The following is a 71,335-nucleotide window of genomic DNA, read 5'->3' as shown; positions in this document are numbered from 1 at the left end:
CACATAAACAATCTATAAATGCTATTTTGTAGCACAAATAGGGGCAGATTTACAAGCCCCTTGCAACACTTTTACGCCTCTGTTGCGTCACTTTTGTGACGCAGCGGCGGCGTAAACCATGCGCCATGTTGCACCTTATTTACAACGTGACGCATCTAGGGAGATGCATCACGTTGTAAAGCCCTGCGCCACATGACACCTGCTTCAGGTGTCATGTGGGCGTTCCCGTGTTTGGTGGGCGTCTCGTTGCCGGAAGGCCATGTAAAAGTGACGCAATTAAATCTACAAGATTTCACTCAGTCACTTTTACGGCCATGTTGGGTCAAATCCTTGCGCCTGCTTGAAGCAGGCGTAAGGATTGACGCACCATGTTGAAGATAGGCCATTTTGGCGCAGTGCTGGAGTTGTGTCGCGCCCGTGACACAACTCCAGCACTGCGCCAACCTTACGCCGGCCGATGTGACATGCATCTGTTTATCCTTGCGTCATGATGCGCCGCATAGTAAATGCGGTGCATCTGTGGAGGCGCAAGGGTAAGCTTGTGTCACGCACTTTTCCTGGCGCCTCCCTGCCGATTTGCAGGGATGCGCCAGGAAACGTAAATCTGCTGCCTAGACTTTCCAAAAAGGTATTTTTAAAAAATTATTGTTTATGTGCAGGAAGGGTGACCTTCCTGTACATATGCAATCATTAGCAAGTTGCTGTTTCTATGTGTGCTGCACGAGTGAGTGACGTTGCGGTGGCGATAGGTGCTTGTAAATAGGACCGTGAGTGCCTTGATATGTTTTGATCCCATCAAAATCATTGTTTTCATCACACTTCATAAATACAAACAAATGATTACTTTGTGCTTTCCTAACTGTTGACATTTTGAAATAATTGTAGAGTTCATGTCATTTACAGGTATTAAGATGCAGTTGAGAGTTAAAACAATACTGACACCCTGCAGTGTTTCCTTCCGCATCCCCCTGTACCCCGCAAGTTTGTCAAGAAGTTCACTTCACCAAATCATCTAAATTTGAATTCTCTAACCTTGCACTTCGACAAAGACAAGTAAACACCAAAGTCCATGTTAAAAGAAGAAATGACCCAGCCTAACCTTTGACCTCTGTCTTTCAACGCACAGCAAATGTGATGTGACAAGATAACAACAACATTTCAAGGCATCTTTATTGCTCGTTCACCTTCTGGATTCCAGCAGGATTATTTTGGGGGTGCTGCCCACCACGGCACCCCTACTTCCAGCACCTATGGACACCTTCTCACCTGAACGCTATTAGTCAGCTTTGCCCTAGACTCCTCCCACAAGGCACTTTCACCTCTTCTCTGGCTTTGTTTCCCTTTCAGGCTCTCTATTTAGGGGTACCAAGCCCCTATACTTTGAGTCAGAGCCCGGCCCTGGCTCGGCTCGAAGTCCCCTTGGAACCGCGAGTCCAACACGAGCCGATCTGTGGCCGGAGGCGATGCGCCTTGAGGCTGCAGCTGCCGACACTGATCCTCGGGAACAGGTCCGACCCCCCCCCCCCCCCCTTGGTTTAACATCCTCTGAATAACAGCAATTGACCCTGTGTATAATGTTGTCTGCGACTGTTATGACGCGTAGACGACATTAAGTTCCGTCAGCGCCTTGAGACCCTCGCGGGTGAGTAGAGCGTCTTATTCCCTGATTGATTCATTGACTGATTAAACAACTGTAATTTCATTGGGCCAGTTTTGTGCTGTTTCACGCTTTACTCTCATGCTCCAGGAACTCATGACACAGCATTAACCTTCGATGTCAGTAAGAGGTGCCCGTCCACCGCATGAACTGGAGGATCAGGGTTCAATGCCCGCTCCCCGCTTTGCCAAATAGTTTGACCCTAGGTGTGACAATTTGGACTTTTAAACTAAGGAGATGGACCCCCATCTCAACCAACAGCCACAACCCTTTTCAGGGTGAACCACAAAAGTCACTGATTCAACCTGTGCTTCACGCTCTGGTGGTTTGGTGAATATGCAGTCAGGCTTGACCTAAGGGCAAAGTGTAAAGTATTTATGCAGCATTCAAATGGTAATAAAGTAAAAACACAAGACAAGACAAAACCCGCAACAACTTAGAAAAATAGACTAAAATGTACTAAATAAAATGAAATCAAAACAACAATAATCCAATCAGTGGAGCTAGAGATATACATGATTAAAGTAAAGATAGCGCCAAGAAGGAGAAAATGTAAACTGTGGGTGTCGGGGTGCACTCGATTGGGACAAGGTCACACGTTCAGGAGGACCACGGTGGAGTGTGGGCCAGAAACAGAGACTATGTTTGTCCCACTGATGAAGTTACCTTCTCTATGTCCAGCCCACAGAGTTGAAAGCAGAGGCCAGCAGGGGGCAGCAGAGGCCAGCAGGGGCCAGCAGGGGCTAGCAGAGGCCAGCAGACGCCAGCAAGGGCCAGCAGGGGCTAGCAGAGGCCAGCAGGGGCCAGCAGGGGCCACCAGGGGCCAGCAGAGGCCAGTAGGGGCCAGCAGAGGCCAGCAGGGGGCTAGCAGAGGCCAACAGGGGCCAGCAGGGGCCAGCAGAGGCCAGCAGGGGCCAGCAGTGGCCACCAGGGGCCAGCAGGGGCCAGCAGAGGCCAGTAGGGGCCAGCAGAGGCCAGCAGGGGGCAGCAGGGGCCAGAAGAGGCCAGAAGAGGCCAGCAGGGGCCAGCAGAGGCCTGCAGGGGTCAGCAGATGCCAGCAGGGCTGCAGCCAGCAGAGGCCAGCGGGGCCCCGGCCATGCAGAACCGTTGCAGCAGCAAGGTCAGCTGGAGGTTGCTGTGTCCCTGTAGCTCAGAATACGATTTCAGCAAATTGACCCTTGGAGTCACTCTGGTAGTTCTGGGTTCAAGGAGATGGTCCTCTCACCTCCAAGTAGCAGGGAGGGCCTCGAGCAGCATGACAGTGCTCCTAAGAACAAGGCATGCTTCAAGCAGCAAAGCAGTCGAGAGCAAAGCAGGCTCAAGCAGCAGGGCAGTGCTCTGAAGAACAAGGCACACCTCAAGCAGCAGGGCAGTGCTCTGAAGAACAAGGCAGGCCTCAAGCAGCAGGGCAGTGCTCTGAAGATAAAGGGAGGCCTCTAGCAGCAGGGCAGTCCTCTGGAGTCCATGGCCGGCCTTGAGCAGCAGGGCAGTGCTCTGAAGAACAAGGCAGGCCTCAAGCAGCAGGGCAGTCCTCTGAAGAACAAGGCACACCTCAAGCAGCAGGACAGCCCTCTGAAGAACAGGGCAGGCCTCAAGCAGCAGGGCAGTGCTCTGAAGAACAAGGCACACCTCAAGCAGCAGGACAGCCCTCTGAAGAACAGGGCAGGCCTCAAGCAGCAGGGCAGTGCTCTGAAGAACAAGGCAGGCCTCAAGCAGCAGGGCAGTGCTCTGAAGAACAAGGCAGGCCTCAAGCAGCAGGGCAGTCCTCTGAAGAACAAGGCACACCTCAAGCAGCAGGACAGCCCTCTGAAGAACAGGGCAGGCCTCAAGCAGCAGGGCAGTCCTCTGAAGAACAAGGCAGGCCTCAAGCAGCAGGGCAGTGCTCTGGAGAACAAGGCAGGCCTCAAGCTGCAGGGCAGTCCTCCACAGAACAAGGCAGGCCTCAAGCAGCAGGGCAGTCCTCTGGAGTACAAGGCGGGCCTCAAGCAGCAGGGCAGTCCTCTGAAGAACAAGGCAGGCCTCAAGCAGCAGGGCAGTGCTCTGAAGAACAAGGCAGGCCTCAAGCAGCAGGGCAGTCCTCTGAAGAACAAGGCACACCTCAAGCAGCAGGGCAAAGCTCTGAAGAACAAGGCAGGCCTCAAGCAGCAGGGCCGTCCTCTGAAGAACAAGGCAGGCCTCAAGTAGCAGGGCAGTGCTCTGAAGATAAAGGGAGGCCTCTAGCAGCAGAGCAGTGCTCTGAAGAACAAGGCAGGCCTCAAGCTGCAGGACAGCCCTCTGGAGTACAAGGCAGGCCTCAAGCAGCAGGGGAGTCCTCTGGAGAACAAGGCAGGCCTCAAGCCGCAGTACAGTGCTTTGAAGAACAAGGCAGGCCTCAAGCAGCAGGGCAGTGCTCTGAAGAACAAGGCAGGCCTCAAGCTGCAGGACAGCCCTCTGGAGTACAAGGCAGGCCTCAAGCAGCAGGGGAGTCCTCTGGAGAACAAGGCAGGCCTCAAGCCGCAGTACAGTGCTTTGAAGAACAAGGCAGGCCTCAAGCAGCAGGGCAGTGCTCTGAAGAACAAGGCAGGCCTCAAGCTGCAGGACAGCCCTCTGGAGTACAAGGCAGGCCTCAAGCAGCAGGGGAGTCCTCTGGAGAACAAGGCAGGCCTCAAGCCGCAGTACAGTGCTTTGAAGAACAAGGCAGGCCTCAAGCAGCAGGGCAGTGCTCTGAAGAACAAGGCAGGCCTCAAGCAGCAGGGCAGCCCTCTGGAGTACAAGGCAGGCCTCAAGCAGCAGGGCAGTTCTCTGAGAACAAGGCAGGCCTCAAGCAGCAGGGCAGTGCTCTGAAGAACAAGGCAGGCCTGCTGCACTGTGCCTTATCTCTGGGGGTTGGGGAGGGGCCTGGTGCGGGATGGGGGCTTTGGCCCCCAGATATGCAGTCGCTGATGCTCACTGTACTCAGGGGCCCAGGCAGCCTACTGCACTGTTTCTTATCTCTTGGTATAGGGGGGCTGGAGTGGGTTGGGGAGCTTTGGGCCCCAGATTTCCAGTCACTGGTGGTCACAGGACCCAGGGACCCAGGCCAGCTACGGCACTGTGCCTTTTTCTCTGGCAGGTATGCGCAGGGCACAAGTCAAGGGTAAATGCGGTTAGACGGCATCTGCCCGTTCTTTTCTCGGGGTGGATGCTGTCCCCACTGCTAAGAGGTTGCGCCTCACACAAACATGCTAAACTTGTCGCAGGGTCATTTTCAGACACCGGGACACATTCAACAACCTTCATGTGTGTTGAAAGCTACTGACAACCCTGTTCTCTGTTGCCGGCCGCGCTATGCTACGCCGCGACGTACGCATCAGCATCACGTGACACAGCACTTCACCGCCGCTGCTGAAGTGGAAGGTGCAGTAAGACTCCGCATTAAAAAGCATGCCGAAACGCCGAGAGAAGGCGAGCAAAGGCGCAGAAACACACCGGAAACGCCAGAAGAAGGCTACGAAATGCCCAGCGAAGGCGTATTAGGATTAAATCTGGCTAGAGCATACGGAGTGAGCCTGGTGTGAGCCAGGGGCGTGCCGGCCAACAGCCCCCAGTGCTCCCAGTGGGGGGCACCGAGCAGCACTGAGCTGCACTTGGTCCTAGCCTTGACCTTCCCCTGTGCATGGTGGAGGAATAACCCAGTTGCTAATTAACTGGGTTATGGAGGTGCAGCCGAGAGACAGTAGTACGCAGCCGTGGAACCCAGGTAAGTGCAGGGGCAGGGAAACTGGGGCAGACTGATAAAGTGTGTAGGAGAAGGTAACAGGCAAGAAAAGGTGACAGAAGTTGCGTGGAAGCCTACAGTGAAAGTTCAAAGGGAAAGAAGGAAAAGGTTATTATGGAGTTTCTTTATATACAAAAAATAACTGTGGGTCTAAGGAAACTACTGTCTCTGTATTCAAATAGCGTCTAATCTACAACCTCTTTAAGATTCAGGGAAATACTCATCACAATGTGATATACATTCCCATCAGTTACGCACTCTAAACCGCCCTTGTTGTCATTATGTGGGCAATTTTCACAAGGTGGTATGTCCACGTTGTAGACAAGAACATTCTGAATAGTGGTAACTGGAAGCAGTGCTAAACAAAAAACTGTGAGTGAAAGTGCTTTAGTTAAAATTGGATAGTGGGTGCAAAAATAACTTTAATGAGAAGCAAACCACTTCCATGGTTAATAAAGTGCAAAGTGACAGTAGTTTATAACAAATATCTACTGCATGTATGATAAGGTCGACATGTTTCTGCAGTTGATAGATCCTAACGGTATCTCCTGCTTCTTCAGGACCAACAATCTACTTTGCTAATGCTTCAAAAAAATGGGTGAGTGCATAACAAAATATGAAGATATCACCTGAATCGGTCCTCTCAATGCTACTAGAGTTTGAGGGACCGGCGCCGCTCCTCATCTGGCCACAGCTCAGGAAATAGGGGCACCGCTCTATCCGTCGGTACTCCGGTCAGGCATCTGCGCTGTTCGCCTGTAACATAGGAGGAACAGTGCAAAAGGACAAAAAAGGGGATGGCACTTAGCAAAGCAAAAGCACAGAAAGGCCAAAAAACCAAAAAAAACCTGACCTTAGTGTAATGGGCAGAGAGTATATAGCCAAGTCTCAGAAACAGAAAGGAAATGTAAAAGACACCCATTGTGACACCTTCAGAAGTAAAAATGTTCTACAGAGGGAAAACCAACCTCCGGCCACAACCCCGCAGTAAAGGAGACCGGGGGGTGGGTCGATGGGCAGAGCCTCGGTTACAAACTCAATGAAAGACTTCATGGGGAAACATTTGAAAGGAAAGGGCACAAAAGCAAAAGAACTGTGCGCAAGTGAGAACCTGTTAACCCAGCCAATGTGGCTCCCCAGGAGCGAGCCTCATCGAATCAAAGTCAATTCAACCTCTCCGGACTCTTTCTGGACCCAAGGCTGTCCTCATCCCTGGACTCTCTCCCTTTCCGAGCGCTCAAGAGACAGAGTTGGAGGGTGAAATCGAGGAATCGGAAACCGACGACGAGGGACAGAGTAATATCCGTCTTATATAAGGAATTATGGACAAAAAGGTGGATGTGGAAAATTCCCAGGACAAAGCAAATGATATTTCGTGTCCCTCTATATTTAATTTGGAGGTAACAGGTACCTCGAGCGCCTCTATGCTGGACACAATGCTAATTTTACAAAAACCTTTGCACGGGTTGCTAGAGGTAGCAGTAATGAATAACGAGGTCTTAAAAACCCAAAGGGATCAGTTCAAAATCATGATGGGGAGCTGAAACAGATCACGGAGCTCATGCCCTCCGTAGTTAGACCAGTTGGCGAGGTCTACGAAGAGGGGGGTAGGCATCGGCAGGAAGGTGCACCACTGCAGACCCCATCACAGAACGAAGGGCAGAGTGTATATATTTCACGGCACCCAATGATTATAAAAGAATGGGAGGAAAGGAGGAGCTATAAGCAGGGTATCCCAAGTCCAAGATGACAGCAGGGGTTAAGGAAGGAAGTAAGAGAAGAACAGGTGCTCGTAGGAAAGAAGGTAAGGTTAGCCACACCAAAGGCAAATAATCTCGGAGAAGGAACTCCTGTGAGTAACACAGAAGCCAAGGACAGTAAAGAAAAAGGCTCACGAGAACTTAGGACAAGGAAAAATAGTATAATTAAAGAAGGAGTAGGGAAAAAGGAGGGGGAAAGGGAATGAAAGTTGGAGAACGCAAGACAGACTTAAGACAGTCTTAAGACAAACTTAGGACAGACTTAAGACAGACTTAAGACAAGCTTAGGACAGACTTAAGACAGACTTAAAACAAAATTCTAACTTTACTACTACTAAATGCCTTCTGTGAATACCAAAAGTAGTAAGTTCAGGATTTTGTATTAAGTTAGTTCTGTGAATCGGGCCCTTTATTGCCCCAAAGAACTATCAATTCATCAACCTCTTAGATATAGGTGAAAAAGTATTTCCCAAATTAATCTTGGAGAGTCTTAAGGAGTGGGCAGAAGTGAACCGGATTGTGCCCCCGGCGCAGGTGCGTTTCAAGGAGGGACACTCAACGGTCGACCACTGCTTTGCGCTCTGGTCCATTGCGCGGACGTCCATTGAGCAGACTGGAAGTCTGTAGTGCTGCTTCGTGGACCTTCGTGCAGCGTTTGATTTAGTTGACCGAGAGAAGCTGTGGGAGACACTGATTGGTTACGACATCGCAAGAGACTTACTAAGCCTGATACAAGAACTTCATACTTCAAACCGGGGGCAAGTAATTCTAGATACAGAGGGGAGCCTGTCTCAAAAATACAGATTGGAAATGGGCTGAGACAGGGGTGTGTACTGGCCCCCCTATTATTTTCCCTATTCATTGCAGATTTACCCTCAGTTTTAGGCAAAGAAAGGGGGGCCACCCAAAGGTAGATGGGAAACATATCTCTTGTCTTTTATATGCAGATGAACTAGCAATAGTAGACCAGACAGAGATTGGTCTGCAAAGAAAGCTGAACAGTTTAAACAAATATTGTGGGCTTAAAAAACTCCTAGTGAACATGGACAAAAAAAAGATCATGAGATTTGGAAGAAAGAGAATAAGGTTCAGCTAGTACGTGGGCTCCACAAAGTTGGAAATAGTAGATGAATACAGGCACTTGGGTATGTGGTTCCAGAAAAACATGAACTGGTCTACCCACCTCGAGGCTTTGAAAGTAAGGACATCAGCTTCACTTGGGGGTTTAAAGAAAGTCAATGGAGTGTACGGGGAAAAGTCGGACAGACCGGTGTTAAAAGCATATACAGCTATGGTTCCACCGCAGTCCCTATGTGGAGCCGAACTACAATACCCGAGTGGGAAAACTGGATCGGACGGTGAAGAGGGAAAGGCCCTGAAAAACGTTTTATCCTTGCCCAACTCATCAATGGTGGAAGCGGTGAGGGTAGAAACAGGTATCACCTCGTGGAATAATGGTCGGCATGGCCCTGGTAAGATTCTGGCAGCGCCAGGCAGTAGGTGAGGATAATAAAGTCTCAAAGTGGTGCAGAAACGAAATAGTGAGTATTAGAAATGGGGTTCTCTAGTTGGCAGTGACGGGCTACAGTCCAAGTAGAGACCCTTCTCCCGAAGTCAGAGTAAGGGGGCTACACCTTTTGATAACCCCTGCTCAACCCTGTGGTAACGTAGCACGAGCAGCTAGGCTTATCTTAGAGGCAGTGTGTAAAGCATTTATGATCATACACAGTAACACAGTGAAGGACACTACAAAGGGACACCACACAAATAGTTATAAAAAATAAGTATCTTTATATATAGACTTAACACAAGACCAATAACGGTAAAAAGCCACAATACTGAAAAAGGGGGGTACTCTTGAAAAGCTGGAAAAAGAGTTCAAAGTGTTCAAATAGGGGTTCAGTTCAAAGCAGGGGTCTCTGCAACCCTTTTACTTACAAAGTACCTGAATTTCGTAGCAAAACAAGCAAAATGTCGCAAATGAACTGTAGCGATGATTTTCCCCACGCTATGCCGCCTACCCGATGAATCCTGGCCGCAAGGGAGGATGATGCGCCGGTCTGCGGGTGCATGCGGGACAATGCGACAGACTTCTTCATGCTAGGCCAGCAATGCGTTGAATCCTTGCCAAGAGGGAGGATGATGCGCTGATCCTGTTGCGTGTGCGATCTTGATGCGATGAAAGAAAATGGCGCCCCGCGATGTAGCGACGTTCCGGGTGCGATGTGAGGAAAATGGTGGACGCACCATGCCCGCTCTGCGATGATCTTGATGCGATGATCTGGGGTTAGCGAGCCTTCGAAAAGCCAGCAAACATGCGATGCGATGATCTCGGGGGTTAGCGAGTACTTTGTGGCCTGCAAGCATGCAATGCAATGATCTTCGGTTTACGAGCGCTTTGCAGCAGCAGCGCAATGATTTTTCTGGCACTCTTCAGCTGCGGCGTCTCGCAAACGGGCGTTAGCGACGATTTCAGCACTATCTTCTCTGTAGTAGAACTAGAGGCCCTGGAACTCACAGGGGCCCCACCTGCAGATAGAAATTCTCACTGGGAGGAATCAGGAGGCTGGTGGGGGAGTCAGATGGGCCTGTGACTCCAGCAGGAGGCTAGCTCTCTTCTAGCCCTTGGGTGATTGCTTAGCAAAATAAAAGTCTCTCAAAAGTCCTTTTCCCTCTTCTTCCAAGTCTAAAGGGAACTACTGCAGGCCAATCCAAGAAACAGCACACAAGCCTAAGGACAGTCCTTTCCTGGAGAGTCCTTCAGTGAAACGGACAGAGGTTCCTCTTGACATCCAGGAGCAATACCAAAATCAGGGGTTTGGGCACAGATATTCATACCCCAAAAGTCTTTGTTCTCAAAAGTCTCTAGTCACTGAACCCAGCCAGAACCAGTTCTGCTCAGGCCTGGAGCACTTTGTTTACCAGGCTGCATCCTTCCTTTCAGAAAGAGGGGGTCTGCCATCAGACGCACGGTAGGAGGTGGAGCCAGCATTCACCTTGCCAGGCACAGCCCTGCTCAGATCAAAAGGGTCACCCCTCCCCAGAACTCAATGCAGAACTCTCCATTCAACCCAGGTCTGACTCAGCCTGCCTTGCCCCTCTAAACCCAGACAGCCAATACTCATAACAGCAGAGCACACTGGAGGCTTAGGCAAGAAAATACCTACTTTCTAAAAGTGGTATTTTCAAACACAGAATGTTAAAACCAACTTCACTAAAAGAAGTATTTTATCATTCTGAGTTCAGGCATACTAAACTCGAATTTCTACCCATGCTCCCTGAGTCAGATAGGACTATAAGATGTAATAGCCAGTCTGCCCATTCTAGCCTATGGAGAACAGGTAGCCTTGCAGCAGTGAAAAACAAAATGGAGGGTGATTCACTACCAGGACATGCTACACATATCAAGCCATGTCCTACCTTACGCACACAATACACCTATCATAGGGGTGACTGACATGATGCTAAGGGAAGGGTCATGGGCTGGGAAGTGTGGGCACTCCACAGCCAAGATGGCAGTTCTGGACTGCATGCAGACACTGCAGTGGCAGGTCTAAGGAACACTTTACAAGCTGCTTCTGTGGGTGGCGCAAACCAGCGCTGCAGGCCCACCAGCAGCATTTGGGTTACCAGCCCCAGGCACACACAGACCACACTTCTAGGGACTGATAGGTAAACCAAATAAGCCAATCAGAGATATACCAATTCACAATCATATTTACAGAGGGACCATTTGCTCTGTGGCACTGAATGGGAGTGGCACAGTGCCCAGAGCATCTATTACCAGCAAAAACAGAGGAGACAACAGCGAAAAAGGGAAGGGAGACCCACGCCAATGGTGCCAGGTCTAACAGTGAGGAGCGAGCTAACATGGTCAAAAGGGGTAAGAAAAACCCTGATAAAAGTTTCTACAATGATGAGGCTTAAGTTCCGCCCTCTGTCCCTACAAATTTAGGCCGAGAGGAGGGAACTTAGGTCTCTGGGAAAAGAAACCTCAGAAGTTAAGGATCAGGAGTAACTAAGGGGTAAAAATCAGTATGTTTTATGGCTAATTCATGGCAAAATGAATTTAGTTTCCCCTACATTGATAGAGTACCCTGCCGGCGACTGAGAAGAGAAGTTTTAAAGCTGAGAATCGGTGTCAACCCCTGCGACTCCAACAAGGGAGTAAAAAGGGGTAATGATCGAGTCTAAGGGGAGATGTAACTGTTCTATGGGGACAACATCTGATACCGTACACATTTTATTGGATTGCCAATTGGTTTTAGATATACGGAAAGAAATGTTACGCCCAATTTTTTAAATAAAGCAAGAAAAAAAGGGCACAGGGAGCAGAACTTTTTACTAGAAATGAGGGATTTGGATAAACGCCTGTGCTCTGGGAAGGTTTATTCAAAAAGTAAAATAATTTTTGAAATGCGATTAGCCCCCTAAAGTTCGCCTCTCGGCAGGATACGTGTAGGAAGTACGGCCGGAAATAGGATGAACGATTTTACCCTGGAATCGCGCGGTGATGCATTTAAAGGCTGTGCCCTCGGGGGAGCATGTAACAAGCTAAAGGAATTTGAAATGCGCCCAATAAAGAATTCTTGCCTTAACCTATGATACGTGTTAGGATATGTTTTATGGTTGGAAGTTGAGAACAAACAATTTTAACTTGATAATTATGATGTTGTTTTATCGTTTTATTGTGTAATTTGGGATTTTTAGGCATTGTTTTTTATGACGATTTTTATATGTTTAAGGACTGCATAGTCCAAATAAACTTTGTTTTGAACTGAACTGAACAGCACCTTCAGTTGTCTATTTGATTCCGAGCAGCAACGGGCAGGCGGGGAGGGGGCTTTATCATAAAGTCCATCTGAGCCCAAAACAAAGGCTGAAGGTAAGGGCCACCAGACCTCCTTGTGTGGGAGTATCTTGGCTGGGAGTCAGTCAGTCAGTCAGTCAAAATACTTTATTGCGATAACTTAATATCATACAAAGACAATGGCAAATATATACACAAAGTTACAGACAACGCATACATAAGAACAGTTAAAAACAATTTAGGATTGACATGTTAAAAAACCAACATGCACCATGTTGCATTTTTATAACTGCGAGATTGATACAAAGTGCAAAGTGCTAAAGTGCAAGGTGCTAAAGTGCAAAAAAGGCTTAAAAAACGACTTAAAAACTACTAAGGATGTCCCCAACAGAATGTTTAGAGAGGGCAACTACTAACCCTGTTACAGTGCTTCCTAAGAATGCTGACCCAAAGGTCACCAGCAAACAGACTAACTAGTGTGCTGGTCTATACTACAAAGTGAGGTAGACGCGTTTTTAAGTCTGATATTCCTGCTTCTAATAGCTCTCACCAGGAAGCTAGCCACATGAAACATAATCCTGGGAGTTTGTAACATTTGCAAATAAATAAGAGCAGGTCTAACTAAAACAAATCCTGCTTCCTTGAGTATAGGTACAAGAAACAATCTCCGAGCTTCATTGTAATAACTACAGAACATTATAAAGTGCATAGTACTTTGCTCAGAGAAATGGTCGCAAGAACAGGGCGGTGCCTTTTCAGGGGTACTCCAAACAGGATAAAAAACCAAGTTAAAATGTATCAAATTAAATCGAAAACGAGTTAAAATAAACCTGTGGTAGGGATGTGTCACCACGTTAAGGTAACTGTCAGGACCATTGGGTAAAGTTCGCCTCTCGGCAGGATACGTGTAGGAAGTACGGCCAGAAATAGGATGAACGATTTTACCCTGGAATCGCGCGGTGATGCATTTAAAGGCTGTGCCCTCGGGGGAGCATGTTACAAGCTAAAGGAATTTGAAATGCGCCCAATAAAGAATTCTTGCCTTAACCTATGATACGTGTTAGGATATGTTTTATGGTTGGAAGTTGAGAACAAACAATTTTAACTTGATAATTATGATGTTGTTTTATCGTTTTATTGTGTAATTTGGGATTTTTAGGCATTTTTTTTTATGACGATTTTTATATGTTTAAGGACTGCATAGTCCAAATAAACTTTGTTTTGAACTGAACTGAACAGCACCTTCAGTTGTCTATTTGATTCCGAGCAGCAAGGGGCAGGCGGGGAGGGGGCTTTATCATAAAGTCCATCTGAGCCCAAAACAAAGGCTGAAGGTAAGGGCCACCAGACCTCCTTGCGTGGGAGTATCTTGGCTGGGAGTCTTCGAAGCCTCATAGTAAACAAAGGCTCGCATCTTATCACTTCACAGGGACTTATGAGAGAAATGCTTTTGACTTTGTCTTGTCCCTGTGTATAAGAGATATAAAATAAGGCCAGATGCGTTGGTCACCCCAGTATTCACACAAATAACAATTTAAACACGTTTGCAGGGTGTCGGAGCGCTTTACATCACACAAACACTGCGGGCACATTTATGTCGGACTTACGCCACGTTTACGCCGCTGTTGCATCACGCAACGGCGCGGAAACGTGGCGCATCCCTGTGACCTATTTACAACGTGACGCATCTAGGCAGATGGGTCACGTTGTAAAGCCCTGCGCCACATGAAACCTGCGTCAGGTTTCATGTGGGCGTTCTGTCGCAGGGTGGGCATTCCCTCGTAGGAAAGCCCCGTAAAACTGAAGCAGTGAAATCTACAAGATTTCACTGAGTCAGTTTAACGATGCTGCTGCGTCAAATCCTTACGCCTGCTTGAAGCAGGCGTAAGGAGTGGCACACCACGTTATGTATGGGTGGCCTCTGTACATTGCAGGAGTTGCGTCGCACTTGCGACGCTACTCCAGCAATGCGCCACCCGTACAGCACAAGATGCGTCACGCATCTGCCCTTCCTTGCACCATGGTGCGCCGCATTGTAAATACGGCGCATCTGTGGTGCCGCAAGGAGGAAATTGTGTGACGCATCAGTTCTGGCACATTCCTGCTGATTTGCAGAGATGCGCCAGAACTCATAAATCTGCCCCTGCGTACAGTGACAGTGAATGATACGTGTGTACATCAATGAATGTGTTACATACGGCAACGAGGGTTACTAGGTGTCGGAGTCACTCGCCCCTCATACCTCACTGTGCTGTGTTGGAAGGATCACAGTGTATGAACCGCAAGGAACAACAGGACCTCGGTGTTAAAAACAGTAATCCACCCACCGAGCTGCTTGAAAACAAAATCTGTCATCTGTGTGTTCCATAATGTGGTTTGCAGGAGACATATTAACCCTCTGCGCTACCCTGGTTCAAAACTGAGAGGAAACAACGCACAGATCTGTCCAGCAAACACAGGACACTCCAGAGCGCTGCAATCATGCTGCTCCTCACGAAGATCCCTGCAGCAGGTGCCTTAACCTCATGAGATGCTGGAAAATGCAAACGTTGCAACCAATTAAACAGAACGGATTCACTGCCACGTTTCTCTTGTAAATGTCGCTGTGGCAAAGTTTTAAACATAAGGGGCACATTTCTGAGAGCGTTGCTTCGCTTTTGTGCCACACAGCGGGATGCAAAAGCAGCGCAACCCTTACGTGCAATTTATCAAACCGCGCAAGGCCCCCTGGTGGGACCCTGAGCGGTTTGATAAATCTGGAGTATCGCAACGCAGCACAAGTCTCTGCGCTGCGTCACTGTGAGCCAGGGAGGCGGTCCATGGGTGGGTCGTGGGTGTTCCCAAGCAACAGCCATGGATTTTGCGGCGTTCCCAGATTCACCATTAGTGGTGGACCTGGGAATGCATCAAAGTGCTACAAATCCCCAAACGAGGCGTAACGAGGAGAAATATCTTTGTGGCGGCATTCCGTAGTGCATATAGAAAGAGGAAAATGCCTGCGGGGATTGTTTTTGTGCAGGAAGGGCCGCAGTCCTGCTTACAACACAGGCACCCGTGCACCCGTGCACCACGGTGCAAGGGTGCCGGCAGTGGCGCTCGGCCCCACACTGAACGCCAGCACTGGGGAAAGGCAGGAATGCGCCGTGTCTTATTAATCGCGGTGCTCTTCTGCCCTTTCCCTGACACGCAGCATGTAGGTGACTCGCTGCGAGATGCTGCGCGACGTTATGATAAATTTGCTACATTTCTATAAATTGAGACCCAGATTTTGCATCAGGTTGCGTCACTTTTTTGGCACCACCCCAACGCAAATTCTCTTTTGATAAATATTGTAATGCGCTCAAATGCACTCATGACAGAACTATATATTATATATACACATATTTGTGAGGTCTTAAGCGATGATGTCACTTCCTGTGCGGTTGTAATGCTACTTCCTGTAAAGGCATTTGCGATGTCACGCTTCGTGATGTCATGCGCTGTGATGTCACACACCAGGATGTCACACTTCATGATGTCATGCGCTGTGATGTCAGGCTTCTTGATGTGATGCTTTGTGACATCATATCCTGTGATGTCACGCTTCGCAACATCATGCACTGTGATGTCATGCTTCGTGATGTGATGCTTCGTGGCGTCATGCGCTTTGATGTCAACCTTCCTGATATCTTGCTTTGTGATGTCACGCTTTGTGATATCATGCTTTGGGATGTCACGCTTCGTGATGTCAAGCGCTGTGATGTCACGCTTCGTGTTATGATGCTTCCTGATGTCATGTGCTGTAATTTCCTGCTTTGTGATGTCACGCTTCGTGACGTCACCCTTTGTGATGTCACGCTTCGTGATGTCATGGTTTGTGATGTCACTCACCAGGATGTCACACTTCATGATGTCATGCGCTGTGATGTCAGGCTTCTTGATGTGATGCTTTGTGACATCATATGCTGTGATGTCACGCTTCGTGGCATCATGCACTGTGATGTCACGCTTCGTGGTGTGATGCTTCGTGACGTCATGCGCTGTGATGTCCCGCTTCGTGTTATGATGCTTCCCGACGTAATGCGCTGTAATTTCCTGCTTTGTGATGTCATGCTTCGTGATGTCACGCTTCGTGATGTCATGCGCTTTGATGTCATGCACCATGATGTCACGCTTCGTGATGTCAAGCGCTGTGATGTCACGCACCATGATGTCACTGCGCATTGACTACCTTGGTTAGTCTCCGTGCTCCTTTTGCTAGGCCTCAGGGGTGCTGCAGGGAGGCCTGTCGCTGCCTGCCGAGGATCACAGGCTGCGCTGAGCTCACCTGAGCCGCTCTGCTGACAGATGAGAGGGTGCTGGGCCCAGGGCTGGGCTGAGCTCAAGGCCCTCAGATGTCCGAGGCCAGGAGCAGCCTCAGCCTGTAATTATCACCTCAGCCGTGATTACAGCGCCTTACATGTGATAATCATGCGGTGCTCTGGGGTGGACACACCCGGCAGTGACCTCACTAGTGCAAGCCAGAGATCAAGAGGAGTTTACACCCAGGCATCACCTGAGGGGCGGCTCGGGGGACCCAGGGGCCCGGGGCAGCAAGCACAAGGGCCCCTCTAACGGCTGCAACTATCAGTGCTCGGGCGCCGGTGCCACTGCACCTGCTGCACCAATGGTAGCCACGCCCCTCCCTGCGGGAGCTTTCATGAAATGAAAGGTGGTGGCACACACAGCCAAAGTGAGTGTGAGGTGTGTGGTGAGGAGGCAGGTGGTGTGTGGTGAGCAGGCAGGTGGTGTGTGGTGAAAAGGCAGGTGGTGTGTGGTGAAGAGGCAGGTGGTGTGTGGTGAAGAGTCAGGTGGTGTGTGGTGAAGAGGCAGGTGGTGTGTGGTGAAGAGGCAGGTGGTGTGAGGTGAAGAGGCAGGTGGTGTGTGGTGAAGAGGCAGGTGGTGTGTGGTGAAGAGGCAGGTGGTGTATGGTGAAGAGGCAGGTGGTGTGTATTGAAGAGGCAGGTGGTGTGTGGTGAGGAGGCAGGTGGTGTGTGGTGAAGAGGCAGGTGGTGTGTGGTAAGCAGGCAGGTGATGTGTGGTGAGGAGGCAGGTGGTGTGTGGTGAAGGGCAGGTAGTATGTGGTGAAGGGCAGGTGGTGTGTGGTGTGCAGACAGGTGGTGTGTGGTGAAGAGGCAGGTGATGTGTGGTGAAGAGGCAGGTGATGTGTGGTGAAGAGGCAGGTGGTGTGTGGTGAAGAGGCAGGTGGTGTGTGGTGAAGAGGCAGGTGGTGTGTGGTGAAGAGGTAGGTGGTATGTGGTGAAGAGGCAGGTGGTGTGTGGTGAAGAGGCAGGTGGTGTGTGGTGAGCAGGCAGGTGGTGTGTGGTGAAGAGGCAGGTGATGTGTGATGAAGAGGCAGGTGATGTGTGGTGAAGAGGCAGGTGGTGTGTGGTGAAGAGGCAGGTGGTGTGTGGTGAAGAGGCAGATGGTGTGTGGTGAGCAGGTAGGTGGTATGTGATGAAGGGTATGTGTGGACCATCAATCTATCGGTGTCACTCACAGACCCAGAGTGTGAGTTGTGTCCTTAGGTTGCAGGTGGTATGTGGTGAAGACTCATAGGCAGGTGGTGTGTGGTGAAGAGGCAGGTGGTATGGGGTGAAGAGGCAGGTGGTGTGTGGTGAAGAGGCTGGTGGTGTGTGGTAAAGAGGTAGGTGGTATGTGGTCAAGTGGCAGGTGGTGTGTGGTGAAGAGGCAGGTGGTGTGTGGTGAGCAGGCAGGTGGTGTGTGTTGAGGAGGAAGGTGGTGTGTGGTGAAGAGGCAGGTGGTGAGTGGTGAGGAGGCTGGTGGTGTTTGGTGAAGGGCAGGTGGTATGTGGTGAAGGGCAGGTGGTATGTGGTGAAGAGGCAGGTGGTGTGTGGTGAAGAGGTAGGTGGTATGTGGTGAGGAGGCAGGTGTGGACCATCAATCTATGGGTGTCACCCACAGACCCAGAGTGCGAGGTGTGTCCTTAGGATTCAGGTGGTATCTGGTGAAGAGGCAGGTGGTATGTGGTGAAGAGGCAGGTGGTGTGTGGTGAAGAGGTAGGTGGTGTGTGGTGAAGAGGTAGGTGGTATGTGGTGAAGAGGCAGGCGGTGTGTGGTTAAGAGGCCGGTGGTGTGTGGTGAGCAGGCAGATGGTGTGTGGTGAGCAGGCAGGTGGTGTGTGGTGAGGAGGCAGGTGGTGTGTGGTGAAGAGGCAGGTAGTGTGTGGTGAGCAGGCAGGTGGTGTGTGGTGAGGAGGCAGGTGGTGTGTGGTGAAAGGCAGGTGGTATGTGGTGAAGGGTAGGTGGTGTGTGGTGAAGAGGTAGATGGTATGTGGTGAGGAGGCAGGGGTGGACCATCAATCTATGGGTGTCACCCACAGACCCAGAGTGTGAGGTGTGTCCTTAGGATGCAAGTGGTATGTGGTGAAGAGGAAGGTGGTATGTGGTGAGGGGTCAGGTGTGGACCATCAATCTATGGGTGTCACCCACAGACCCAGAGTGTGAGGTGTGTCCTTAGGATGCAGGTGGTATGTGGTGGAGAGGCAGGGGGTGTGGGGTGAAGAGGCAGGTGGTGTGTGGTGAGCAGGCTGGTGGTGTGTGGTGAGTAGGCAGGTGGTGTGTGGTGAAGGGCAGGTGGCATGTGGCGAAAGGCAGGTGGTATGTGGTGAAGAGGCAGGTGGTGTGTGGTGTAGAGGCAGGTGGTGTGTGGTGAAGGGCAGGTGGCATGTGGTGAAGGGCGGGTGGTATGTGGTGAAGCGGCAGGTGGTGTGTTGTGAAGAGATAGGTGGTATGTGGGGACGGGGCAGGCGGTGTGTGGTGAAGAGGCAGGTGGTGTGTGGTGAGCAGGCAGATGGTGTGTGGTGAAGAGGCAGGTGGTATATGGTGATGAGGCAGGTGGTGTGTGGTGAAGAGACAGGTGGTATGTGGTGAAGAGGCAGGTGGTGTGTGGTGAAGAGGCAGGTGGTATGTGGTGATGAGGCAGGTGGTGTGTGGTGAAGATTTAGGTGGTATGTGGTGAGGAGGCAGGTGGTGTGTGGTGAACCGGCAGGTGGTATGTGGTGAGGAGGCAGGTGGTGTGTGGTGAAGAGGTAGGTGGTATGTTGTGAGCAGGCAAGTGGTGTGTGGTGAAGGGCAGGTGGTATGTGGTGAAGAGGCAGGTGGTATGTGGTGAAGAGGCAGGTGGTATGTGGTGAACAGGCAGGTTGTGTGTGGTGAAGGGCAGGTGGTATGTGGTGAAGAGGAGGGTGGTATTTGGTGAGGAGGCAGGCGTGGACCATCAATCTATGACTGTGACCCACAGACCCAGGGTGTGAGGTGTGTGGTGAAGAGGTAGGTGCAGATCATAGATGCTGACGTCACTTCCGGGTGAGTCTATGATGTCACTCCTCCCTCTGAGGCGCCCCCCTCCTGCAAGCCACTCTGAAGTCCTGGATTAACTTGGATCTCAGTTCATCCCAAACCCCACCAGGGGGTCCCCAGGGGCCCCTCAGATCCCAGGTGAAGGAAGCCAAAAACATCTCAAGGTTGTGCTTTTCCTCACAATGACAAAACATGCATTGTTTAATACAACTCCGAAGCAGGCCTCCCCTTGTGAGGACCAATGAGATCCTGTGCCCACAGAAACAGGCCCCGCTTCGTGCACCAATAGGATTAATAACAGTGTTCAGCAAATCCTTGTGTTTCATTTTACGCTTCCTGCTATGACTGACATCCGAGTGAGACAATTTATAAAAATGTAGACACTGAGGGGAAAATTTACAAGCCCCCTGCGCCACCCCTGCGTCACGCACCGACGGCGCATCTTGCTGCACCATTATATTTACAAGGACAGGAAAAGCCACCCTTTGTGACTTTTCCTCTGCTTGTAAATACAGTCCCTTCACACGCAGCGCTGTGGTGGAAGGGGCGTTCCATGGGTGTTGATGTGGGTGTTCCAACGCAACACCCACAGAACCAGCCATATTTCCAGATTTACGAGGAATCGCAAATCTAGAGATGCGTCTGAATGCTACGCCACCCTAGAGGTGGCGTAGCGAGGCGCAACAAGAAGAAATGTTTTCATTGCCAAGATCTTATGCCGCAATCCCCAGCTACGCCGTCCAGCGTGCTTTCCTTGGATTCTTCGCACTGGCCCGCAGGGCAATCCGACAATTCCCGAAGGCAGGCCTGACAGATCGCGTGAATGTGCATCTTTTATTGTGAAAGTGAAATAGAAGGCTGTCTGGACAATGACTTGAAAAGAATAAAACTTCACTTCCCTGTCCAGGACAGCGGCTAGAAGGCAGAGTGCTGTTGTGCACAGCGGCAGGAAGGACTGGCTGCAGAAGGCGGAAGGTCCGAGCAGCCGACTGCCACTTGTATTATACACCAGGAGGAGACGGTCTGCGCTGTAAGATGTTGTTCGCCCGCCACTTTCCTCCGATTCTAACTTCATGATGGGTGTTGCGTGGGAACACCCACAGCAACACCCTTGGAACGCCCCTCTCATGCAAAGTGCTGCGTGTGAAGGGGCCGTATTTACAAGAAGAGGAAAAGCCACTCAGGGTGGCTTTACATGCCCTTGTAAATATGGGGCAGATAAATGCGCTGCCAGTGGGTCACAAAAAGTGACGCGCCGGCGGCGCAATGAGCTTGTGAACCTGGCCCTGAGCTTGACTGGAAACCTGGGCATCTACATGGCCTGGGACACCTTCAACCAAATCTCATCAGCTGTGTTCGACTGAATGCTAAATGTGTGTTCTGTTTCACAACAGGGGCTTTGTGCCTCACACATGAGGCACAGAGTGCAGGGTAAAGCGGACATCCTTGTTAGGTGCTTTCGGTGAACCATACACTAAAGTTTTCAGACTGAAATAAATAAAGCTGGTACCCTTGGTGGGTATCTTGACCGACTTCAAATGTGAGGGAGCTTTTTTAATATATAAAAACCTGGGGCCCGATTCACAAAGGTAAACTGAGCCGAAAATCTAACTTTACGACTTTTGATATTCTCAAAGGGCATTTACGAGTAGTAAAGTTAGACTTTTGTCTCAGTTCAACTTAAGTTTTGGAGTGCAAACTTAAGTTAAACGGAGCCCAAAACTAACTTTACTACTCGCAAATGCCCTTTGAGAATACCGAAAGTCATAAAGTTATACTTTCGTCTCAGTTTACCTTTGTGAATCGGGCCCCAGGCCTGCAGAGTGCAATAAAGTATTTGAATCCATTCAGTAAAGTACTGGGGATAAACATTTCATCCATGAGCTCATATGGACTCCCAATCCACCCTGTCGGATGCCTTTTCGGCGTTGAATGAGACCAGCGGACGAAGCGATCGCCATTTGCTTCTTCTCGGCCCAAATGAACATGATTCTAGCTGTAGTGGTTTGGGCCGCTGGGCTTCTCAGGGGAAGAAATCGATGTTCATTAGTCAACACCAATGGGAATCCCACTGCAGCCGATCGAAAAGGGGAACCTTGGAACAATGCTTAGCATCAGAGTTAAGTTCCAATGAGGGCAGAGTGATGAAGGGAGGCGAGGAAGGGCACAGTTTATGAAGTAACAGAAACTGGAGATGAAGGGAAAGAACTCCTCTACCAAACGCCCCAACGAGTCTGAACAAGACCACCATGATATCTATAAGGACTTGAGTAAAGTCTCAAATGTAGAAGGTTTTTCTAGTATACTGAATGCAAGAATTAGAAAAGTAATATACGTTTATCGATTAAAAACCTGTAAAGACAATGTATTCATATTTAGTGCCTGAATTTGGTCTTGCCGGACGGGTTAGTCTGTCACATTGGTGAGGGTTATCCCGTCTGTCGAAACATAAATTACATAGGATATAATGGGATTTATATTTCAATGTATGGGTTATTCATCACTGTTTGATAGAGTGACCCGTCTGCCGACATCTAAAGCAGGCCCCAAGTGTTTGTGTTTATGTGTTGCTGTGCCACACCCTCCTGCAAGAGTAAGTATGAACTGTTCGAGCTCACTAGCCTCAGAAAATTAACGTCTTTGAGACAAAATAGGAGGGAAATTCCAAAACTAACAGGATGCAAACACTTACACTCCTGTAACTATGGCCCAAAAGCTTAGAACGTTCTTCCTGTCCGTCTATGATTAGAGCCTAGGGTCATACATTCACAAGAGACCTGGAAACCCTCTTCTGGGTGAGATTGCCTGTTTCAAGATTAAACCCTTCTGACTGCTCACACCAGGTGACCTGAACCCACACGCTTCAGTGTTGAAATGTGGGAGGCACAGAGTCTGAGTGGAACCCAAGGCGCCCCATGGATTCAGACTGTGGCCCAGAGCCGAAGGTCTAGACAGCGTAATGACACCTGACATCCAATATCACTTCTTCCCTCAACAAAATCGTGAAACAAAGTGTTCTGATGCTACCAAAACTTTTTATTGTGCTGTTGTGCAGTAGCCACACCAATATTTATCCTAGCAGAAAAGAGTCCAGTCGTATGGCTTTGAGAGGTGTTTGATTCTATGGATTGGCACAGGAGTGGTCTTCGCTTCGGCGGGCCTCTAGAGCTGTTCGATTCTATGGATTGGCACAGGAGTGGTCTTCGCTTTAGCTGGCCTCTAGAGCTGTTCGATTCTATAAATTGGCACAGGAGTAATCTTCGCTTTGGCCAGCCTCTAGAGGTGATCGATTCTATGGGTTGGCACAGGAGTGGTCTTCGCTTTGGCCAGCCTCTAGAGGTGATCGATTCTATGGGTTGGCACAGGAGTGGTCTTCACTTTGGCCAGCCTCTAGAGGTGTTCGAATCTATGGAGTGGCACAGGAGTGGTCTTCGCTTCGGCCGGCCTCTAGAGGTGATCGATTCTATGGGTTGGCACAGGAGTGGTCTTAGCTTCGGCCGGCCTCTGGAGGTTTTTGATTCTATGGATTGGCACAGGAGTGTTCTTCGCTTCGGCCAGCCTCAAGAGGTGTTGGATTCTATCGGTTGGCACAAGAGTGTTCTTCGCTTTGGCCGGCCTCTAGTGGTGTTCGATTATATGGATTGGCACAGGAGTGGTCTTCGCTTCGGCCGGCTCCTAGTGGTGTTCGATTCTATGGATTGGCACAGGAGTGGTCTTCGCTTCGGCCGGCCTCATGAGGTGTTGGATTCTATCAGTAGGCACTGGAGTGGTCCTCACTTCGGCTGGCCTTTCATGGTTCTGGGTTTAATTTGATGCCAGAGTACTGTGGATCCAGGGCAGCAGGGCGCAGACCTTGGTGTAGACCCCTGGGTAGTTTCTCTCTGCACAGCCGTAGCCCCAGGAAACGATGCCATGGAGTTCACCACCACAGACCAGTGGCCCTCCAGAGTCACCCTGCACCAGGAGAGAAAGACGAAGAAGAATCATCCACCAAAACAAGCCGTGACCATTATTCCGCCAGCAGCTCTTATCCAACCACCCCCGTCATAAAAGGTACGTTGACTCTGAGTGCCTGACTCTGCCTGACCTAGCCTCTCCATCTACAGCCCTTCTACTCCTGTCCTTCTTCCTTCCTATTTCTTATCCAGTTCATAGTATACCCCACCCAGGCCATGTAGGTTCCTTCCCTCTTGTGTGCACTTATCCCAGAAAAAATGGATTCCAGTGTAAATGTGATGTAGGATCCAATCAAACAACACCCAGACAGGTATCACCAGACCTAGACGGATACAGCGCTGGGAGCATCAGTGCAAGTGTCTCTCAGATCCAGACAGGTATCACCAGACCCAGAACAGGAGCAGCGCTGGGAGCAGCAGTGAAAGCTTCTGTCAGACCCAGAATGGGTACACCACTGGGAGCAGCAGCGCAAGCTTCTGTCAGACCAGAATGGGTACAGCGCTGGGAGCAGCAGTGCAAGCTTCTGTCAGACCCAGAATGGGTACAACGCTGGGAGCAGCAGTGCAAGCTTCTGTCATACCAGAATGGGTACAGCGCTGGGAGCAGCAGTGCAAGCTTCTGTCAGACCCAGAATGGGTACACCACTGGGAGCAGCAGCGCAAGCTTCTGTCAGACCAGAATGGGTACAGCGCTGGGAGCAGCAGCGCAAGCTTCTGTCAGACCAGAATGGGTACAACGCTGGGAGCAGCAGTGCAAGCTTCTGTCAGACCCAGAATGGGTACAACGCTGGGAGCAGCAGTGCAAGCTTCTGTCAGACCCAGAATGGGTACAGCGCTGGGAGCAGCAGTGCAAGCTTCTGTCACACCAGAATGGGTACCGCGCTGGGAGCAGCAGTGCAAGCTTCTGTCAGACCCAGAATGGGTGCAGCGCTGGGAGCAGCAGTGCAAGCTTCTGTCAGACCCAGAACAGGTGCAGCGCTGGGGGGAGCAGTGCAAGCTTCTGTCAGACCCAGAATGGGTACAGCCCTGGGAGCAGCAGTGCAAGCTTCTGTCAGACCAGAATGGGTACAGCGCTGGGAGCAGCAGTGCAAGTGAGGTTCCGTGACAATTGTAAGTGGTGTTTTCGACTCGCCCAAATATGGTCGAGTCTGGTATCTATGAACCGCAAATGACGAGTTTAGTGGGTGTACGCGTTTTCGCTGTGCTAACCTAAACCGTTTGTCTGTTTCGTGGGTTTCTTCATCTGAAGCCACGGGTTCCATCTTAGATACGGCATCCATTTTGTTTCTTGCCCTCAGGTAGCCAGCGAACGGACACTGTCCGCTTCGTGACCCTGGGATTCCCAAACTCTTGCGGAAGACACGTGTTCTTTTGAGGACGTCTTTATGACGAGGGGGATGACACTGTAAGGCAGATGGCCCCGCTCGAGGCTCATCTTGCCATGCCGGTCTATTGTCTCAGTTGTGCATTCATTAGGCATGTCTCCTTTGATCCCTGCAATTGTGTTTCTGATAGCACCCCTTACACTCTTTTCAATCTGTTCGCTATCCTTGTCTTCCTCTGCACCTGTTTCTGACTCTTCCTTGATTCATTTACAGCCGAACGGAATGCACTAAGGGTGGGAAGATGTACTTTTACAGTTGGGAACCGGCAAATGCTACTGTAATTATGTTCCGGGCCCTGAATACATGAAAGCGACCCCCTATGAAATTTACTGTGGGAACCGGGTTGTAACCTTTTGTTTGTCATGTTGTCCTATGACGAAAAACTGTATAAAAGGAGCGATCCACAGATACAATTCGAAGCAGTCTCCTTGAACATACATGTTATGTACTTCTCGTGACTTCTGTGTTCCCTGCAGTAAATAAACCTCGAATCTTTGACGCCGAAGGATGTGTCCCGTGTCTCTGTCATTTGTACGCCGGAACAGGTAACCCACGAAGGTTACAGGTGTTATCCCTGGCACCGCTGGGTCTTAGAAAAACCCAGTCCTTCAGTTGGCGCCCAACGTGGGGCTCGATCAGTGGTACCGGTCCAAAGCCCGACGATCGTGAGGAAATTCGTGTGAAATCTCCGAGGGAAGGTGCACCCCGCTTCATCGATCCTGTTGTCGAAACAAGTGGCCCGAAGACCTTTCCCGCGAAGATCCCCGCCTCCTGACGGCTACGACGGACTGCTGCCCTGACTGTAGACCTGTTTTGGCGCCCGGTGTAGACCTTGGTACAGCGAGACGATTGACGGGCCTTCCTGGTGACGCCATTGTTCTTTGAGTTAAGTATTTGTGGGTCGCTCCCAGAATCCTTAGTCTTTGTGGGTGCTTAGTTGTTGCATGGTTCCATTGCATTTGTGGTTCTTCGTATTTTGTTCTTAGTTGTTCTATTTGACGTCTGCAGTCGCCAAAAAACGAGGGTTTTTGCACTTTTGCAGGGATATTGTAATCCAATAACCCTTGACGTTTGTGAAACTTGGTTAGTGTGCACGATGCCTGGCCATAGTACTTTGTTCAGTTGCTTTAGAGGTTGTGGTGCGGATTCCCGATTGGAGGACTCGTGCCCGATACCTCCAGTTGGAACTCCAATTTACGAATTATATAGTCGCCATGGTGTGGGTCCTATCGCATTCAATGATTGCTGGGTTCGTTACACTAAAAATGATGGTGTCCTTAGTTGGCCACCTCATGGTAGTTTTGAGACCCCGATTTTAGATAATCTGGAAGCTAAATTGTTTCAAAAGAAAGCAAGGCCGGCCATGTTTGATTCCTTTCGGTTATGGCGTAAAGAAGCCAAGGAGAAAGAAATCAAGCAGCTTAAACGTAATAAGAGAGAAGGTATTGTTACAACGATGAGAAATGCAGAGCAGTTTCAGCGAGACAAAGAAGAGAAGGAAAAGGAAATTTTTGATAGATTACAACGTATGACAGTGGATAAATGTTATCCCGCTTTACTGACGGGTACGGAAAAGAAGGGAGAGGAAGCAGTAGAGGATCCTTTGTTGTCCTATCTACTGAAGTCGCCACCTCCATATGCACAGGATACCACAATCCCTGTGGTTCCCCTGTTCCTCAACCTGTTGTTCCGGCAGCTGTTAACCAGCCTGTCCCTGGTCCTACCTTTGCGAATCCTCTTGTTCCCATTCCTCTACCTGCTCCTGTCCCTACTGCTCCACCGTCTATACCTTCTCAAACTACTATCCCCGCTACTTCCACTCTTGTGGCTACTCCTACTGCTCCTGCTCCTCTTGTTTTTGGTCCTCCTGTTGTTACCCCTTTACTTCTCTCCTCTTCCTCGTCTGTTCGGCGACGTATTCCTAATATTGTTTCTAACTTTTACTCTCCTCTTGGACCAATTCTCGGGTCTGCTGATTCTGATGCTCCCCAAAGACGAAGTCAGCTTCCTAGTGGTAGGGAACGTGATACGCTATTTAAAATGGCGAAAAATTGGATTAGGTATCCCCTCAAGAATCCTCCACGCATAGTTGTTGATACCTTCTCCCAATTTAACGAGCCAACACAGAGATTTGTGTTCGAAGAAATGTGCAAATTCTTACGTGATGAAATATCAGTTGATGCGGCAGATGATGTATTGGCCGCTGTAACTGAACTTCAGCTTCAGTTTTCGAGTGGTATGATCGTGGGTAGCAATGTTAGACGCGCTGTCGAGCATCTACTATCTTTTCGTTCCACTGTAATGCCTCATGCATTGTTTAAAGACGAACATGAGGAATGGATGTCGACGCCTGGTCAGTTCCCCATGCGTGAAGTTCCACCAGTGTATATGCCAGGTAACCCTGGTGCTGCTCCTCCGGTCCTGCCACACTTTCAGAGAGTTTGGATACACCTCCCATGGAAGCGATCGGAAGTTTTGCAGGTAAAGCAATCTTTGCCTGACCCTCGCAAAAATCCTGCAGGGTACTATAAAGAACTGTCTCAACTAGTGGATGCTACGATAATGAATCTTGCCGACATCGACATGTTGTTTGGAAATGTCGTACCGCAACCGGTATGGGCAAAAATACGTCATGAAGATCATGCAGCTGAATTAGGTGGTGATTGGGCTGCACTTACAGCCGCGGATGGTTTGCAGGTTGGTGGGGCTAAGCCTGAGCAGTTAATTGCGGCTTTGCCCCAGAGAATAATTACCCTTATGAAGACACTTATGCCAGCAATGAAAATTAACTGGGATAAATTGTCTGCTTGTAAGCAAAAGAAGGACGAGAGTGTCTCCGATTTCTTTACGAGATTTGAGGAGGCATTCATTAATCATAGTGGTCAAGATATGGGCACTGAGGGAGGTCAGAGATTGTTTGTGGATAAATTTGTATCAAATTTGTTGCCTGACCTAAGCAATAAATTAAGAAATTCAGAGAGTGCGTGGGCTGTTTCTACTTCTGCCCAGATATTGGCTACGGCTCAATATTATGAAAATAGAGAGAAAGAGGAAAAGATCGTGCAGATAAAAAGACGAAAGAGCTCAAAACGAAAGTTCTGTTACAACAAGCGTATCCTCCGCGCTCAAATCAAAATGATTCTCAGCAACGGAATAGATCGCAATCACAGCCCGCTAGGTCGCAGTCGCGGAAGGACTCTCCTTCGCAGAGATCTATGCTTGGGTACAATCAGTGTGCCTATTGTAGAGGTGAGGGTCATCTGAAATTTGATTGTCCGGTTTTGCGCGATCGGAATAATGGAAATTCATCTAGAGGAGGTCGTAGTGGTCCTCAACAGGCTTCACAAGGTAGAGGTCGTGGTGTTACTCAGAATCAAAATGAGCGTTCTTATAATTCTTCTGATTCCAATAATTGTTTTGATCAGCGTGGTTCATCATCAGGTAGATCCGCGCAGTACAATGTGGACGATTATTACGTTGATCAGGGTACTGATGACGGTAATTACTAGGACAGCCATAGACAAGGAGAGGGAGTAGTATCAGTTCCGGTTGATCAGAGAGGGCCTTACGTCGCAGTTGCCACCTCGGGCGTAGTTGAGCCTTTTCTGTTGCACACTGGTGCAGTGAAAAGTTCCATCATGCATTCGAAACTCCCTGGTGCACCTTTGTCTGGCTTAACAAATGTTTCCGTTGGATTCTCCGGCGCCCCTGTTAGCAATCCGGTTTCTCGCCATTTGCCCCTTACAATTGGGCCTCGTGAGCTGGAAGCTCTTTTGATTTTGACTACTGGTTGTGGTGAAAATCTTTTGGGTCTGGATTTGCTGAAACGTTTGTATGCGACTTTGTATTGTTCTCCTGCGGGAGTAAAGCTTACATTGGGTGAGAGAGTAATCTCTCCTATGTACTTGTCACTTGATAAGCTCCCACCAGAATTGAGTTCTCTTCCTGCATCTTTGTGGGCAACAGGTCCCAATGACGTGGGCCTGCTTGACATCTCCCCTTATGTTGTCCAATTGAAATCGAATGTGCGATTACCACGTATTCCCCAGTATCGTATCTCCCTTGATGGTGAGCGAGCGTTGTTAGCGATCATCTATGACTTGATCGAGAAAGATGTTATCGAGGAGACTCGGGGAAACGTGTGTAATAGTCCTGTGTTACCTATTCTAAAACGCACTGATCCATCTAAGCCTCCTGTTTATCGTTTTGTCATTGATTTGCGGGAGGTGAATAAAATTGTAGTTCCTCAGTTCCCTGTGGTGCCTGATATCACGGCTTTACTGACTCTGATTCCAGCATCTGCATCCTGGTTCTCGTGATCGATCTGAAGAATGCTTTCTTTAGCATTCCGATTGCTGAGGAGAGCAGGGACCTATTCGGTTTCTCGTTAGGTGGTCGCAGCTTTAGGTTTAAACGCGCTCCTCAGGGCTATTGTGAGAGTCCATCGATATACAGCCAAGCCCTGAAGAGTCAACTTGATGCGTTTGTATTACCGGCTGGTGTGGCCTTGATCCAATATGTCGATGACTTATTGGTGGCTGCGGACACACGAGACATTTGCAAAACTGCTACGGTGTCTTTGTTGCAACATCTTTGTGACTTACATCACAAGGTGTCACCTTCTAAACTGCAATATTGTTGCCAAGAAGTAACCTATTTAGGTCACTTATTGTCAAAGGAGGGAAGAAGGTTGACCCCAGAGAGAATTGCAGCGATCGCTCGAATGACTGTGCCAACAACTTAGAGAGATGTGCGTGCCTTTCTAGGTATCATATCATACTGCAGGCAATGGATTCCAAATTTTTCATTGCTAGCGAAACCATTGGTAGCTCTCACGTGCAAGGATGTTCCAACTCCTTTGCCATGGACGGAAGAGTGTCAGAAAAGCTTTTCTGAACTGCGTGATGCGTTGTGTTTGGCCCCTGTGTTAGGTACTCCTGACTACAGTAAGCCGTTTACACTATACGTTCACGAGAGGGAAGGTTGTGCGTTGAGTGTTTTGACGCAACAATTTGGCGGTAAGCAGCGTCCATGTGCATATTTTTCCTCGACCTTGGACCCAGTAGCTAGAGCATTGCCGAGTTGTTTAGGAGCGACAGAGGCAGCTGCGGTGTCCATCCGACAATCTGCAGGATTGGTCATGGATAATATGCTTACGGTGATGGTTCCGCATGCAGTTGATACTCTCTTGAATCGTACGAAAACCCAACACTTGACGAGTGCAAGGTTGTCTGGTTATGAGTTGACGCTTTTGGCAAGTCACATTCAAATAAAGCGCTGCAATGTTCTAAATCCGGCGATTTTGTTGCCAACCAATATGGAATCAGACGAGGTACCACCACACGATTGTTATTTGCGAACTGAGGAAGAAACGAAGGGTCGTGTTGACCTAAAAAACACTCCATTGGAAGAACCCGATGGTACTTTGTATGTGGACGGTTCGTGTTTTAAGTTGCCGAATGGTGATGTGACGACTGCTGTGGTAACGTTAAGTACGGTTGTGGAAACAGCGAGACTGAATCAGAATTCTGCACAGGCGGCAGAACTAATTGCTTTGACGAGAGCGTGTGTTTTGTCCAAAGGAAAGCGGGTGAATGTGTTTACCGATAGTCAGTATGCCTTTGGTGTTGCTCATAGCTTTGGACGATTGTGGCGAGAGAGAGGTTTTATGACATCGCATGGTACGAAAATCCAGCACGGACAGCTTGTAAATGATCTTTTGGATGCACTTACATTGCCCAAGCAGGTGGCGATTATTAAATGTAGTGCACACCGTAAGGTGACGGATGATGTTGGTCGTGGCAATGCGTTTGCTGATGAGATTGCTAAGGAGACTGCGAAAAATCTTACAACTAGAATGTATGTAACGAGTTCGGTAAGGTGGCCTGCAGAAACTGGTATGTGTGAGGATACTATTGAAAGTGTGAAAGCGATTCAGAATGAGGCCACCAAAACTGAAAAGACCAAGGGGAAGGAAAGCACAGGAAAGTTGGATGCGAATGGTTGTTGGATTGATTTGTCGGAGAATAAAAGATGGATGTTGCCGGATGCATATGTGCTGGCTGTTGTGACCATGGCACACGGTTTATCGCATATTAGCGCGAAAGGTATCTGCAAGTTGTTGTCCCCTGTATGGAAGAATGATGGTATCGCTAAGTGTGCTGAGAGATTGGTCAAGAATTGTATGATATGTATGATGTACAATCCTGGTAAGGGCACTCCTACACCCCCTGGCCATTTTGCTCCTCCTACATGTCCCTTTGAGGTAATTCAGTTGGACTTCATCCATATGGAGCAATGTAATAACCTGAAATACGTTTTAGTTGTGGTTTGTGCATTCTCCCGATGGATTGAAGCTTACCCTCTCAAAGACAATACTGCCCTGTCCACAGCGAAAGTCCTACTGAAGGAATACTTTCCTCGGTATGGGATGCCACGGATTGTATGGTCTGATAACGGAAGTGAGTTTGTGGGGAGTGTGATGAAGAGTGTGTGTAAGGGCCTTGGAATTACACAAAAATTCCACAGCGCCAATCATCCTCAGTCAGCAGGTTTGGTTGAGGGGTACAATGGTACTCTAAAATTAAAACTCGCAAAGATTCAGGCTACGACTGGTCTCTCGTGGCCCGACGCTTTGCCCTTGGCTCTCCTGTCAACCAGGGCGACTGTACACTCTCGAGTAGGGCTCAGCCCATATGAGATTGTGTTCGGCCGTCCTGCAAATATTTGGGGGGTTCCTAGACCCAGTGCATTTACAAATCTTGAATATCCAATGCTAATTGATTACCTTCATGATCTGACTGCTAAACTGAGGTTAATTCATCAACAGGTCTTTGAAGCACTGCCGGCGCAGACGGAGGGTCCAGGCCACCAGCTCCAACCCGGAGACTGGGTGGTTACTAGGAATTTTGGCCGAAAGCGAAACCTTGAGCCGAGGTTTATTGGACCCTTCCAAGTGCTCCTCGCCACGAGAACTGCTGTTCGTTTGGAGGGTCGCAAGCATTGGGTGCACGCCACCCACACCAAAAAGGTGGCAATACCTTTACCAGCGGACTCGTGGGTGAGGACAGGCATCGCCTCATTTGAAACCGAAGCTTTGCCGAACTTTGTGCCGTTCAGTGACGCTCAGCCTGTGGGAGATACTTCAGTGCAGCCAAATAACTCTGTTGAACCTTTGTCATTGGAGAAGTCAAGATCTGTACTATCGTCTGACCGACAGGACTCTGTTTCATCATCCGATCAATTGTTTGAAGAGCAGACTCGTCCTGGAAGGAGCAGATATTTTCTTCGTTCCAATACTAGAGACAAATAAAATTATTTTTGCTTCTTCCTTTTTGAAATTCACGTTACCCCCATTATCACTCTGAACACTTTTGAAAAACTGTGGTTTCTGTTTGTATTCTGAGTTCTTTTCCACACATGTGTGTTTTTCTCCACAGCTAGGAGATTTTGTATATATTGTTTGATTAAAAGAACCTTACATCCGGGTTAACCGTAGGGCCGTGCGGGTACTTCCTTCTGTTTAGTAGGTCCTGACACTAGGTTGGAGGCCGTCGATTCCTAGGAACTCCTGGGATTGACTATTGCTACACAGAACGAAGTGCGTCAAGAACGTTGCGGACGGTTTTAGAGGATGGCATTCTCAAAGTTGTTGGAAGTGGAGAAGACTCAAGCGCAAAGATCCGAACTGCATAGGGTCGTACGTACCAAATGCTTTATGTTTCAGGTGTTTCTACTGTTCCTAACTGTTTCTTCGTTACTGGTGGGTGGAGTGTATTATACGATACAATCACTACTGCCTCCTGCTTCACCTACCCCTTCCTCTGAACCAAAACCTACTTCCACTGTTTCTCCTCATTCTTTTCACATCGTACCCCAACACGAGCAGGTTAGACGTGCAATATTTATGAACAATTCCTTTGTTCAGCTCCTTCACCAGCATCAGTTGGTGATGAACACTACCAACTGTTGGGTGTGTGGGTTAATGCCACATACCACTGATAGGGGAATTCCGTACTTGGTCCTTCCTTACAGTTCCCAGGGTTCAGCTCGAACATTTCAAACAATGTTTCGTAGTGCACTAGATTTCTACCCCCATCGAGAGCCACACACTGCAGATCATGGTCCTGGCCCGTACCACAAGCTTTTGGCAAGAGCGATTGCCGATTTAGATAGGGATATCTTCGACGCATCGCTTATCCCAGAGGAAGAGGTGCGAGCATACAGAGATCTGAGTGAGGCTGAGTATAGTATGTCAGTGGGTGATCGGCAGCTTAAAAGTTCGTCTCCGATCTGGATCGCACCCCATCTCGGTAATTTCTGTCTGAAAGCTCTTGGCCGAAGCCCGCTAGCTCAGCTCGGGAGGAGTGCCTGTACCGAAACGTATGTTTTGCCGACGGCGTCTTCCCCTGTTCTTCTGACTGCCAAAGGTACTTACTTTGTTTGTTATGACCGCGCATATACATGGTTGCCTCGTGACTTTTCAGGCACATGTTATATTGCGAATTTGTTGCCGCCGACCTTTACTGTAGGGTCGGATTATCACAAGACCAGAGTTGTGAGAGGCGTGATTAGCGAAGAGGACACTGCCGGTCAAGAAGCAGGAGACTTCTTTAAGGGTTTCTTGCCGTTTTGGGGACCTATGATCAATAGTAGGAACCTGAGACAGTTGACTCGAGTGGTGGAATCGACCGCGAATATCACTGCAAGTGCCCTTGGTAACATTACAGCAGAGCTTCAGGCTGACAAGCTTATGACGTTGCAAAATCGTATGGTTTTAGACGTTGTTCTTGCAGATAGAGGTGGAGTATGTAAGGTGATCCATTCGAGTTGCTGCATTTTCATTCCTGACAACGCTCCAACTGTCTATCAAGCCATCTCGAAGTTGCATAAGATCTCCGAGTCCATACACGTGGACGTAGGTGATTGGACGCTACTCGGGAGGTTTTGGGGCCTGATGTCGACGTGGGGTTGGAAGATTCTGATGATCATCGGGGTTGTTGTAGCATTTCTGTTCACGTGTTGTCTTTGTGTGCAGTGTGGTCCTGCCTTATGTGGCCTCTGTGCCACAACGTGTATAAGACGGCCACCTGTTACCAAAGAAGCATTGATGGATAGAATAATGTTGCAGCAGCATCTGGATGGTCTGATGAATATCGAGATCGATTCTGATTATGACTAGTGCTTGCCTACATGAGGGCAAAAGGAGCGTCTGAGGTTCCGTGACAATTGTAAGTGGTGTTTTCGACTCGCCCGAATATGGTCGAGTCTGGTATCTATGAACCGCAAATGACGAGTTTAGTGGGTGTACGCGTTTTCGCTGTGCTAACCTAAACCGTTTGTCTGTTTCGTGGGTTTCTTCATCTGAACCCACGGGTTCCATCTTAGATACGGCATCCATTTTGTTTCTTGCCCTCAGGTAGCCAGCGAACGGACACTGTCCGCTTCGTGACCCTGGGATTCCCAAACTCTTGCGGAAGACACATGTTCTTTTGAGGACGTCTTTATGACGAGGGGGATGACACTGTAAGACAGATGGCCCGCTTGAGGCTCATCTTGCCGTGCCGGTCTATTGTCTCAGTTGTGCATTCATTAGGCATGTCTCCTTTGATCCCTGCAATCGTGTTTCTGATAGCACCCCTTACACTCTTTTCAATCTGTTCGCTATCCTTGTCTTCCTCTGCACCTGTTTCTGACTCTTCCTTGATTCGTTTACAGCCGAACGGAATGCACTAATGGTGGGAAGATGTACTTTTACAGTTGGGAACCGGCAAATGCTACTGTAATTATGTTCCGGGCCCTGAATACATGAAAGCGACCCCCTATGAAATTTACTGTGGGAACCGGGTTGTAACCTTTTGTTTGTCATGTTGTCCTATGATGAAAAACTGTATAAAAGGAGTGATCCACAGATACAATTCGAAGCAGTCTCCTTGAACATACATGTTATGTACTTCTCGTGACTTCTGTGTTCCCTGCAGTAAATAAACCTCGAATATTTGACGCCGAAGGATGTGTCCCGTGTCTCTGTCATTTGTACGCCGGAACAGGTAACCCACGAAGGTTTCAGGTGTTATCCCTGGCACCGCTGGGTCTTAGAAAAACCCAGTCCTTCACAAGCTTCTGTCAAACCCAGAATGGGTGCAGCACTGGGAGCAGCAGTGCAAGCTTCTGTTAGACCCAGAATGGGTACAGCGCTGGGAGCAGCAGTGCAAGCTTCTGTCAGACCCAGAATGGTACATCGCTGAGAGCAGCAGTGCAAGCTTCTGTTAGACCCAGAATGGGTACACCGCTGGGAGCAGCAGTGCAAGCTTTTGTCAGACCCAGAATAGCTACATTTCTGAATGTGACAGAAGCTTGCTCTGCTGCTCCCACCACTGTATCTGTTCTGCGTCTGAGAGAAGCTGCTCGCAGTATTGTACCTGTTCTGTGTGTGAGAGAAGCTTGCACTGGACCATGTGCTTCTTGTTTTAGGTGCAAGAAAGTAAGCATGGGCGAATTTTGGGAATTCGCGATCCGTGAATTTGCAGATTTGCGAATTCGCATTCCGCAAAATTCGCGAATTTGTGCGAATTTGCGGATTTTTGCGTGTTGGCGGGTGCCCGCGGGGCGCTTTGCGTGTTCGCGGGTGTTCGCAGGGCGCTTTGCGTGTTCGCTGTTTTTTTTTTTGCCTGGTTAATCACTGCCACCCTCTCGTTTTTTTATGCCCTTCTGCCCTCTGTACCACTCGTTTCTGTGCCCTTCTGCCCTCTGCCCCACTCATTTTTTGACCCCTTCTGCCCTCTGTCCCACTTTTGTGCCCTTCTGCCCTCAGCCCCAATTAGAATGGCGCCGGCAAGCTGCCAGCGCCATTCTAAAATAGCTACAAAGAGCTTCAACAGGAAGCACTAATAGATAAAGTAAAGCAGGTGCTCGAGTTAAAGGTCAAATTAAGTTACACAATCATTAATCACCCCAAGTTTGGGGTGATTAATGATTGTGTAACTGAATTTGAGCTTCAACTCGAGCACCAGCTTTACTTTATCTATTAGTGCTTCCTGTTGAAGCTGACTTTTGTAACTATTTTAGAATGGCTCTGGCAGCTTGCGAGCGCCATTCTAAAATAGCTACAAAGAGCTTCAACAGGAAGCACTAATAGATAAAGTAGAGCAGGTGCTTGAGTTGAAGGTCAAATTAAGTTACACAATCAATAATCACCCCAAGTTTGGGGTGATTAATGATTGTGTAACTGAATTTGAGCTTCAACTCGAGCACCAGCTTTACTTTATCTATTAGTGCTTCCTGTTGAAGCTGACTTTTGTAACTATTTTAGAATGGCTCTGGCAGCTTGCCGGCGCCATTCTAAAAGAGTTACAAAAGTCAGCTTGAACTTTTGACCCAATCCGTTCCGCTCGCGGATTTTGCGGGAAATTTGCGAATCTCGCGCATTGCAAATTTACCGAAAATCCTCAAAATCCACGAGCGGAACGGATTTTCCGTCCATACTTACAAGAAAGCATTAAATCTGTCTTTGTGGTACCAAACTGCACACAGGCCTCAGTGTGAAATCAAACTGCAACTGGTTGCTTACCTTCCTGAGGACTGCGCATGTCCAGCTTAAATTAAACTAAAACCCCCATACCTCCCCTGGCAGAGAGTGAAGGGCCAGTCAGAATTCACCACTGACTCAGGCACAGACTGGACTCTACCTCCCCCTGTTGTATACCCCCCCCCTCCGGTCACAGGCTGGACTCTACCTCTCCCCTTTGTCTAGACCCCCCTCCCCGTCACAGGCTGGACTTAATCCCCCCGCGGTCTGTAGCCCCTGACTCTGTCACAGATGGGACTCTAACTCCCCCTAATTTTTTATTTTGTTATTTTTTTTTGTTTTATATGGCGGTTGATAGACATGAGGGTATCAGAGTGCTTTACAAGTGATGTAAGTACATAAATACGTTTCTATGAGGTACAAAAGCAGTTATTAATGTAAACGTCACAAGACAGTCCAGCATTCTATGGTTATGGAGTCAAACACAGGGTACATGGAGGCGAAAGGCATCAGGGACTAAAAGGCGACTGAGCACGTCACCCGGATGCAATTGAACAGGTAATGCTACCGTCCGGAAGGGGTTAATGAATGAGGGAACCAAAAAACAAGGAGCAAGGAGTTTGCCTGTGAGGAGGAGAGATTTGACCTGAGGAAAGTAGCGGGTCACAGCGGAGACCTTTAGGGAGCGAGTTCCAGATGTTTGGAGCATTACCTGAGAAGGAGCGAGATTGAGATGATTTCTTCTTGAAGTTTGTAGGGTCGAGAAGAAGCGTTGGAGCTTCTCGGAGCCCGGGCTCTTCCAGCGCTTGGGATTTTATTTCTAAGTTTTTTTGTCTATGAGGCAGTTTGCGGGTGGTGCCGGCTGTCTGGAAAATGCAATCTGCCTTCGATGGGAAGACATTTGAGACTACTGAGGGCAGGAGAGATGAGATCACATGTTTTGGGACCTCTGAGGAGTCTGCCAGCTGCGTTAAGAGCAGCTTTAATGGGTTCTGGGTGACATTTAGGGGTTATTGTAAGGGGAGAATTATCATCGTCAAGTTTTGAGATGACAAGTGATTGCACTGAAATCTAAAATCATCAGTGGGATAAACAGCTTTACTTTCTTGAGGTGTCGGAGTCTGCAAAGCTCTCCTTTGGTGGAGTTGTTGATGCTCTCCACCATGAACATGTTCTTGTCCAGGGTGATGCACGGGGAGTGGATGGAGTTAGAAAGGCATAAGGCCCCATAAAGAGTGTCCAGATTCTTGATTCGTGAGCTCACCAAAAGACGCAGTCCACGATGCACATGATGCGGTGTGGCTGAAGATTCTGGGCACTGGTGGTGCTGGAGGTTGGGGCTACTTGGAACCCGAAGATCGTCTTGAAAAGAAGCCAACAAGCCTTTGCAACTGTAAGTTGGATGAACTGCACAGGGGTTCAGTTATTCCAACCCCAACTAGGGATACTGGCCTCAAACTTGGTGAGAGGGTAGGGCAGGCCTCGGGAGCTGAGGAAAACCACCACCTGTGTTGCAGAGCCCACGGAGTCGGAAGGAGCTCAGGATCTGCAAACCACCGGTCGACTTAGTTGAATTCCCTGAAAATGCAGTGGATTGACTCCTTCACTCCAAAGACGATTCCTTCAGGCATTTTTGACGCTTCACAGGCCTTGGAAGGTTCCTGTATGGTGCACAGGCACAGAGGATGCAGCAGACTGGACGGGAGACGGAGTTGAGCCCAAACGAAGTCCAGAGTGCGCAGATGGTAGAAGAAGTGATGTCTGATCTGAATCTTATCCCACGACGAATCTAGGGACGAACACCCAGGGAAGCCCTTAAGTACCCTAGGGACAGGGTTGGGAAGATTCAGGGAACCATCCCAGGGGAGGGTCCGGACAGGTGGGAGGTTACTCCCCTGTCCATTGTCCAGTTTCACGCCAGATCAGGAGCCAAAAGCTCTCAGAGCTAGTTTGAACTGGACTATGCATGGGGACACCAAATGTGCCCCTCATGCAGACTGAGTGGCGCTGGCAAGAGCACCCACCCAGGCCTAATACACTAAACCCTGTCTGGGATGTGGTCACACCTTCCTGTGACTGGATGCCTATTGTTCTGCCTTCCCCTGCTCGCGCTTGGCTTAGCAGCAGGAGGGCAGAATCATGTCTCTGCAACCATTTTGTGCTGTCCGGCCTAGAAGGTTGGCACCGGGAACACTGAGAGCCTAACGGAGCGCTCTTCCAGTGCTTGGAATCATACCGTCAAATGATGTGGGAGTACGATTCCAACATTTTTAATACCAAACATCATAGGATTCTTTGCAGCCGTTTTTGAGAGGGTCATCGTGTAATTAAGCCATGCCCCTCTATATATTATATGGCTGCTTCACTGACAATCCGGGAGAATGGACTCCGTAGCCTGTAGGGGTGTCCTGCTCATGCAGGGGCACCCTCTCACTTAGAACCACGCACCTTGCCTTGAGGATTGCAAAGGCCTGCTACAGGGGTGACTTATAGGATTTAAGTGCAGTGACCCTTAGATATACGAAACCTATATCAATCAACCAATCACATGCTTGTAGAGTGAGATTACTCACCTGTGAGGGTCTCAAGGTGCTGGGAGGAGCGGAGGTGCAGGTTCCAGTCCATCAAGGAGGGGGTCTGTCGAAGAGCCAAGTTTTGAGGTTTCTTATCAAGATGGGGAGTGATGTTGGCTGTCTGAGGTGGAGCGAAAGGTCCTTCCAGGCTTTTTCTGTGGGGAAGGAGAAGGAGCAGCCGCCTGATCTTGTCTTTCTGGTGCGGGGGACCTCGGCGTAGAAGAGCTGGGCTGATCGTAGGGTCCTTTGGGGTGCTTGGAAGTTGAGTCGGCTGTTGAGGTATGCTGGTCCGGTGTTGTGGAGGGCCTTGTGAGCGTGGGTCAGCATCTTGAATGTGACTCTAGCTTCGATGGGGAGCCAGTGGAGTGTGTGCAGGTGCTAGGAGATGTGTCAGTGTCTTGGTAGATTGAGGACCAGTCTTGCGGCTGCGTTTTGGATGGTCTGGAGCTTGCGGGTGAAGTGTTTGTTTATTCCGACATAGAGTGCGTTGCCATAGTCGAGTCTGCTGGTGACCATGGCGTGGGTGATGCTTTTTCTGTGTTCGAGGGGGATCCATTTGAAGGTCTTACATAGAAGGCGGAGGGTGTGGAAGCAGGAAGATGAGACTGAGTTGATCTGGTGGTCCATTTTGATCTCAGAGTCCAGGATGATTCCAAGGTTGCATGCATGGTCCATGGGGGTGGGTGGGCACTGACGGCGGGAGGCCACCAGGTGTTGTTCCAGGCGTTGTGATTTGGGCCCATGATGCGTACTTCTGTTTTGTTGGTGTTTAGTTGTAGGCAGCTGCTCTTCATCCATTTGGCGACGGCTTCCATACCTTCTCGAAAGTTGTGTCTGGCGGTGTTGGATTTGTTGGATAGGGAGAGGATGAGTTGGGTGTCGTCTGCATATGACACGATGTTGAGTCCGTAGGTTCTGACGATGGGGGTGAGCGGAGCCATGTAGACATTGAAGAGCGTAGGGCTGAGGGAGGACCCCTGGGGGAGTCCGCAGGTGGTAGGTGTAGGGTCCAAAAGGAAAGGGGGGAGTCTGACCCGCTGTGTTCTGCCGGATAGACTGTGGTCCTGATTAGAAGGATCCCAGTCAGACTAGTCAATAACAGCTTAGTATCAGGCAAAAAAGTGGGGGTAACCATAGGAGAAGATCTTACTTTTCGACTGAGAGGCATTACTGATTTGGTCCGGAGCGGGGAGATGATATGGTTGAGGTTCTGTCCTATGGGTCAGGGCATTGGGTCGGACGTGTAGCCAGAAGGCTTCAAGTTTGCTATTATTTTTAAGATCGTCATTTTAGTCATAGGTCTGAAGTCTGTCTACTTAGCAGTGTTTTTGGGCTGATGGCTACCCTGATTGAATTCAGATTTATTGGGACGTGATGATCTCTGGTTGAGCCCAGCAAGTTTTTTTTGGGTTCTATGTCATGAAGAGTAGAGCCTTTGGGGGCAGAGTCATCAAGTTGGGAAGAAGTGGAGGGTTAGTTTGGGTTCAGAGAGTTGAGTAAGGAGAGTCGAGTTTGAGAGGGTAAGAGTAAGGTAAGGACTGGAAGCCGGGCTGGTGCGCTCAGTTCTGGTAAGCATGTTGAGGAGCAGCATGGTCGTGTGATCAAGTGTAAGGTGTGTGAGATGTTGGATGGATTGACACTCCTTGGACGCTGGTGTGGTGTGAGGGGGAGCAGTGGTGGCTTGAGTGGTAGAGGAGTCCTGGGGGAGGTGAGTTAGGGACTGAGGGGCAGATTTACAAGCCCCTGGCGCCACTTTTGCATCACTTTTCCCATGTTAAAAGTGGCGCAAAAGTGGCGCAAGGGGCTTGTAAATCTGCCCGCGACTGTCAAGGAAGGCAGCAAGAGCGAACGGTTGATAGTAGAAACAACTCGTGTTAGTGAGGCAAGAAGCCTCGGGAAGTGTCCATCAAAGATGCTGAGGTGCTGGCTGGATGCTTGGATTCGTATGTTCCCTGTTCTGGCGTTAGCCATGGAGAGATCCCCCTAAAGCTTTGGAAGGGACGGTTGGGAGTTCATTCCATGAGCAATTGTTGGTGACTTTGAGATATGCATGTGGAGTAGGAAGGCGTCTCTCCATTTTGCCGGGTGTTGGGAGTAAAAGATGAGGTCAGTTTTCAGGTGATCGTTGTTGGCCTTGTAGTAGGTAGCTGCTATTAGTCTTTCAGGGACTTATTTGAGAAGGTTGTATTTACATTTTTTTCTGGAATTGATAGAGAAATTTATTGGATATGGTTTGCTCCAACGGTTACCCTCCGGACCTTGTCACAGACTGGACTGTTACTCCCCAAATTGTCTATACCCCAGACCCTGTCATATATTGGACTCTAACTTCCCTCGTTGTGGATACTTCTAGCTCAGTCACAGACTGGACTCTAACTCCCCCTATTGTCAATAATACACCCTCCCCCGAAAGGGCGTGTCACAAACTGGGCCATAACTCCCCCTGTTGTCTGTACCCTCCAGCCCCATCACAGACTGAACTCCAGCTTCCCCCGTTGTCTATACTCCCCTCTCGGCCCGTCACAGACTGGACTCTAAATCCACCTATTGTCTCTACCCCCAATCGGCCTTGTCACAGACTAGATTCCAACCCTCCCCATCGTCTATACCCCACTTCCCCGTCACAGACTATACCCACCATTGTCCATACTCCCCCCCCGGGTTCAGTGGCAGACTGCACGCTAAGTCCCTTTTTGTCCATACCCCCGGACCCATCACCGACTGGACTCTCTTCAACTCCCCCTGTTGTCCTTCCCTTCCTGGCCCAGTCACAGACGGGACCCTAACTCCCCCTTAGTCTATACTGCCCATGGCCCCATCACAGACTGGACATTAACATCCCCTGTTGTATATCCCCCCATCCTATTCACATTCTGAATTCTAACTCTCCCCTGTGTCTAGACCCTCTTTTTTTGGGCCCTTCACAGACTAGACTGCCCCTTCCCTGCCTGCGTATACCCCCCGGTCCTGTCACAGACTTGCCTCCAACTTCTGCCGTTGTCTCCCCCCCCCCCCCCCCCCCCCCTTGGGTCATCACACACTGGAGTCTTGCCCCATTACCGGACCCAATGTGGACCTTCTGCTGTTGGACAGGTGTTCATTTGAAGGCGGTCCCTAGTGTTGGGCCCGCGCGGAGCTTGGCCCCGTCCTTGACTGGTTTAGCCAGGATGGTGGCCACCACTCAGTTACCTGGCAGGCGTCCTTGCCTCCCTCGAAGTAGCCGGCACACACCATGGTGCTGGTCAGAAGGTAAGACTTCTCGCAGTCGGCGTGACTCAGGATGGGGACGTCCACACACTGCAAACGGTCCGGGTTCATCACTGCACAATGACACACAGGAAGACGTTACACTTCGGGTTCATCACTGCACAATGACACACAGGAAGGAGTTACACTTCGGGTGGTCACCTGGTCGGTTTTCAACCAGAACCACTGGTATTTTCATGTCCAGGCCGGTACAAAAATAAGCAACTTCCCCTAAAGCCAGATTTTTTAACCCTTATCTGTAAATACTTTGACCAGCAAATACAAACAGAAAGCAATTTTAAATGTGTCTTCGTACTGCGTTAAGGGTCCCGACTAATAATTAAAGTGAACGAAGGCTGAAAAGTCTTGTTGCAAATGAACACATACGGTGTTCAAGTTGGTATAATATCTGGGCCTTTGCAAACTCATAAAACAACAACAAATAACTGGTATTTTTGTCCTGAAAAAGTGGCAACGCTGGTTACAAAACGCTCAGCATCCAACCACAAGGGTTCAAGAAACATGTCTGCAAAATTATATACAACATTCATTCAACATATATAAAATAAAAGAAAACCAGACATAACTACAGTAAGAGAGTCATTCAGAGGTGATCAAGTGTCAAATGTCCTGTCCCCCACTCCTTGCGTTTGGGTTGTGGCTCCATGGTTTTGGCAGGCTCCCGGCAGACCCCGCTCCCCGACTATTCTTACACAGGTCTCTGAGATAGTTTCCCCAGTTATCCAGGACGTGATAAATTTCTCCCTCTTAATGGGGCAGGTCCCCCTTTTATGGAAACAAGCGAGAGTCAAAGCTCTTTTGAAAAAGTCTAATCGGGATCCTGAGGAATGGGCTAATTATTGCCCCATTTCCGTGCTGCCAGGAATAAGCTATTTAGCAGAAAAATATGTTAACTCCTTACTAGCAGCTTTTCTTGAGTAAAACAACTACCTCCAACCCACTCAGACCAGTTTCATGTGTCAACAGGGCACTGAGAGCGCTCTTCTGGCCGTGGTTGAAGAGTCTTTTACGCTTTCTTGAAGGATATCCTCTTGTTGATGGGGAGCCAGTGCAGGTTTCTCAGGTGGGGGGTGATGTGGCCGTGGCATGGTACATTGAGGATCAGTCGTGCCGAGGCGTTTTGGATGCATTGTAGTCATTTGATGAGCTTGGTCAGGGTTCCCACGTAGAGGGCGTTTCCGTAGTCGAGACTGCTGCTGACAAGGGCCTGGGTGACCGTCTTTTTTGTATCCGTCGGGATCCATCTGTAGATCTTGCGGAGCATGCGGAGGGTGTTGAAGCAGGAGGAGACGGCGTTGACTTGCTTGGTCATTGAGAGTGTTGAGTCGAGGATGATTCCCAGGTTGCGTGCGTGGTCGGTGGGTGTCGGGCTGCCCCCAGTGCCGTTGGCCACCAGGAGTCGTCCCAGGCTGAAGGGTTGGAGCCGAGGATGAGAACCTCCGTCTTGTCCGAGTTCAGCTTCAGACGGCTGGTCTTCATCCAGTCGGCGACAGCCTTCATTTCGTCGTGGAGGTTGGCTTTGGCGGAGATGGGGTCCTTGGGGAGGGAGGGGATCAGATGAGTGTTGTCGGCGTAGGAGATTATGTTGAGGTTGTGCTGTCTGGCTACGTGTGCGGGAGTCGCACAGGGCTTGCGACGGCAGGATATAGGTGTTGGAGCTGGGGTTGGAGAGTTACTTCACGATGTTGAAGAGCTCCTTGCTATTGTGTGCATTGTTGTCGAGGCGGTCTTTGAAGCGGTCCTCTTGGCCGCCTGGATGAGGTGGTGGTGGTTACGGATGGAGTCCTTGTGTGCTGCGTGGCTGTCCGGAGTTTGTTCACTGTGCCATTTCTTCTCTAGTTTACGGCAGGCTTTCTTGGAGGCTAGGAGTTCTGGTGTGAACCAGTTGGCCCTCTTGCTGGTGTCTCTGTGTGGGGGGGTTTCGTCGGCGAGGGTATTGGTGCAGTCCTCGATCCAGCGTCTGAGGCTGTGGGCAGCGTCGTCAGGGTTGGAGGGTTTGGTGGGTGGGCTGAGAGTGAGGTTTGCGTGTAGTTGGTCTTCGGTGATTTTGCTCCAGCAGCAGCGGGGATCTGTTGGGTGGGGTGGTGTGTGGTGGGTTTCTAGAAGGCGAAGTGGATGCAGCGGGGTCGGTCCAGAGGAGTTCGTGGTGTGGCTGATGGAGACGTACGGGCTTGAGGAGAAGACTGGGTCGAGTATGTGGCCGGCGGAGTGGGTGGGTGTTGTGACGAGTTGCTTCAGTCCGAGGGTGGCAAGGTTATCGATCAGGGTTGTGGAGTTGTTGCCGTTCTCAAGGTGAAAGTTCAGGTCTCCGAGGAGGATGTAGTCAGTGGAGGTTAGGGCATGCATGCTGATCAAGTCCGCAATGGAGTCGCTGAACTGGGGGCGGGGTCCGGGGGGTCGGTAGACGAGGGTGCCTCTGAGGGTGGAATTAGGGTCTGTGGGGATATGGAAATGCATGTGTTCGGCGGTGCTGAGAGCGCCGTCGGTGCTAGTCGAGACCCTGATGCTGTACTTGTGGACGATGGCGATTCCTCCTCCGACTCCGTTGGTGCGGTCTCTGCGGATGATCTTGTAGCCGTCTGGGATTACTATGGCGATGTCGGGTGCGGAGGAGTCGTTAAACCAGGTCTCTGTCAGGAAGGCGACGTCCAGGGATATTGTGTCAAGCAGTGAGGGTCACCTGTGAGGGTCTCAAGGCGCTGAGGGGGAGCGGTCTGCAGATCTGTTTAGCTGAAGAGCCAGGTCTTGAGGGTCTTCCTGAAAGTGCTTAGGGAGGGGGCACGTCTGATGTCTGCTTCTAGGTCTTGGCTGCAATGTGATGGAAGGAACTTCCGCCTGCTCTGGCTCTGTGGCTACATGGGATTTCGGCCAGTGCAAGGTTGGAAGATCAGAGGTTTCTTTTGGGTACGTGGAAGTTGATTCTGTCGTTGAGGTATTTGGGTCTGTTGTTGTATAGGCATTTGTAGGCGTGGGTGAGGATTTTGAAAGTGACTCTTTTCTCCACGGGGAGCCAGTGGAGACTTCGTAATTGTTGACTGATGTGTTTGTGTCAGGGGATGTCGAGGACGAGTCTGGTGGCGGTGTTCTGTATTGTCTAGAGTTTGCGGAGTAAGGACTTGTTAATGTCGGCTTAGAGTGAGTTTCCATAGTCCAGTCTGCTGGTGATGAGTGCGTGGGTTAACTGTCTTCCTACACTCAGGGGGGATCCATTTGAAGGTCTTGTGGAGGATGTGGAGAGTGTTGAAGCATCTGGAGGTGACGGTTTTGACCTGTCGGTTCATGGTGAGTGATGAGTCGAGTACGATGCTGAGGATCTTGGCGTGGTCTGACGGGGAAGGGCGGCTTCTGAGGGCGGTCGGCCACCAGGTGCTGTCTCATTCAGAAGGGGTGGTACCAAGGACGAGGACTTCTGTCTTCTCAGCGCTGAGCTTCAGGCAGCTGTTGGTCATCCAGACTGCGACTTCTTTCATTCCTTTCTGGAAGATGAGTTTGGCAGTGGTATGGTCTTTGGTGAGTGAGAGGATGAACTGGGTGTCGTCGTCGTAGGATACAATGTTGATGCCATGTTGTCGGACGATGGCTGCGAGGGGGGCCATGTAGATTTTGAAAAGGGTCGGGCTCAGTGATGACCCCTGTGGGACTCCTCTGGCGATTTCCGTGGGGTCGGAGAGGAAAGCTGGGAGTTTGATCCTTTGGCTTCTTCCGGTGAGGAATGATCAGACACAGTCCAGGGCTGTTCCTTGTATGACGGCGTTGTGTGGTCTCGTGACTAGTATGCAGTGGGAGACGGTGTCGAAGGCCACTGATAGTTCGTCTTTCCCCGCTAGGGCCCCATGCTGGGCTGTCTGTCCTCCTTTTGGCCCTACTGTGGGCTGTCTGTCCTCTCTTGGGCCCCACTGTGGTTTGTCTGTCCTCTTTCGGGCCCCACCATGGGCTGCCTGTCCTCTCTGGTTCCCCACCGTAGGCCGTCTTTCCTCTCTAGGCCCAATCCTGAGATGTGTTTCCTCTCTGGGGCCCCACCATGGGCTGTCTGTCCTCTCTGGGCCCCCTCCCTGATCTATATTTCTTCTCTAAGCCCCACCCTGGGCGGTCTGTCCCATTCGGGGAGTCTTTCCTCACTAGGGTCTCATGCTGGACCCCTCTTTCCCCTCTTGGGCCCAAAGCTGGCCTGAGTGTCCTCTCTTGGTACCATTCTTGGACATCTTTCCTCTCTGGAGCCCCAACCTGGGCCGTCTTCTTCTCTGGGTCCCACCCTGTGCTATCTTTCCTCTGGGGCCCCACCCTGGGCTGTCTGCCCTCTGAGGCCCCAGCTGGGCCGTCTTTCTTTTCTGGGTCCCACCCTGTGCTGTCTGACCTCTCTGGGGACCCACACTGGGCTTCTCTTCAGAGATCAGGAAGTCAGGTCCTATCTCTGCGCCCTTATGATGGCACGAAGCATGTGTCCCGCAGGGTGGTGCCCATCTTTAAATCTGAAGTCCTGGGCAGGACGGGAGCCTTAAAGAGCTGCATAGGGCCGTACTGACAAGTCTATGCCATCAAGGACCTACTACAAGTGTCAGCGCCATCAATGCCACCAACGCCATGTGCCGACCCCCTGGGCAATCTATGCCACACTGGACCCACACAACAAGCATCAGCTCCAACTATGCCACCAATGCCAGGTGCCTACCCTTTGGGCAATCTGTGGCACCAATGCTGTGTGCCGACCCCTTGGGCAATCAATGCCACCAGGGATGTACACCAAGCATTGATGCCCTCTATGCCACCAACCACCAGCACATGATGTTTCCTGTGGCTTGCCATCAAAGTATCTGGGTGCCACTGTTGCTACGATACCATTGCTGCTGGGCACCCTTATCTCAGGCAGGGCACTCCCCCCAATGCAATAGTGTGCCAATGTACAAGGAGCTGGAGGACGGGCACACAGCACCCTTGGGAGTGTCAACTGATGAACAGAAAGGATCCGTGAAGACCCTGACTGCCTCTGACCAGCATCCAGGCCCCCAGAATTCAGGCCAATCAACATGGAGGGTGGTATGAAGAAGGTGTCCATGCCACCTGGTGAAGCTGTGCCAAGCTGGCGTGAAGCCCTGAGCCTCCAACTGAGGCAGTGGAGGGTCAGTCCTCAGACTAGGCTGGTGGGCAAGGGCACCAAGGAGCAGGCCGCACAAGGAAGGCGGAGGCCACTGACCTGTGTCGCTGCGGGTGTTGCCCCATCCAGACACCACACACATGTCGCCCACCGCCGGGCACCCGGCGGGCAGGGGCACGGGCTGCACCGTCTCGTCCAGGGGCACCGGGTGGAAGAGCTTGATCAGCATGATGTCGTGGTCCAGAGTCTGGTAGTCGTAGCTGGGGTGCCACACAATGCGGTCAATCTTCATCATCTTCTCTCTGCCCTCGAAGATGTTCAGATTGTGGTCCCCAAGGATGATCATCATGGCATAGGGGCTGTAGGAGAAAGAGAAGAAGGACAATCATGGCACAGGGGCTGTAGTAGAAAGAGAAGAAGGGCAATCATGGCACAGGAGCTGTGGGAGAAAGAGAAGAAGGACAATTATGCCACAGGGGCTGTGGACGAAAGAGAAGAAGGACAGTCATGGCACAGGGGCTGTGGGAGAAAGAGAAGAAGGACCATCATGGCACAGGGGCTGTAGTAGAAAGAGAAGAAGGGCAATCATGGCACAGGAGCTGTGGGGGAAAGAGAAGAAGGACCAACATGGCATAGGAGCTGTAGGAGAAAGAGAAGAAGGACAATCATGGCACAGGGGCTGTAGGAGAAAGAGAAGAAGGACCAACACAGCATGAGGGCTGTACGAGAAAGAGAAGAGTGGCCATCATGGCATAGGGGCTGTAGGAGAAAGAGAAGAGGGTCCAACATGGACTATGGGCTGTAGGAGAAAGAGAAGAGGGACCAACGTGGCACAGGGGCTGTAGGAGAAAGAGAAGAAAGACAATCATTCACAGGGACTGTAAGAGAACGGGACGAGGGACCAACATGGCATAGGGGCTGTAGGAGAAAGAGAAGAAGGACAATCATGGCATAGGGGCTGTAGGAGAAAGAGAATAGGGACCATCATTGAACAGGGGATGTAGGCGAAAGAGAAAAAGGACAATCATGGCATAGGGGCTGTAGGAGAAATAGAGAAGGGACCAACGTGGCACGGGGTGTAGAAGAAAGAGAAATTGGACCATCATGGAACAGGAGCTGTAGAAGAAAGAGAGAAGAGACCAATGTGACATAGAGGCTGTGCGAGAAAGAGAAGAGGGACCATTATGGCATAGGGGTTGTAGGAGAAAGAGAAGAAGGACAATCATGGCACAGGGGCTGTAGGAGAAAGAGAAGAGGGACCAGCATTGCATAGGGGCTATAATAGAAAGGGAAGAAGGAAAATCATGGCACAGTGGGGCAGCAGGAGAAAGAGAAATGGGACCAACATCTATTTGTTGCTGCAGGAGAAGGGGCTGTCGGAGAAAGAGAAGAGGGACCTGAACATTTTAAACTCAGTGTAATAAGTTGTATCAAAGCCAATGGAGAAATGACGCCTGAGTCCAGAGCAGCGTAAGGGTATCAAGGGTTGTTTGCCCTCAAGACACCCTATAAGGCAGTATCTTCGCCTTCCATTGCTAGATGGGTAAAATGGGTAAAGCAGAAGGCTGGAATTAATGTCCCAAACTTTGGAAAACACTCGGCTCCCCGTGGGAGAGACTTTATAAACGCAGTTGAATGATTCTTTGAATCAACTGTTAAGAAGTTCTACTTTAAGTCAATTATCGGAGTAGCTACAAATTTGGAGAGAAAGCAGTGAGCATCCAGATCCTCACATCCATTCTGGCATGAAATCTATCATTCCCTGGCTATTGAGAAGGAACGTTTCAATTCTATTAAGGACAGAGGTGATGATCCCAGCATGGAATTGTTCTGCCTGATGTTCTCTTTCCTGCCCAGGAGGGAGTGGGGGTGGGATTAAGTCATGTTTTAGGGGATTTGTGTGATGTGTTGGTTCCTGGATTGTTACACATTCCATTACAATGAGATGATAGAAAAAGGTAGTGAGTTGTTCTAAGATGGGAGGAGAGGCCTGTGTTTACCTTATTAATGACGCAGGCGCAGGGCACAAGGAGGAGTAGACGAAGCGGATGATGGAGACAGCGTCTCACTCAAGAAGGAGGACGAAGGAGATTCCTCAGCGTCAATGGGGTGTTGAGGGCCATCATTGGTGGGCTCTTAAAGGTTTGTCATTTCCTGGCTTGGTTCAATGGGACTGTAGTTTATGTCATGTCATGAGTTTACACTTGTTATTGGCACGGTGCGCAGGGAGCTTGACTTAGAATGACCACCGCAGGGTTAATTTTTACTCAAAGGTTTACACATTTGTGCACCGAACAAGCATAAATTGTAATTTCTGGTGTATCCATCAGCCAGCCATCTTTCCACTGCCATCAGGTTTGGAGGCCGCTTTTCATGTTTCATGTGTGTTACATATTGAAGTCAGATTTAGAGCGAATGGCCAATCATGCTATCCGGACACCGTATGGATGTTTAAATGAGATATCTCTATAACAACTGTGGCCCTTTCCCTCGGCGAGGCGTCCCTTCAGTGCACGGCCGAGTTCATACATGGAAAATGTAATCAATTTAATCTCAAGTCAACTTATCATTTTTATTTAAAATCCTTATTAATCTTCACAATGAATGTATTTCTTGTTATATTTGCCCACATCACTCATGTGAAAATATAAACCATATGCATCAATGGTGAACATCAAACGAAGGTTGCAAATGTCCCCAATGCGTTTCGGGCATATCGTTGCCCTTCATCAGGGGGTATGCTTCTGAAAAACAATGAACCAAGGCGAGAATGCAACGACTGGGAGAGATGTGGGCAACCCACTCCCGCAGGTGTCCGATCTTATGTATCAATTACACTGATAACAGTCGTGTGCGTAGTTCACTATCAGGACATGCCTCACACATCGGGGCCTGTCTTACCTCTCACATACAATGCACCCTGCACACAGGGGTACCTTGGGCCTACCTTAGGGGTGTCTGATATGAAGAAAAGGGAGGTTTAGGGACTGGCAAGTGGGTGCACTTAGCAAATCGACATGGCAGTCCCAGACTGCTCACAGGCTCTGCAGTGGCAGGCCTGCGACACACTACAAGCTGCCTCTGTGGGTGGGAGCACCAGTGCTGCAGCCCACCAGCAGCATTTGATTTACAGGCCCTGGGAACACTCAGTGCACTGTACTAGGGTCTGACTAGTAGATCAAATAAGCCAATCATGGCATCACTAATCCATAACAATAATTTACAATAAGGAGCACTTGCACTGTGGCACTGGACAGCAGTGACTAAGTGCCCAAAACGTCTAGACCAGCAAAACGGAGTCCAACACACAGCAACAACACGGGAGGCAGAGGCAAGAATGCAGGGGAGACCCCCGCCAATGGTGCCAGGTCTAACAGTCCCCCTTCATTCACATAAAAAATAATTTAAAAAATGCTGTTTTGTAACTTCTGTGTGTCTGCATTAAGCAGCACACATGGACTTTACAAAACAGCATTCAACGAATGTTTATGTGCAGGAGGAGGGACCTTCCCGCACGTAAACAATCTTCCCCTGCACGCAGAAACCCTTGCACTATTGTGCAAGGGTGTCTGCGTAGGCTGCTAAGGTAAGTCCCAGCGCAGGGGGAAATGCAGGGCTGCACCGTATCCTTGTAATATGGAGCGACCTGCGTGTCTAGAGGGGCGGAGCGTGTCATAGCCAGGAAGGCTAACGCCTCACGCCGCCACTTCCCTTGTAAATATGCCCCTCAGTGTTTCTGCTTTTTAAGTGTTTCTCCATTTTTCTTCATTGGTTTGGGAACTTTACTGTTTTGTGACCTTTAGTTTAAAATTTTTGTTCTGTTTGAAATTAAAATGCTCTTCTTTGGAGGTCGCCTGCTACTGGCGCCACAGCTCCCGGAGACTGCAGGGGTCTGTGTGAACTGACCTGAGTGGATTTGAAACATCAACGACCCCTTTCCTGAGACCCATTCTTTGGATTTGATATTAAGGTGGAATACTGAAGAGGCAGGAAGATGGAGGTGGGTGTGAGAGTGCAACAGGCAGTGAGAAGAGACTGCCTCGGCGCATGCGAGACACTGTGAGAAAGAAAAGGAGATTAAAGAAGGAAAGAGAGACAGCCAACGTGAGAGTTCAGTGTGAAAGGCAAGGAAAGAGACAGCCAGCGTGAGAGTTCAGTGTGAGAGGCAGGGAAAGAGACAGCCAAAGTGAGAGTTCAGTGTGAGAGGCAGGGAAAGAGAGACAGCCAACGTGAAAGTTCACTGTGAAAGACATGAAAAGAGACAGCGACAGTGAGAGTTCAGTGTGAAAGACATGAAAAGAGACAGCGACAGTGAGAGTTCAGTGTGAGAGGCAGGGAAAGAGACAGCCAACGTGAGAGTTCAGTGTGAGAGGCAGGGAAAGAGACAGCTAACGTGAGAGTTCAGTGTGAGAGGCAGGGAAAGAGACAGCCAACGTGAGAGTTCACTGTGAAAGACATGAAAAGAGACAGCGACAGTGAGAGTTCAGTGTGAGAGGCAGGGAAAGAGACAGCCAACGTGAGAGTTCAGTGTGAGAGGCAGGGAAAGAGACAGCTAACGTGAGAGTTCAGTGTGAGAGGCAGGGAAAGAGACAGCCAACGTGAGAGTTCACTGTGAAAGACATGAAAAGAGACAGCGACAGTGAGAGTTCAGTGTGAGAGGCAGGGAAAGAGACAGCCAACGTGAGAGTTCAGTGTGAGAGGCAGGGAAAGAGACAGCCAACGTGAGAGTTCAGTGTGAGAAGCAGGGAAAGAGACAGCCAACGTGAGAGTTCAGTGTGAGAGGCAGGGAAAGAGACAGCCAACGTGAGAGTTCACTGTGAAAGACATGGAAAGAGACAGCGGGAGTGAGAGTTCAATGGGATGAGGCAGGGAAAGAGACAGCCAAAGTGAGAGCTCACAGTGAGAGGCACTGCAAGGCACAGCAAGAAACAAGAGAGAGCAGTGGAGCTATGAAAAGGGAAGAAGGACAAGGCAGAGGTGAAGAGGTGACTCTCAGGACCAATCCAGAGATGATTAATCTTAGGGACACTGACAAAGAATCAGGACACTCATGAGAGGAGCAGAATCCCTGGAGAGATGAAGAAGGAAAGAGAGGAGGGAGGGGTCCCCTAACCACCCTTCCCCAGGGGCCCAGACCACCCTACCCCAGGGGCCCCAGATCACCTTCCCCCAGGGGCCCCATGACCTCCCTCCCCAGGGGCCCATGACCACCCTCCCCCAGGGGCCCCAGACCACCCTTCCCCAGGGGCCTTAGATCACCCTCCCCCAGGGGCCCCAGACCAACCTCCCCCAGGGGCCCCATGACCACCCTCCCCCAGGGGCCCCCCGACCAACCCCCCCCCAGGGGCCCCATGACCACCCTCCCCCAGGGGCCCCCCGACCAACCTCCCCCAGGGGCCCCATGACCACCCTCCCCTAGGGGCCCCAAACCCTCCCTCAGGGGCCCCATGACCACCCTCCCCAGGGGCCACAAGAACACCTTCCCCCAGGGGCCCCATGACCACCCTCTCCAGGGGCCCCATGACCACCCTATCCAGGGGCCCCAGCATCAGAAGGGGTCCAGGAGCACCAACGGTGCAGTGACTTACTTGTACCAGCAGTGGGCAGCGGACACCACCCACTGGTCGTTGATGAGGGACCCCCCGCAGAAGTGGTAGCCATAATTGAGGGAAGCTTGCCAAGGCTGAGAGTGGGGCAGGCATTCGTAGCCTCCGACGATCTTCTCCTCACCCCATGGGGCAGCAGCTGGAAGGACAGACAGACTGACCTCAGAGACTGTCAGACACCTGCTCCTGAGTGACCCTGGGGGCAGGTGACACTGCCTGTGGGGGGTGGGGGGGGTGGGTAGTAATCACACAGACAACATCTCCTCTCTGCGAGTGAAGGGGACATAGCGCGCCAGTGACCAATGGCGGTGCGGCCGTCTCAATGCGTGTGGGTCAGCAACCCATGACACACTCCAAGTGGGTGGACACAACATGTCCTCCCGTGAGCTCCAAGTGGGCTCCTGAGGCGCCTGTGACTGCTCTCCCCACGCTAACCTCCGTGAGAAGCCTGCGCCTGCTCCCCTCACACTAACCTCCATGAGAAGCCTGTGACTGCTCAACCCACACTAACCTCTGTGAGACGCCTGTGACTGCTCCCCTCACACTAACCTCTGTGAGACGCCTGTGACTGCTCCCCTCACACTAACCTCCATGAGACGCCTGTGACTGCTCAACCCACACTAACCTCTGTGAGACGCCTGTGACTGCTCCCCTCACACTAACCTCCCTGGGACGCCTGTGACTGGTCTCCCCTCACACTAACCTCTGAGAGACGCCTGTGACTGCTCCCCTCACACTAACCTCTGTGAGAAGCCTGTGACTGCTCCCCTCACACTAACCTCTGTGAGACGCCTGTGACTGCTCCCCTCACACTAACCTCCGTGACAAGCCTGCGCCTGCTCCCCTCACACTAACCTCCGTGAGAAACCTGCGCCTGCTCCCCTCACACTAACCTCCATGAGACACCTGTGACTGCTCTCCTCACACTAACCTCCGTGAGAAGCCTGCACCTGCTCCCCTCACACTAACCTCCGTGAGAAGCCTGCGCCTGCTCCCCTCACACTAACCTCCATGAGACGCCTGTGACTGCTCCCCTCACACTAACCTCCGTGAGAAGCCTGCGCCTGCTCCCCTCACACTAACCTCCGTGAGAAGCCTGCGCCTGCTCCCCTCACACTAACCTCTGTGAGACGCCTGTGACTGCTCTCCTCACACTAACCTCTATGAGACGCCTGTGACTGCTCTCCCCACACTAACCTCTATGAGATGCCTGTGACTGCTCCCCTCACACTAACCTCTGTGAGACGCCTGTGACTGCTCCCCTCACACTAACCTCCATGAGAAGCCTGCGCCTGCTCCACTCACACTAACCTCTGTGAGAAGCCTGCGCCTGCTCCCCTCGCACTAACCTCCGTGAGAAGCCTGTGACTGCTCAACCCACACTAACCTCCGTGAGAAGCCTGCGCCTGCTCCCCTCAGACTAACCTCCGTGAGATGCCTGCGCCTGCTCTCCTCACACTAACCTCCGTGAGAAGCCTGCGCCTGCTCCCCTCACACTAACCTCAGTGAGACGCCTGTGACTGCTCCCCTCACACTAACCTCTGTGAGACGCCTGTGACTGCTCCCCTCACACTAACCTCCGTGACAAGCCTGCGCCTGCTCCCCTCACACTAACCTCCGTGAGAAGCCTGCGCCTGCTCCCCTCACACTAACCTCCATGAGACGCCTGTGACTGCTCTCCCCACGATAACCTCCGTGAGAAGCCTACGCCTGCTCCCCTCACACTAACCTCCGTGAGAAGCCTGCGCCTGCTCCCCTCACACTAACCTCCGTGAGAAGCCTGCGCCTGCTCCCCTCACACTAACCTCCGTGAGAAGCCTGCGCCTGCTCCCCTCACACTAACCTCCGTGAGGAGCCTGCGCCTGCTCCCCTCACACTAACCTCTGTGAGACGCCTGTGACTGCTCTCCTCACACTAACCTCTATGAGACACCTGTGACTGCTCCCCTCAAACTAACCTCTGTGAGACGCCTGTGACTGCTCCCCCCACACTAACCTCCATGAGAAGCCTGCGCCTGCTCCCCGCACACTAACCTCTGTGAGAAGCCTGCGCCTGCTCCCCTCACACTAACCTCCGTGAGATGCCTGTGACTGCTCAACCCACACTAACCTCCGTGAGAAGCCTGCGCCTGCTCCCCTCACACTAACCTCCATGAGATGCCTGTGACTACTCAACCCACACTAACCTCCGTGAGAAGCCTGCGCCTGCTCCCCTCACACTAACTTCTGTGAGAAGCCTGTGACTGCTCTCCTCACACTAACCTCCGTGAGGCGCCTGTGACTGCTCCCCACACACTAACCTCCGTGAAAAGCCTGTGACTGCTCCCCTTACACTAACCTCCGTGAAAAGCCTGTGACTGCTCCCCTCACACTAACCTCCATGAGACGCATGTGACTGCTCCCCTCACAATAACCTCCGTGAGACGCCTGTGACTGCTCTCCTCACACTAACCTCTGTGAGACGCCTGTGACTGCTCCCCTCACACTAACCTCAGTGAGAAGCCTGTGACTGCTCTCCTCACACTAACGTCTGTGAGAGGCCTGTGACTGCTCTCCTCACACTAACCTCCTTGAGACGCCTGTGACTGCTCTCCGCACGCTAACCTCCGTGAGAAGCCTGCGCCTGCTCCCCTCACACTAACCTCCGTGAGAAGCCTGCGCCTGCTCTCCTCACACTAACATCCGTGAGACACCTGTGACTGCTCCCCTCGCACTAACCTCCATGAGATGCCTGTGACTGCTCTCCCCACACCAACCTCCATGAGACGCCTGTGCCTGCTCTCCACCCACTAACCTCTGTGAGGCGCCTGTGACTGCTCTCCCCACACTAACCTCTGTGAGACGCCTGTAACTGCTCTCCTCACACTAACCTCTGTGAGACGCCTGTGACTGCTCTCCTCACACTAACCTCTGTGAGACGCCTGTGACTGCTCTCCTCACACTAACCTCAGTGAGAAACCTGTGACTGCTCCCCTCACACTAACCTCTGTGAGACGCCTGTGACTGCTCCCCTCACACTAACCTCTGTGAGACGCCTGTGACTGCTCTCCTCACACTAACCTCCATGAGACGCCTGTGACTGCTCCCCTCACACTAACCTCCGTGAGAAGCCTGTGACTGCTCCCCTCACACTAACTTCTGTGAGACGCCTGGGACTGCTCCCCTCACACTAACCTTCGTGAGACGACTGTGACTGCTCTCCCCACAGTAACCTCCCTGAGGCGCTTGTGACTGCTCCCCTCACACTCACCTCCATGAGACGCCTGTGACTGCTCTCCACCCACTAACCTCTGTGAGGCGCCTGTGACTGCTCTCCCCACAGTAACCTCCCTGAGGCGCTTGTGACTGCTCCCCTCACACTCACCTCCATGAGACGCCTGTGACTGCTCTCCACCCACTAACCTCTGTGAGACGCCTGCGCCTGCTCCCCTCACATTAACCTCCGTGAGAAGCCTGCGCCTGCTCCCCTCACACTAACCTCCGTGAGAAGCCTGCGCCTGCTCCCCTCACACTAACCTCAGTGAGAAGCCTGCGCCTGCTCCCCTCACACTAACCTCCCTGAGACGCCTGTGACTGCTCTCCTCACACTAACCTCTGTGAGACGCCTGTGACTGCTCCCCTCACACTAACCTCCATGAGACGCCTGTGACTGCTCCCCTCACACTAACTTCCGTGAGACGCCTGTGACTGCTCCCCTCACACTAACCTCCGTGAGACGACTGTGACTGCTCTCCCCACAGTAACCTCCCTGAGGCGCATGTGACTGCTCCCCTCACACTCACCTTCATGAGACGCCTGTGACTGCTCTCCACCCACTAACCTCTGTGAGGCACCTGTGACTGCTCTCCCCACACTAACCTCCGTGGGAAGCCTGTGACCGCTCCTCTCACACTAACCTCTGTGAGACGCCTGTAACTGCTCCCCTCACACTAACCTCAGTGAGAAGCCTGCGCCTGCTCCCCTCACACTAACCTCCCTGAGACGCTTGTGACTGCTCTCCTCACACTAACCTCTGTGAGACGCCTGTGACTGCTCCCCTCACACTAACCTCCATGAGAAGCCTGTGACTGCTCCCCTCACACTAACTTCCGTGAGACGCCTGTGACTGCTCCCCTCACACTAACCTCCGTGAGACGACTGTGACTGCTCTCCCCACAGTAACCTCCCTGAGGCGCATGTGACTGCTCCCCTCACACTCACCTCCATGAGACGCCTATGACTGCTCTCCACCCACTAACCTCTGTGAGACGCCTGCGCCTGCTCCCCTCACACTAACCTCAGTGAGAAGCCTGCGCCTGCTCCCCTCACACTAACCTCCCTGAGACGCCTGTGACTGCTCTCCTCACACTAACCTCTGTGAGACGCCTGTGACTGCTCTCCTCACACTAACCTCTGTGAGACGCCTGTGACTGCTCTCCTCACACTAACCTCCGTGAGAAGCCTGTGACTGCTCTCCTCACACTAACCTCTGTGAGACGCCTGTGACTGCTCTCCTCACACTAACCTCTGTGAGACACCTGTGACTGCTCTCCTCACACTAACCTCTGTGAGACGCCTGTGACTGCTCTCCTCACACTAACATCTGTGAGACACCTGTGACTGCTCCCCTCGCACTAACCTCCATGAGACGCCTGTGACTGCTCTCCCCACACCAACCTCCATGAGACGCCTGTGCCTGCTCTCCACCCACTAACCTCTGTGAGGCGCCTGTGACTGCTCTCCCCACACTAACCTCCGTGGGAAGCCTGTGACCGCTCCTCTCACAGTAACCTCTGTGAGACGCCTGTAACTGCTCTCCTCACACTAACCTCTGTGAGACGCCTGTGACTGCTCTCCTCACACTAACCTCTGTGAGACGCCTGTGACTGCTCTCCTCACACTAACCTCAGTGAGAAACCTGTGACTGCTCCCCTCACACTAACCTCTGTGAGACGCCTGTGACTGCTCCCCTCACACTAACCTCTGTGAGACGCCTGTGACTGCTCTCCTCACACTAACCTCTGTGAGATGCCTGTGACTGCTCTCCTCACACTAACCTCTGTGAGACGCCTGTGACTGCTCCCCTCACACTAACCTCCGTGAAAAGCCTGTGACTGCTCCCCTCACACTAACCTCCGTGAAAAGCCTGTGACTGCTCCCCTCACACTAACCTCCATGAGACGCCTGTGACTGCTCCCCTCACACTAACCTCCGTGAGACGCCTGTGACTGCTCTCCTCACACTAACCTCTGTGAGACGCCTGTGACTGCTCCCCTCACACTAACCTCCGTGAGAAGCCTGTGACTGCTCTCCTCACACTAACGTCTGTGAGAGGCCTGTGACTGCTCTCCTCACACTAACCTCCTTGAGACGCCTGTGACTGCTCTCCCCACGCTAACCTCCGTGAGAAGCCTGCGCCTGCTCCCCTCACACTAACCTCCGTGAGAAGCCTGCGCCTGCTCCCCTCACACTAACCCTCGTGAGAAGCCTGCGCCTGCTTCCCTCACACTAACCTCCCTGAGACGCCTGTGACTGCTCTCCTCACACTAACCTCTGTGAGACGCCTGTGACTGCTCCCCTCACACTAACCCCCATGAGACGCCTGTGACTGCTCCCCTCACACTAACCTCCGTGAGAAGCCTGTGACTGCTCCCCTCACACTAACCTCCGTGAGACGCCTGTGACTGCTCCCCTCACACTAACCTCCGTGAGACGCCTGTGACTGCTCTCCCCACGCTAACCTCCGTGAGAAGCCTGTGACTGCTCCCCTCACACTAACCTCCGTGAGACGCCTGTGACTGCTCTCCTCACACTAACCTCCATGAGACGCCTGTGACTGCTCCCCTCACACTAACCTCCGTGAGAAGCCTGTGACTGCTCCCCTCACACTAACCTCCGTGAGAAGCCTGTGACTGCTCCCCTCACACAAACTTCAGTGAGACGCCTGGGACTGCTCCCCTCACACTAACCTTCGTGAGACGACTGTGACTGCTGTCCTCACACTAACCTCTGTGAGATGCCTGTGACTGCTCTCCCCACAGTAACCTCCCTGAGGCGCTTGTGACTGCTCCCCTCACACTCACCTCCATGAGACGCCTGTGACTGCTCTCCACCCACTAACCTCTGTGAGGCGCCTGTGACTGCTCTCCCCACAGTAACCTCCCTGAGGGGCTTGTGACTGCTCCCCTCACACTCACCTCCATGAGACGCATGTGACTGCTCTCCACCCACTAACCTCTGTGAGACGCCTGTGACTGCTCCCCTCACACTAACCTCCGTGAGAAGCCTGTGACTGCTCAACCCACACTAACCTCCATGAGACGCCTGTGACTGCTCCCCTCACACTAACCTCCGAGAGAAGCCTGTGACTGCTCCCCTCACACTAACCTCCCGAGACACCTGTGACTGCTCCCCTCACACTAACCTCCGTGAGAAGCCTGTGACTGCCCCCCTCACACTAACCTCCGTGAGACGCCTGTGACTGCTCTCCTCACACGAACCTCCGTGAAAAGCCTGTGACTGCTCCCCTCACACTAACCTCCGTGAAAAGCCTGTGACTGCTCCCCTCACACTAACCTCCGTGAGACCACTGTGACTGCTCTCCTCACACTAACCTCTGTGAGACGCCTGTGACTGCTCCCCTCACACTAACCTCCATGAGACGCCTGTGACTGCTCCCCTCACATTAACCTCCGTGAGAAGCCTGCGACTGCTCCCCTCACACTAACCTCCTTGAGACGCCTGTGACTGCTCTCCCCACGATAACCTCCGTGAGAAGCCTGCGCCTGCTCCCCTCACACTAACCTCCGTGAGAAGCCTGCGCCTGCTCCCCTCACACTAACCTCCGTGAGAAGCCTGCGCCTGCTCCCCTCACACTAACCTTAGTGAGAAGCCTGCGCCTGCTCCCCTCACACTAACCTCCCTGAGACGCCTGTGACTGCTCTCCTCACACTAACCTCTGTGAGACGCCTGTGACTGCTCCCCTCACACTAACCTCCATGAGACGCCTGTGACTGCTCCCCTCACACTAACCTCCGTGAGAAGCCTGTGACTGCTCCCCTCACACTAACTTCCGTGAGACACCTGTGACTGCTCCCCTCACACTAACCTCCGTGAGACGACAGTGACTGCTCTCCCCACAGTAACCTCCCTGAGGCGCATGTGACTGCTCCCCTCACACTCACCTTCATGAGACGCCTGTGACTGCTCTCCACCCACTAACCTCTGTGAGGCGCCTGTGACTGCTCTCCCCACACTAACCTCCGTGGGAAGCCTGTGACCGCTCCTCTCACACTAACCTCTGTGAGACGCCTGTAACTGCTCTCCTCACACTAACCTCTGTGAGACGCCTGTAACTGCTCTCCTCACACTAACCTCTGTGAGACGCCTGTGACTGCTCTCCTCACACTAACCTCAGTGAGAAACCTGTGACTGCTCCCCTCGCACTAACCTCTGTGAGACACCTGTGACTGCTCCCCTCACACTAACCTCTGTGAGATGCCTGTGACTGCTCTCCTCACACTAACCTCTGTGAGACGCCTGTGACTGCTCTCCTCACACTAACCTCTGTGAGACGCCTGTGACTGCTCTCCTCACACTAACCTCAGTGAGAAACCTGTGACTGCTCCCCTCACACTAACCTCTGTGAGACGCCTGTGACTGCTCCCCTCACACTAACCTCTGTGAGACGCCTGTGACTGCTCTCCTCACACTAACATCTGTGAGACACCTGTGACTGCTCCCCTCACACTCACCTTCATGAGACGCCTGTGACTGCTCTCCCCACACTAACCTCCGTGAGAAGCCTGCGCCTGCTCCCCTCACAATAACCTCTGTGAGACGCCTGTGACTGCTCTCCTCACACTAACCTCTGTGAGACGCCTGTGACTGCTCTCCTCACACTAACATCTGTGAGACACCTGTGACTGCTCTCCTCACACTAACCTCTGTGAGACGCCTGTGACTGCTCTCCCCACACTAACCTCTGTGAGGCGCCTGTGACTGCTCTCCTCACACTAACCTCAGTGAGAAACCTGCGCCTGCTCCCCTCGCACTAACCTCCCTGAGGCGCCTGTGACTGCTCCCCTCACACTAACCTCCGTGAGACGCCTGTGACTGCTCCCCACACTAACCTCCGTGAGACGCCTGTGACTGCTCTTCTCACACTAACCTCCGTGAGACGCCTGTGACTGCTCCCCTTACACTAACCTCCGTGAGGCGCCTGTGACTGCTCTCCTCGCACTAACCTCCCTGAGGCGCCTGTGCCTGCTCCCCACACACTAACCTCCGTGAGGCGCCTGTGCCTGCTCCCCACACACTAACCTCCGTGAGACGCCTGTGCCTGCTCCCCATCGCTACCACTGAGAGTCAAGTGCTGAAGGGCCTGTACTTTGCCAAGTTCTGCTGATCTATAGTGAGACAGGTCTCAGGACTGAAGAGGACACTTCCCCCCCCTCCCATAGCTGAGGCCCCGTCACCTCTGACTGCGGTGGCCATGGAGTCTGACATCCCCTCTGCTGTAACTACGGTCATAGCAGGCTCCGGAGTGAGGACACTGCATTGGGGTGAAAGGAACCTCGTAAGGTTCACCACTGCGGAAGCACCGCAAAGAACTCCAAGGGGCGAGTCAGACCAAGGGGGGCCGATTTATAAACCTCTTGCACCGTTTGTGCGCACGTTGCGTGACGCACAGTGGTGCAACCTGCTGAGTGATATTTACAAGCAAAGGTAAAACCCCCCGGTGCGACTAAACCTGTGCTTGTAAATATCACCCCTGTTCATGTGACACTTTGTCGTGTTACCTTCGTGACATGGATGTTGCTGTGGTTGTTCCTAAGCAACACCTATGTCCACTGATGCATTTTCAGATTTATGAGTAATTGTAAATCTGGAATCGCGTCAGTGTGCTACGCCACCCAGGGGGGCGCTGCGAGGTGCAACAAGGAGAAATGTTTTTGCTTCTCCTTGTTTTTTTCTTCCTCTTTCAATGCGCGCTGCATTCCGCAGCACACATTGGAAGAGGAAATCACCTCTAATGATTGTTTTTTCGCAGGAAGGGGCCCTATCAATCTCCCCATGACACAGGCACCCGTGCGCCACGGTGCAAGGGTGCCTACGAGCTCTGATGGCAGCAGTTTCTGTGCCAGCGCAGGGGGAAGCACATAGATGCCACACATTGTTGTAAATATGATGCTTCCCTGTGCTTCAAAACTAATGCAACGCAGCAAAATGGCTTGCGTCACCGCGCTGCGTTCGTTTCTTGTAAATCTGCCCCAGGGAGGCTGCCCCTCCTCTCCTGACACCCTCCAGTCTTTCCAGCCACCAATGAGTGGTGCCCTTACCTGCTGCTCCAACAAGCACTGACAGCAGAAGTAGCATCATGCCTCTGTCGGAGGGTGCACCGGCCAGAACTCTGGGCCGACCACAGGTTTATACTCTTAAAATCAGAGAGAAAGTTTATGATTAACCAGGGTTTCCTGGCCATGGCTTTGAGTGAAGGCAACACATGCTGCACTCACACAGACACCACACCCCCACCCCATCACCGGCCCAAAGTGGTCTCTTTATCAGAGTCCAGTGTTTGCTGCCCTTGGAACACCTGAGCATGTGAGGGGAGATAAGTAGGCCAGGGTGACAAGGAGCTGGGCTCTCAGGTAGGTCTAACCCTGAGGGGACCCCTGCTTCTTTCCAGGGGCCTCTTTCTAAACAAGAGACTGTCTGGAGCTCCAGGTCCCCTAAGTCCAAAGCGCCAGCAGCTTAAAGATCAAAAGAAGAAGAGGCTGATACTCTGCAGAGACTCAAAACAGCCCCAGTAACCAACCAAGCCTCCAAACTATCTCCCAGACCCAACATTCCCAGAGGCCAATCCATGTCAGCAGCCAAAATACAGCAGTTCCACAGCAGAACAAACCCCAGTTTATCAAATTCTACAGGAATCCCTGCAACTTCACAAACAGAAACCATCAGCAACTCAAGCAGATCAGCAGGGGACCACCCTCAACCCTTTCTGCTGCCGAAACAGACCGGTGGCCGAGGTACCCAGCAGCCCAAGCACACCAAGCATTGCATCGGGTCAGCCCCTCAGTAGAGCAACGCCCGCAACTCAAAAACCTCAGCAGCAGATGCAACGGCAAGTTTGCAAGCCTCTATTACCACAGGAACTTCACTTTTAGCGACATTGTGCTGGCGATATGGGCTTCGCCTTATTTACAAGGCAGCGTTAAGCCACCTAACGTGGTAAATTAGCTTGAAAGGGGAGGGCAATGGTAGTTGCGGTGGGGGCTCCACCACAAAACCCATTGATATTGACGCTGCCCATTATTCACGAGTGCAGCGTAACTATGGGGCGGAGCTAATATTAACAGCAAGAAAAATCTGGTCTTTAACAGGTGCAACGTGGAGAAACGTTTAATTTCTCCTCGATTTTATTGTTTCCATGTGTGCTGCGTTGTTCAGCACACATGAAACAGCAAAAGGCCATTGAATGTTTATGTGCAGGAAGGTCTCCCTTCCTACACATAAACAATCAATAAAAAATGACATTATGCAACTTATGTGTGTGCTGCATTAGACAGCGCACAAAGAAGTTATACAACACCATTTAAAGATTGTTTATGTGCAGGAAGGGACACTTCCCTGCACATAAACAACCTTCCCCTCAACACAGGCACCCTTGCACTGTGGTACAGAGCATGCCTCCCCCTCATGAGGTACAAAGCATGCCTTCCCCCTCATGAGGTGCAGAGCATGCCGCCCACCTCATGAGGTACAGAGCATGCCTTCCCCCTCACGAGGTACAGAGCATGCCGCCCACCTCATGAGGTACAGAGCATGCCTTCCCCCTCATGAGGCACAGAGCATGACGCCCACCTCATGAGGTACAGAGCATGCCTCCCCCTCATGAGGTACAGCGCATGCCTTCCTCCTCATGAGGTACAGAGCATGCCCCCCTCATGAGGTACAGAGCATGCCTCCCCCTCATGAGGTACAGAGCATGCCCCCGTCATGAGGTACAGAGCATGCCCTACTCATGAGGTACAGAGCATGCCTCCCCCTCATGAGGTACAGCACATGCCTCCCCCTCATGAGGTACAGCGCATGCCCCCCTCATGAGGTACAGAGCATGCCCCACACATGAGGTACAGAGCATGCCCCTCATGAGGTACAGAGCATGCCTCCCCCTCATGAGGTACAGAGCATGCCTCCCCCTCATGAGGTACAGAGCATGCCCCCTCATGAGGTACAGAGCATGCCCCCTCATGGGGTACAGAGCATGCCCTCTTCATGAGGTACAGAGCATGCCTCCCCCCTCATGAGGTACAGAGCACGCCTCCCCCTCATGAGGTACAGAGAATGCCCCCCTCATGAGGTACAGAGCATGCATCCCCCTCATGAGGTACAGAGCATGCCTTCCCCCTCATGAGGTGCAGAGCATGCCGCCCACCTCATGAGGTACAGAGCATGCCTTCCCCCTCATGAGGTACAGAGCATGCCTTCCCCCTCATGAGGTACAGAGCATGCCTCCCCCTCATGAGGTACAGAGCATGCCCCCCTCATGAGGTACAGAGCATGCCCTCCTCATGAGGTACAGAGCATGCCCCCCTCATGAGGTACAGAGCATGCCCCCTCATGAGGTACAGAGCATGCCCTCTTCATGAGGTACAGAGCATGCCTCCCCCCTCATGAGGTACAGAGCACGCCTCCCCCTCATGAGGTACAGAGAATGCCCCCCTCATGAGGTACAGAGCATGCATCCCCCTCATGAGGTACAGAGCATGCCTCCCCCTCATGAGGTACAGAGCATGCCCTCCTCATGAGGTACAGAGCATGCCGTCCCCTCATGAGGTACAGAGCATGCCCTCTTCATGAGGTACAGAGCATGCCTCCCCCCCTCATGAGGTACAGAGCATGCCTCCCCCTCATGAGGTACAGAGAATGCCCCCCTCATGAGGTACAGAGCATGCATCCCCCTCATGAGGTACAGAGCATGCCTCCCCCTCATGAGGTACAGAGAATGCCCCCTTCATGAGGTACAGAGCATGCATCCCCCTCATGAGGTACATAGCATGCCCCCTCATGAGGTACAGAGCATGCCTCCCCCTCATGAGGTACAGAGAATGCCCACCTCATGAGGTACAGAGCATGCATCCCCCTCATGAGGTACAGAGCATGCCTCCCCCTCATGAGGTACAGAGAATGCCCCCTTCATGAGGTACAGAGCATGCATCCCCCTCATGAGGTACATAGCATGCCCCCCTCATGAGGTACAGAGCATGCCCTCCTCATGAGGTACAGAGCATGCCCCCCTCATGGGGTACAGAGCATGCCTCCCCCTCATGAGGTACAGAGCATGCCTCCCCCTCATGTGGTACAGAGCATGCCTCCCCCTCATGAGGTACAGAGCATGCCCTCCTCATGAGGTACAGAGCATGCCCCCTCATGAGGTACAGAGCATGCCCCCCTCATGAGGTACAGAGCATGTCCCCCCTCATGAGGTACAGAGCATGCCCCAATCATGAGGTACAGAGCATGCCTCCCCCTCATGAGGTACAGAGCATGCCCCCCCCTCATGAGGTACAGAGCATGCCTTCCCCCTCATGAGGTATAGAGCATGCCCCCCTCATGAGGTACAGAGCATGCCTCCCCCTCATGAGGTACAGAGCATGCCTCCCCCTCATGAGGTACAGAGCATGCCCTCCTCATGAGGTACAGAACATGCCCCCTCATGAGGTACAGAGCATGCCCCCCTCCTGAGGTACAGAGCATGTCCCCCCTCATGAGGTACAGAGCATGCCCCCCTCATGAGGTACAGAGCATGCCTCCCCCTCATGAGGTACAGAGCATGCCTCCCCCTCATGAGGTACAGAGCATGCCTTCCCCCGCATGAGGTATAGAGCATGCCCCCCTCATGAGGTACAGAGCATGCCTCCCCCTCATGAGGTACAGAGCATGCCTTCCCCCTCATGAGGTATAGAGCATGCCTTCCCCCTCATGAGGTATAGAGCATGCCTTCCCCCTCATGAGGTATAGAGCATGCCTCCCCCTCATGAGGTACAGAGCATGCCCTCCTCATGAGGTACAGAGCATGCCCCCTCATGAGGTACAGAGCATGCCCCCTCATGAGGTACAGAGCATGCCCCCCTCATGCGGTACAGAGCATGCCTCCCCCTCATGAGGTACAGAGCATGCCTCCCCCTCATGAGGTACAGAGCATGCCTTCCCCCGCATGAGGTATAGAGCATGCCCCCCTCATGAGGTACAGAGCATGCCTCCCCCTCATGAGGTACAGAGCATGCCTTCCCCCTCATGAGGTATAGAGCATGCCTTCCCCCTCATGAGGTATAGAGCATGCCCCCCTCATGAGGTACAGAGCATGCGCTGCAATAAATATTCACACAAAACAGGTTTGTTGAAAACAGTTTGCTGCAGGTTTATTTCATACAGGAAGTATGCCAACGTGGTGGGTTAATTTACGGGCGATCCAAGGGCAGGCAGCGGTGACTCACCGAACCTGTCCTGCCCGCCTGATGGGGCAACCGCACCGTGGCCAACCCAATCAGTGTTTCCATTTATGTGGGGATGACCTCCCTTACATACCATGGACCACCAGGGCATAACTTTACCCATGCCATTTTAGGGGGCGGAGCGCTGTATGGCAAGCCCCTGGTTGCTCAGGCGTACAACCGCCTAGCGGATGCTGTCGTTTTCATCCATGGTCCTGCCGTACAAACTCCTGGGGTTTAGCATAGGCACCCCTATTGTGCTCCTGAAGAGGGCACCCCTATTTCACATTCAGCCTCCGGATCGCCCTGTAACCCCGCCATGTCAGCCGTCACATCCTGGGACTCCCCACCAAGCAGGCCGTTTTCTTCGCTTACAACCCGCTGTTACGAGAGCTCCGCCCAGGTCCAACAAGAACGAGTCTGTGACCAATTTTGGCAGGTGAACCCCGTCCTCCTCCAAACAATCCAGGGCGTTGTCATGCATTCCATATCTAAAGATGCTATGGGCCTTCGGGTGAGGGGTCGGCTGAGCCCCGCATTTACCGCTCTCAGCCCGGGCTCTGATTTCAGGAGTCGCTGTTACGCACAGCGGGCTCACCGCCAAGCCCACCAGGATATTTGTTAACAAGTTATTGTTTGTGGCCAGCACAATCCCCTGACCTCCGCCCGCTGACCGCCACAAGTATGAGAGTACAGCCGGCAAGAAGTATCACCCCATAGAGAACTTAAACTATTGGTCTCTTCGTAGCCGCTGTCGTGGGTGAAATATTCCACCGCGCGCTGTGAGCGGACTTGTGCAGTTACATTTGGGGGTCGACTAAGCCTCCTCCCCTCCTACTTGGTGAGTCCCAAGTTTGAGGGTTCATGCTGGTACCCATGTGGGCAGCAGCAAGTGGGATAGGGTCCCCCTGGGGAGGGTCATTGGGTGGGGACAGCGTGGAGTCTTGGGACCGATGGCACCCCGCCCCCATCGCCCCCCTAAACCCCAGAGCTAGCACCTCAGGCATGGTCCGCTCATCCTTCGGAATCATATGACATGTATTGAATGTAAGTTGTTTCATGTCCACGGCGTGACCAGGAGGCACAAAGAGGAGGGGCAGATGGGCGGGGGCAGAATAAGTATCTCTCCCCGACCCTCTGGGCGCCGGAAGTGACGTGGCATCGGCGCCGGACTTTGGGGACTCCACGGGGTCTTCATGAGTAGAACGTGGTGATGTGCCTAAGGTGGCACTAAGGTGGCCGCCCTCTTGAATGGGTGCACTGCGGGCGCCGCGGGCGGCCTCAGTCCCTCTAAAACATGGCGGCCTAGCGCCAAGAACTACTGAAACGCCCTCTGGAAGGCTCGCGGTTTCTTGTGGCACTGCAGGCTGGCAGTGCCAGGCGGGAGGAAGGGCTGTTTATCAACATCGAATTTCTAATGAAATATGGCTTGGCATCGCGAAGGCATCACTTAGCTGGAAATTGTTGTAAACTGCAGCTGTGCTCTGAACAGTGGGCCCCAAATACGTCTAACAGGGCCCCCAAGGGGTCTTAGGATAGCTCTGTGTTACCTTACTTCAGACCAAGTGATAAAGGGATAAAGAAATGCCCCTTGCAACCCCGTATCCCCCCTCCCTCCCTCACAGGGCAGCTGTGACCAGGGCTTTAAGTGGGATCAAAAACTCCGGGTCTCTCAAAGGGGCGTGGCCGATGTAATCAGGGCGTGGCTTTAGTGCTTAGCAGAGTGTGCCGCCCAGCTGGTATTTTGCTGCTTCTGTCCAGTCATCCGGAAATATAATACAGGTGACATCACACCCACAGAAGCCAAAACTATTCCTTCGTCACTGGTTGTTAGTTGCAGAAGATAAATAAACAGTAACTATGACTTTGTTGCATTTAATATTGAAAATGCTTCAGTTCTGAAAGGTGAGACTGTGAAGAACTTCAACGAGTCCCTTTGAAGTGACCTCAAGGGCAGTGAAGGGGGGGTGGGGGGGGGGGGGGGGTCGCTGCCGCTGAGCTAAGATTTAAGGGGCATATTACCAACCGTTAGCGATATTTATCGCTAACTGAGCTTAGCGTTAGTTTTTTTAACGCCGCGCTTCGCCCAATATTATCGCTGAGATAACGTCCTATTACCAACGTTTATCTCAAAAGCAATAATATTGCAGGCGTTAGCGGGAATATCGCTCGAAAACCCGCGGTGTTCACGCATTAGCGTGCAAATGCTGTTAGCCATGTTATCCACCTCCCATTGGATAACATGGCTAAGAACTGGTATTTGCAGGCGTTAGCGTTTGGCGATATTCGCGCTTAGCACGAATATTTTCATCGCTTCGCCTTTCTTGGTAATAGGCGATAGCGATGTTAGCGACTGCTTTCACTCGCTAACAGGTTGGGTACGCCCACTTTGCATGTCATTAGCGATAAACATCGCTGACATGCAAAGCGGGCCCCAAACCGCTCGCTATCGCCTACAGGCTGTCGCTTACTGGTGTTAGCGTGCCTTGGTAATAGGGCGATGAAATTATCATCCCTCAGCGGCCGAAAACGGCCGCTAAAGCGGCGATAATTCAATATCACCACCCTTGGTAATATGCCCTATGTTTTTTCACCCCGGGGTGAGGACGAGAATGAAGAGTCTGATGGAGACCAGTCTCAGTCCCTGCTTTTTAGAACTGCTGTTGCTGAGCAGGAACCAGCCATTACAACGCAACTAAAACAACGCACTACCATTACAGCAAAACTTTTACAAAGCAGGATCCTTTACAACGCATGCCATTACAACGCATGCCATTACAACGCAGCTGCTATTACAACGCATGCCATTACAACCTAAGTATGGGTAAGTATTTAATTAAATTTTAACCCCTACACCATCCAACACTTACCCTACTATTACGCCCCCCTGGAGTTAGAATAGTAATTTTAACCCCTACACCATCCAACACTTACCCTACTATTACACCACACTGGAGTTAAAATAGTAATTTTAACCCCTACACTATCCAACACTTACACTACTATTACACCCCACTGGAGTTAAAATAGTAATTTTAACCCCTACACTATCCAACACTTACACTACTATTACACCCCACTGGAGTTAAAATAGTAATTTTAACCCCTACACTATCCAACACTTACACTACTATTACACCCCACTGGAGTTAAAATAGTAATTTTAACCCCTACACTATCCAACAATTACACTACTATTACATTCCCATTAATAAAAAATAAAAAAATACTCACCCATACTTACGTTGCAATGGCATGCATTGTAATAGCAGCTGCATTGTAATGGCATGCGTTGTAATGGCATGCGTTGTAATGGATCCTGCGTTGTAAAAGTTTTGTTGTAATGGTATGCGTTGTAACGTTATGCATCCTGCTGAGCACCGGCAGGCCTCGGCCCACTTAAAGCCCTTCCTGTGAGCTCAAATACCTCTCTCTCTGACATCAGAAGATGCAGGGGCGCAGCTTGGGGGGGGTGTTTTGGGGATTACACCCCCTAATACATGTATTTTGTGGCAAATAATGGGGTGCAGCTGCTTTCAGTTTCATACTCTCTCCTTTCTGCAGGGAGAGACTGCAAACATGTTTTGATGTCACAAAATAATGTGTTTTCTCTCACTTGGTGCCCCTCCCTTCCCACTGCTCTTCCAGCCCCTCTCGTGCTCGCTTGTCCTGTAATGTATTCTAACTTTATGTACCAGTGTGATGGGAAATCTGATGCCCCCAACCTAACTGACCAAGGTACACCTCTAAGAGGATGTACTTAGCAGCCTCCCTCTGCCACCCCGTTCCCCCCGCACCCCCTCAGAGGGTTCCGGGGACCCCAGGGGCCTCTCCTTGGCATCAGAAGGTGCACTGAGCCCCCCACCCCTCGTACCAGGTGTGTGGTCTTCGAATCGGGGAGAAATCAGGTAAGGCCTCCGCCTAACTATACCTACGTATAGGTATATATATTGTGATCAAGACCGGGTTTACCCGGTCGAAACGCGTGATGCTGCCAGTAAGGCACGTTTCATCTTGAATTTCACTTGTGTGGTCTGTACCTGTTTGTTCGTGATCTTCATCGCGTCAGGATTCCTGATTATGAACAAGGCGGGTGCTTACCGCCGAAACGCGTCAAGCAGCCTAAATGAGAGAATAAACTTATTTGGAATCTACTATTTTCACGGAGTCAGTGCCTTACTTGCATGAGAAAGTTTGGAGTGTTCCAGAGATATATATATATATATATATATATATATATATATATATATATATATATACATACATACATATATATATATATATATATATATATATATATATATATATATATATATATATATATATATATATATATATATATATATATATACTGACACGCATTGGAGCAGAGCATGCTGGTTACTGGAGTCTTTGACATCGGGACTGCAGCTGTCTACCATCAGCAGCGGAGTAAGCTGAACTCCCGCCAAAGGGAGGGCCGAGTCAATTTAAAGGCGGGATAGAGCGAGTCTCAGTGCAACAGGCATCTGAGGAAGGCACACTCGCCGAAATGCATTATGCCTGCACTTCGTGAATAAATGGCTGCCGAAGTTTCCCCTGCAGTGTCCTCTGGTCTTTTCCTTTTGGAGGTGATCGTTTGTGGATATATATATATATATATTTTTGTATACAAAAGAGGCGGCACAACCAGGATACTTTTAAGCCTTGTTTATTTAGACTTCACCCCACCTATATATATATATATATATATATATATATATATATATATATATATATATATATATATATATATATATATATATATTATATATATATATATATATATATATATATATATATATATATATATATATATATATATATATATATATATATATATATGAACAACAAAAAACCCTGTAGCATTAGGAAAGCACACTACCATCCTCTGCCTCCGGCATTAAAATGCAGCCTTCCAGTTTCATACATTTGATCATTAACACTGCCGACGTGTTTCAGGGCTCACGGCCCCTTCTTCGTTGGCACAGAAAACACCTCCGAAGCCTGCATATGTCATTCAGCAACTTTTATTTAAGCCCATCTCCCCTCTACCGGGCGTGTTTACATAGCACAGTCCTCTGATGCATTATGGGGGATGGAGTTCAGTAAGTTTGTTTGTGTTTCTC

General features: G+C 51.0%; 1 protein-coding gene across 4 annotated transcripts; it reads right to left on the bottom strand.

Moving 5' to 3' along the window:
- Positions 1-22,320: 22,320 nt before the first annotated feature.
- On the bottom strand, positions 22,321-62,226 carry LOC147665137 (anionic trypsin-2-like). Of its 4 annotated transcripts, none has more exons than XR_015305029.1 (6): positions 62,028-62,226; positions 52,691-52,847; positions 47,202-47,461; positions 41,933-42,063; positions 23,033-23,256; positions 22,321-22,804 (listed from the first exon to the last, which is right to left on the bottom strand). XR_015305029.1 is itself a non-coding variant. In XM_086949740.1 (5 exons), the coding sequence occupies exons 1-5, from the start codon at positions 62,065-62,067 to the stop codon at positions 23,107-23,109; spliced, it is 738 nt and encodes a 245-aa protein (XP_086805866.1). In that variant the 5' UTR covers positions 62,068-62,115; the 3' UTR covers positions 22,321-23,106. The 4 variants fall into 4 exon arrangements, 1 of the variants encoding a protein (XP_086805866.1); XR_015305030.1 differs by having other exon boundaries at positions 22,321-22,462; positions 62,028-62,115; XM_086949740.1 differs by having other exon boundaries at positions 22,321-23,256; positions 62,028-62,115.
- Positions 62,227-71,335: the final 9,109 nt, after the last annotated feature.

The sequence above is a fragment of the Lissotriton vulgaris genome, unplaced genomic scaffold, assembly GCF_964263255.1.
Source record: "Lissotriton vulgaris unplaced genomic scaffold, aLisVul1.2 SCAFFOLD_3001, whole genome shotgun sequence".
NCBI classification, from domain to species: Eukaryota; Metazoa; Chordata; class Amphibia; order Caudata; family Salamandridae; genus Lissotriton; species Lissotriton vulgaris.
This window is presented reverse-complemented; position numbering and strand designations above follow the sequence as displayed.

Coding starts and splice junctions, on each gene's coding strand:
- LOC147665137 (XM_086949740.1), bottom strand. CDS start 62,067: ATGATGCTACTTCTGCTGTCAGTGCTTGTTGGAGCAGCAG. Junction 47,462..52,690: donor GCTGCCCACTGCTGGTACAA/GTAAGTCACTGC, acceptor TTTCTCCTACAG/CCCCTATGCCATGATGATCA. Junction 42,064..47,201: donor CAACACCCGCAGCGACACAG/GTCAGTGGCCTC, acceptor GTCATTGTGCAG/TGATGAACCCGGACCGTTTG.